General features: G+C 42.6%; 1 protein-coding gene across 1 annotated transcript; it reads left to right on the forward strand.

The window, feature by feature from the left end:
- Positions 1-754: 754 nt before the first annotated feature.
- On the forward strand, positions 755-21,873 carry LOC309569953 (uncharacterized protein; the record flags this gene model as incomplete). Its single annotated transcript, XM_082275946.1, has 6 exons — positions 755-788; positions 6,761-7,096; positions 12,647-12,949; positions 13,225-13,341; positions 21,093-21,133; positions 21,797-21,873. 6 exons carry the CDS (start codon positions 755-757, stop codon positions 21,860-21,862), a joined length of 897 nt encoding a protein of 298 aa, XP_082132072.1. The 3' UTR covers positions 21,863-21,873.
- Positions 21,874-72,089: the final 50,216 nt, after the last annotated feature.

Raw genomic sequence — 72,089 nt, forward strand, 5'->3', positions numbered from 1 at the left:
TTGTTTTTTTCAAAATCTTCTGGCTTTTTTCACTTATATTGCAAAAAAAATCAAAAACTACCAAAAGAAAGCTCTATCTGTCTCAAAAAAAATCTGTTGTTTGGTACAGTGTTACATGACTGAGTAGTTGTCATTCAAAGTGTGACAGTGCTAAAAGCTGAACATTGGCCCGGTTAGAAGGGGGGGGGGGGAAGTGTCCAATATTGAGGTGGTTAAAGCTGAACATCGACCTCACCTTCAGCCTTGCACAGTTATACAGGCTTTTATTCCACACTGAAATTGCTTTCTCTGATTTCACTGCACACTGAGCCTCTCGCAGATTCCTCTCCTCTCACGTCCGTAACATGGTTGGGAGTGTTCTGTAGTCCTACTACACTTTCTGTTAAAGATAACACTGCAGACTGCACAATACACCAGAAAGGACTGGAATTCTAGCAGGAGCAACAGGTATTTTTTTTTTTTTTTTTTTGCACTAAAAGAACGGACATTGGAAATTGCCTTCATCTGTATAATTAACAGGCCAAAAAGAAGCAAAAAAAAAAAAAAAGAAGTTAATACACTGAAATGTTTCCATTGATAATGCCACATTTGCAAAACTCATATTGTAATTGTTTAGTCGGCTTCTAGAAAGAGCAATATGTTTTCATCAGTGCACATCATAAAGAGGTAGGGTCTGACAAGAGGAGGGTTTTCCAAGAATATGTATTAACAGCATAAACCAGAAATCAGTATACCACCCCACAAGCAAACAAACATGAAGCTTTTGAATTTTCTCCTGTTCTCTGAAGGTAAGTAACTTTTCTCAGAATATGGTTTTGCCTACATTAAAATGAGTTATTTATAACAAATAAATAAACAGAAGAACAAATAATTTGACCAACTTGTTAAATTTGACTAATTAATTTGATTAACTAAAATGTTCATATATTTATAACATTCATATAGTCTTGTTAAAATCCAGCATATGACAAAAAAGAAAAACTATTTGGAATGTAAAAAAAAGACAAAATATAACATGGAAGTTTGATCACTGGTAAAAATTGTGTTTTCGTTTCTGTATAGATTGTGCTGAGTTCTGTATGTGAAACTTTTTTTTAATACTTTTTCGTTCAAATATTGGAATACTACAAGATTTGAAAATTGTAACTTTTATCTTTCAAATAAATTATAAATATCTAGTAATATTAGAATTAATTTCAGCCATGTCTAATGAACACTTTTGTAAGTTAAAATGGTCAAAAGCAATGCATATTATGCAATATACTAATATCAACAAATTAATAATGAATAAACATAGAATCTGGTGTACATAAGTAAAATAAAACAGTAACTCCATAAACCGCAATTTTTTATTGAACTTCATGACTATACATCATGCCGACACTGTTTTTACTTTTTAAGTGAGTTTTAAGGGAAGATTCTATTTCACACTTTTTTTTTTTATTTCCTCATGCAAATATTGGAATACTACAAGATTTGAAAATTGTAAATTTTATCTTTCAAATAAATTATAAATATCTAGTAATTTTAGAATTCATTTCAGCCATGTCTAATGAACACTTTTGTTGGTTAAAAGAGTCAAAAGCAATGCATATTATACAATATACTAATATCGACAAATTCATAATTATTAAACACAGAATCTGGTGTACATAAGTAGAATTAAAAACATTAACTCCATAAACCGCAATCTTTTATTGAACTTCATGACTATACATCATGCCAAAACTGTTTTACTTTTTAAGTGAGATTTAGGGGAAGATTCTATTTGACACAATTTTTTATTTTATTTTCCTCTCAATTACTTGGCATATATTTATAAAATAGTGACTGTGACATTTACCAAACATTGTAGGGGTTTTGTCCAGGCGTATGCATTTAAAAAAGAGTGATTGATTAACCTGTAGTTAACCACTTAAGCCCCGGAGGATTTTCCTGCTAAACGACCAGGGGGTATTTTGCGATTCGGCACTGAGTGACTTTAACAGACAATTGCGCAGTCGTGCGACGCTGTATCTAAACAAATTTGGCGTCCTTTTTTTCCCACAAACAGAGCTTTCTTTTGGTGGTATTTGATCACCCGTGCGATTTTTACTTTTTGCGCTATAAACAAAAAAAGAGCGTACATTTTGCAAAAATAACAATATTTTTCACATTTTTTTATATGAAATTCCCCCAAAAAAAAATGTACAAATCAAAATTTTTTAAAATTTTCGGCCAATTTGTTTTATGCTACCTATGTTTGGTAAAAAAAATCGCAAAAAGCGTATTTTGATTGGTTTGCGCAAAAGTTATCGCGTTTACTAACAAAGGGAAAGATTTCTGTCATTTTTGGTGTTTTTTTTTTTTTTAACGTGTAATGGCGGCGATCTGCGATTTTTTTTGCGGTACTGCGACATTGGGGCGGACAGATCGGACCCTTGACTGACATTTTTGACACTTTTGGGGTTACCAGTGACATTTCTACAGTAATCAGTGCTATATATATGCACTGTTACTGTAAAAATACACTGGTAGTGAAGGGGTTAACTTTATTTGGGAGGGAGGGGCTGTGTGTGTCCCTAGGGGCGTGCTTTCTACTGTGATTGGCTGTGGCTTGAGCTGTAAGGACACTGATCAACGGATCTACATACTAGATCCGAGTGATCAGTGTCTTTACAGCGAGGAGAATGACAGGTGGCTTGTTTACACAAGCTGCCTGACATTCTCCCTCTCCCTCGCCGATCGCTGAGTGACCGGCGGACATCGGGTCCGCTGGTCACACGCGCGGGGGGTCCGTGACTGCGCGGGAGCGGGAGCGCGCCTACGCGGGCGCGCGCTCGCTCCCCAGAGCCTCACAGGCGAGCGATGTAGACCTACGTCACTCTGCCTGTGAGGGGCTGACTGCCGCAGTAAATATACTGTGAACAGTCGGCAAGCGGTTAAAGATTGGTGAATGCCACCTTCACTTTATGAACATTGTATTGGCAATTTTTTCTGTTTATTTTATTTTATAGTAAAAGTTATAAAACTTTTAGGGGAAAGGACATTCAAAACAAATACTGAAATTTGATCACCATTTCTACGTTTTCTGGAACCTAATGGCCAATTATTTTCTGTCACATTGCTGGTGAATGATAGTGAACCTACCGAACATCAGACTAAAATTTGATCACCATTTCTATGTTTGCCATTTTCTGGAACCTAATGGCCAATTGTTTTCTGTCACATCAGCCCTAGTAAATGGTAGTGAACCTATCGAACATTAGACAGAGGAAGAGGAGAAGATGCACTACAAGGAATTTTGTTTAACTAATCACATTTTTTGTTCCCAAAAGGCTTTTTTATTAACAAGGTAGATTGCATTAAAATTTGAAAATTAAACAGTTAAAGGATGCTCAAAAATGTTTTAGAAATGACAAGTTCCCTTGTAGAACAAACTCATTAAATATGATTTAATACTTAAAGATTGAAAAAAAATTAAGTTCACCAAAGAAAAATCTTTGATTAGATCCGTAACAGTAAATGATTCCTCATGGGATTCAATCACTAAAATGTATGAGTTATTTGAACAGAATTTTTATTTTTTCCCAGGATAATTTTCTTTTTAAAATGTGCAACTGACCAACACAATTATATAATGTAGGTATGAAATCTGTATTTTTTACATGAAATCAATTTTTGAATTTAAAAACTATATCTCGCGACTTATTACTATATCCCCAGGCAGATGCTAGTGATATTTTAAAAAGTGATAATCTTTGTGAATGGACCCCCACTCTATGGTGTACTTTTAATATGCAGAGAAAAGCTGTGATCCTGAGGATCACGACTGATCTCTGATGAGTTACCGTTTAGTTTGCTGAGATGAGGAGCAGAGAACATGTTCTTCTCTTCTCATCACAGTACATGACCGTTTCTGTCACAAACGGCCAGTTTAGAAAAGTGAGATCTGAAGATCACACAGCCGTTATTCTGAAATATCTCCATTCCAGATTCTCCAGCTCAGAGGTGGAGAATCAGGGGGAGAAGCTGTGTGATCAGAGGAAGAAGACTTCTTTCTTCCTATATATCAGCACCAGGGGGTTCAAAATAAAAAAAAAATATATATATATATGTATATATGGTATGTATGTATATATATATATATATATATATATATATATATATATATATATATATATACATATACTATATATACATATACATACATATATATACGGTATGTACTGGTATATATATATATATATATATATATATATATATATATATACTGTATGTACTGTTGTGTATATATATATATATATATATATATATATATATATATATATATACACACTGTATGTACTGGTGTATATATATATATATATATATATATATATATATATATACTGTATGTACATATGTATATACACTGTATGTATATATGTATGTATACTGTATATGTGTGTATGTGTGTGTGTGTGTGTATAGATCGATAGATATTCAGTAAGTTTTCATGTGTCAGAACATGTCATTACGAGTAAATAATAGGAGTAAGAATATAAAAACCCACTCAACCCAGCGCTAATATAGTAGAAACTCTAAAAACAAAGCAGCCGCTATAAAAATCAAATGATATCAAAAAGGTGTATAATGAGAAACGGAGGAAGCTCATATACACTAGCAGCGCTAATTATATTATCTTATGTAAATAATACCTCAAAAATAAGGTTATCAAATTAAACATCAAAACAATTATTCTCTGTATATGATGTCCATGCAAAGTGAGTATTGTCCGTAAATGTTAGGTGATACAGTTCATATACTGAGTGGGTTCCTGGAGTGCAAGCCCATGAACACCCAATGGTGCTTCCTGTTAAGGTGGACCACCGTCACCACACCTCAAAGTAAGTGCCCCCCTAGGTAGTAAAAACTCACCACAGGATGGCAAAAGGGACGCCTTATATGGGATGTATTCCACAATGTGGTAAACGGATTCCAGGTAATACCTCTCCGGATTAGCCAAAATCTGATATATAATCGGGACTTCCGTTCAGCATAGACTGCACCAGACACCACAGGATGGCATAGGGGACGCCTTATATGGGATGTATTCCACAATGTGGTAAAAGAATTCCCGGTAATACCTCTCCGGATTAACCAAAATCTGATATATAATCAGGACTTCCGTTCAGCATAGACTGCACCAGACATCTCAGATCATGTATGGGAAAAGAAAGGGGGAAGACCCATAGTGTAATTCCATAAAACAACGCTTTATTAGAATTCCCAATCCCCCATAAAAGATACACTCACAATGTTCAAAAACAAATAGTAGCATGTAGAAAATATATGGAGCCCGTCGTGTGCCGGTAGACTCACCGCTGCCTATGAAGGAAAGCCAGAGCTCCCGCACACCGACTCTGCGTGACAGCTGATGGATGCGTGCTCACGCCCTTACATGTTTCGTCACACGGACTTCTATGGAACATTACGAGTGCTTTTAAACTTTGGTTTCACTTTTAAAACTTGGCGGCACTGTAATCTCACAAAATCTCGTGAGATTACAGGCAGTCCACCCAGTTATACAGGGATCACGGCCGTTTTCAGAGAAAAAAATTCTCCTCTGATCACCCTTTGGGAATTGAAGTTCTCGACCACCTAAACTGGGTGCCAGAGTTGATAATTTTTCTCTGAGAATTGCCGAGAAGTGAACTGAGAGAAAACTTCTCAGTTTACTAAACGTACACCTATATTTGTAACAAACGCAAAATATTATTGACTTGACTTAAATATAGGTTCTTTGGTCTATCACACATAAAATTATAGCTATTTTATTTTGGCCTCTTCTGGATTGAAACAAAGTTTGTGAAAGGTTAAATTATATGTTCAGACAAAACTCTTTAATTAGTTATTGATAGGGCGGGAAAATATTAGAACCCTGTTGAGTTTATGCCGCTGTCCAGGGATCTTTTATGGAGTTCTTCAAATTTACAGTTCTACTAACAACAGCTTTACCAGACATAAGGGAGGGACAATCAACAGTGGGAACATAAAGTATAAACCCGATGGGCATTTGTTTTTTTTACATAGTAGTTGAGGTTGAATAAAGACAACAGTCTATCCAGTTCAACCTGTGTAGGTGTGTGTGGACATATTCATTTCCCATACCCCTATATGTTTTGATCTTAGAGATGTACGTCCAAGAGTCTTTTAAAACTAGCCATACTGCCTGCAGTTACCACCATTTGTGGAAGAGAGTTCCACAATCTTATTGACCTTACTGTAAAAAAAACCCTTGCGCAGCCTGAGGTTAAATCACTTCTCCTCTAATCGCATTGTATGGCCTCATGTCCTCTTACACTCCTTGTGACTGAATCATTTTTTTTTCTATGCTGAGATCACCGTTGAGGTATTTGCTAACTATGAATTGTAACTTGGGCTTTTGTTTTACCCCATGGAGTAAAATGTAATGCAGAAACATTAATATGTTGACAGATTTTGTTTCATAAAATATATACTGGAAGTAAAAAATAGTTCTCAGTTTCCAAAAATGTACTTAGCAGAATTTTAGCACCAGAAATGTCACTCGTGAATTTTCCGCTTAAATACATTTTATTAAATGTGTTATATATTTATCACAACTACACCGTCAATGTATAACACCTTCTAACTATATAGTAGCTTTCAAAACTTTAACTTCAAAGTTTTCCATAAAATTGTACCTAAACCTGAACCCGTCATATATTTACATAATGGGGATATTCCATGCTAAATCCTGAATCATCTTCTTTTCCAGTGGTTGTCTCCCAGATGGTTCTGTATAATCCTCAGAACATTGTGCCAGCTAAGGTTGGTGCCACCGCAGTGATCAGCTGTGCGTCCAATTCAACTTTAGAAGAAGGAAATCTAATTTCCTGGTACAAAAAGAGCTCCGATCTAAGAGAAAGACCTATAAGGGTGAAGGCCTGTAAAGAGAATAATGATAAACATAAATATGGATGTAAAAACTCTGCCTATAGGGCAAACCTGGAGATTTATAATGTACAGATTATTGATTCTGGAGTTTATTACTGTGCATTCCATTTTGTGACTCTGCTACGATTTAGTAATGGGACAGAACTAATTGTAAGAGGTAAGTTTATATACAAAGATACTCTTTCTGATGTTTCTGGCGTTGGCTGTTATCAGGGACATCTGATTAAATTATCTTTGAATCTATCTAAACACAACCTGGATGGCATTTATGCTAAAACATTGGGGTTGATTTAGTAAAGGCAAATAGACTGTTCACCTTGCAAGGAAATTGTTCTCAGAGCTTAGTGAATGAGAGAAAACTCATCTAATCATGTGCAAGCAAAAAATGCATTTTTTTTTCCTTGCACGTGATTAAGTATTCTTTGCACCACAGTCCCTAAGCTCTGGAAAAATGCCTTTGCAAAGTGCAAGTTCCCTAACAAAGTGCAAGTTCCCTTACAAAGTAAACAGCCCATTTACCTGTAATACATCAACCCCATTGTGTTATTTAAAAAGTTGTCATGTTTTTTTTTTTCTTTTGTAAAACACTGTTTTGAACTTTTTAATCCCTTTTTTGCCTTCCTGACACTAATGATGGGCAAGGCCTGTGCAATGTACATTATATCAGCATGGAGACTTGTAGTCTCCACCAAGGGCTCATGTGACTAGGTAAGACATAGACAAATTCCCCCTAGAGGATAGGACTGTGTAGGCAACCAACCATCCAAAACAAGAATAAAATATTTTGATCAAGGATCAGAACATTAAGGGGTATGAGAGATGATTACGGCCATGCGTGCCTACACAGGTTGAACTGGATGGACTATTGTCTTTATTCAACCTCAACTACTATGTAACTATGTAAAAATTTATTTTATTATTTAAATGTTCAAAAGTTGTATACATAGGTCACACAACTGGCCATAAAAAATGGGGGACCAACTGTATGTTGTTACCTTTGACTAGGTAAAAACATCCAGTAGAATTACAACTAGGGGGCTGTTGTCACCCCATAACAGGAAGTGCTTGAAAAAGGACCTTGAGCCCCGGTTCACATTAGTGCGATCACAGAGACCGCATGTAATTCGGAGCGCACTGCTCCTAAATTACATACGATCTCATGTGCGGTGCAAATTTCAGCCATACACTTTGTATGGCTGAATTTGCAGAGCATCCGCACTAAACTCGCACATGAGGCTTTTTTTTATCCGCAGCAGAATCAGATTGCATAGTGGTTCACACTAGTGCGATCCGATTCTGTGCGAACTTGCAGATCGCACTGCGATATGCGATCTCAACTGGGGGTGTAGTTAACTTTTTTTTTTTTTTTTTTATGAAACTTTATTCAAAACCAATGAGCGATACATAAAGAATGCAGAAGAAAGAAGAGCAACACATTTTTACATTTAGTAAATGGTCACGAGACTAACATGCAGCGCTACTAATTGGCACAGTAGGTGAAAGATACCAACAGTAAATCAATTCAAAAGAAACTAGAACCCTAGTTGGATGGATCATAGCTAGGTATCACAACAATATCCTATGTTTCAAGAATGAAGATGGGGGGGATAACAGGGAACAACAGATGGGGAGGAGGGGGGTGGGGGGGGGGTTGATCAAGCACCTTCATGTCCACTGCATTAAGGGGGGGTAGAGGCTCGACCCGGGGAGGAATAGGTGAAAGAGCAGGCAATCAGGGTCGGTCTCTCGTCCCGGGGTAGCGATTTCAGGTAATCCTGCCATTTGTCATAGAATCGATCATAGGAGGACTTGGAGTTAAAGTCCGTGTTGAAATGGTCCATAGTCACAAGATGTACCTTGTGAGATGGATGGACCCGGCTGAGAAATCCAATGTCCCATGATGACCCTGCGTGCTAACAGCAAGCATGTGAGTATCCATACTCGGGGATACGGAGCAGGGCGACTAGTCCAAATTTGGAGTTGTTTGTCCCAATAGCCAAAAATGAGGAGAAGAGGGTCCTTTGGTAAATGAATAAGAGTCACTCGTACGATTAAGGAGAGCACTTGGTCCCAGAAGGTGGATATGAAGGTGCAAGCCCAAAATCTATGTTGTAACGTGGGTCGGTGTTCCGCACAAAACGGGCAGTTGCTGGCGTTGGGATCATCCTTACAGGGAAGGAACGGGATGTAGGCCCTGTGTAGGATCTTCAATTGCGTTTCTCGCCATGTCTCATTGGGAGTTAAACGTAGAACGCTGCGGTATCCCTGATAAAGTTTGGTCACCATGTCCTCTCTCGGAAAGGCTCTGGCCCATTGAGCCGTCGTGTCGCCAGCATGACGGAACAAAACAAGCCTTTGAAAGGGTTTATAGAGTGCTGAGATGCTGTAAGTCCCATCAGCCAGTACCGGATCAAGTAAGGGATCATGGAATCTCTTGAGCGCGCATTGGCGCGAGTCCCGGAGGAAACTATGACATTGCAGCAGGTGAAAGACATGTGCATTCGGAAGGTCGTATCTATCCAAAGCTTTGCGTATTGGGCGAGGCTGGCCTGTGGTGGGGTGTCGTTAACTTTTAATTGACACCCCCTGCGTATTGCATATGGCAGTGTGAACTGCCAAAGATGCGGATGCGATGCGGGAATCACGCTGCATATTCGCAGCGTTCCCGCATCGCACAAATGTGAACCGGCTCTAACAGCAGGATCTGGTATAATTATTAAAAAAATCTGCAGAATAAAAAAAAGGACAATGTTGAAACTTTTTTGAGATTTTAGCAATTTGCTTTAGATCTACCTTTTATGCATTTTCTTTCTTTAGGAGTAGCATCAATATCCATTACACTTCACAGTATATAACAGGGGTTCCAATAGGTGAAACAGAATGGTAATGTATGTAACTAAAGAATATGGTGCAAAGACAAATAGTAAAATGTTCAGAGAGGATAACAAGACTAGAACAGAAGTCTGGAATCTCTATTCCTGTTTAACAGTGCAATAAAGTTAGGACATTGACGCTACAAGTTTTTTTTTTTTTTGTTATGGAAAGTTGGGCCTGGGGAAGAAGTGAGGAGATGGAGGACCATAGGAAATGGTTATGGTCATTTTATAGCAGGTTTAGATCTACTTTAATAAATATTCTCTGCTTATTTTTGGCAATAAGGGGCTGTAGGCTTTTATTAAAGTGGTTGTAAAGCTTCATTTTTTTTTTTTTTATTAAAATGAAAAACATGTTATACTTCCCTGCTTTATGCAATGCCCTGAACCTCCTCTTCTGGGGTCCTTCACCGGCACTCTGGACTTCTCCTCTCTTCAGTCCTTCCCCATAGGAACCTGCTTCCTATGGGGGTGTGCCTGCTGGTTTGCTCCCCAGTGCCTAGTGACACACACAGTGCTGCTTGGCCCCGCCCCCTGTTCTTTCCTCACAGGCTTTGAATGACAGAAGCAATGGCTCCTGCTGCTGCCTCTGTGCCTGTAAATGTAGGGAGAGAGAAAAACTACTGCTGGGCACAGAAAAGGATAGTTCCAGGAGTCGGGTAAGTGTTTGGGGGGTAACAAGTGGCAAAACCTTTTTACCTTAACCTCTTCCTGCCCACACTTTAGCCGAAAAATGGCTACAGGGCTGGCCTAAATTCCCTAAAATCCAGCCCCTTACCACATGATCAGCTGTCAGCCAATGACAGCTGATCGCGTGATGTAAACAGAGATGGTAATCGGCTTTGTTTTTTCCTCATGCTGACCCCCTCGAGGCGACAAAAAAAGCAGATTACTGTCTGGAGTGAATGGATCACACTCCTACACACTCCAGATCCACTGCTGCTAAGCAGTGACCACCAGTGTCACCTACCAGTGTCACCTATCAATGCCACCAGTGCCACCTATAAGTGCCCATCAGTGCTGCCAATTAGGGATGATCAAACTTTTTAAAAGTTCGGTTCGACCAGAACACCCGAATTTCCCAAAAGTTCGGTTTGGATTCCAGAACCTCATTGAAATCAATGGGACCCAAACTTCTGGAATCAAATAACATCATTTTGAAGCCCTAAAACCCAATACATGCCCCTAAACAGTGCCTAGGGTTCTGGGTCATGCCCCAGGGACTATGAATCAGGCAAAAAAAGTTCTTAAAAATTGTCATTTTTATATATATATATATATATATATATATATATATATATATATATATATATATATATGTATATATGTATACCCCTAACCCAGAATCTGCATAGTGGGGTTACCCTGACATGGCAGAGTTCGGTCACCCTGACATGGCAGCATCAGTTCACCCTTAACTACACTACGGTCACCCTGACATGACAGCGTCAGTTCACCCTTAACTACACTACGGTCACCCTGACATGGCAGAGTCAGTTCACCCTAAACTACACTACGGTCACCCTGACACTTAAAGCTATCCCTACAAAAACTAGATTTTTGAACTATAGTGGTATATAGTACCCTAACTACACTGCATATTCCTTTCCTCACACTAATAATTGCAAAATGACACTGGAGCAACACAAATGCTTCCACTCTCTTCCACAGCCCCTGTATTACAGTGCTAGAGTTTTGGCGGGGCTATGTTATATACTGGGAGGCGTATGAAGGGGGTGTATTCACTCCTCATTGGGCTCTGGACCCCGTAGTCACTCCAATCAAATTTTACTGATGTTTCTGGGCCAATCATGGGCTTTTAAAGCCCAGTTCCTGTCCCATTGCATTTTGGGCGGTTCTGGTGGCCGAATTCCAAACTTTTACCACAAAAAGTTCGGAATTCGGCCGAATTTCGAACACCCAATGTTCGGGTCGAACTGATGGTCGACCCGAACCGTTCGATCATTCCTACTGCCAATCAGTGCCTCATATCAGTGTCCCATACCAGTGCCTATCAGTGCTCTTCAGTGCCACCTATCAGTGCCCTTCAGTATCACCTATCAGTGCAGCCTCATCAGTGCCCATAAGTACCACCTTATCAGTTCCTATCATTGCTGCCTATCAGTGCCTATCAGTGCCCATCAGTGCAGCCTCATCAGAGCACTTCAATGAAGGAGAAAAATGACCCATTTGCAAACTTTTATTATAAACTTTTTTTTTAATTTTCGTTTTTTTTTTTTTTGGTTTGGCAAAAAATAGAAATCCCAGGGGTGATTAAATACCTCCAAAAGAAAGCTCTATTTGTGTGAAAAAATAATAAATATTTCATATGGGTACAGAGTTGCATGACCACGCAATTATCATTTAAAGGGCAACAGCGCTGAAAGCTGCAAATTAGCCTGGGCAGGAGGGGGGTTTAAGTGCCCAGTAGGCAAGTGGTAAATGCAGAGAATGCACTAGGGTAAAAAAAGGTTTTAACTTTAGAAACACTTTAATGACTATTATGCATGTTGTCTAGCTCCGAGAAAGCCCACCCCAGTATGTGGGCTGATGATCAGGCCAACTAATGGGTATTTTGTATTACTGGAATTTTTGTACAGCAAATGCATTTGCATTTCATTTGGCCAGATCCCAGTAATAACAGGTAGAAAAAAATGTTATTTCTGAACCTAATCTTACTTAGACAACACATTGCTTACATTATCTAGAACAGTAGCTAAAGCACTATAGTGTCCTATGCTCAGAAATACAATGTTCAATTTATTTAAGTATGGATTCTGCTTGTGTTTCACAGAGATTAGACAACATATACTGCATACCTTATTTATTTATAGATGATTCCGCAATGAACAGCTCCATTCATCTCCTGACTTTGATTAAATCTCCTCCTCTGAAGGCTACCATAGAGCTGGTTTGTGTAGTCAGTACTTCTCTGTATAAAGTTCCCATCACCTGGACTGTTTCTGGAAAACATCACAAGGGCATCATGACCTCTGTGGAGGAATCTGGTGGAAACAAGACTTTTCAGAACCAACTCTCACTATCCAATGACACCTGGGACTATGGAGATGATGTGAGCTGCGAAGTCTGGCTCAGTTCCTCCCCTTTCCAGATACATTGGACAATAAAAGAAAGAGGTAACAGTATACAAATTATAGGGTATACATTCCCAATTATTTGTAAGTTAAACTGAAAACAATTCAATCATTTACATACATTATGCACTACTATGTTAAGGAGAAGTCCATGAATTATCTATGGAATGACAATGGGAGGTAAGCGTAAGTTGTTCATTACTCTTACCTCCAAGTTCAAGGAAACCTTATTTGCATTTACATGTTACACTATGTCTAACTTTTACACAACTCTAATAGACAAAATTTTGTTTTACATGTTTGTGACTATCCTGTAGATGAATCCAAAGACGATTTTACCACATGTAAAAGTTACCTGGGCTTTATTCTTGGTGGAGGTCTTCTTCTGCTTTTGGTCCTCACAGTTCATCTATTTTGGGCCTACAAGCAAATGGGTAAAGTATCACTCGGGTCCTGAATTTCCAAAGAGAAGCTGCAAAAGCTCACATTAGACATTTTTTATTTTAGAAGATGAATAGAATAAATAGAGGATAAAGAGTCAATGTCACAGTTTTTGGAGAATAAACAAATTAATTTGCCTGATTCATATCTGGCCATGAATCTGCCTGGATCACTCTAAGCTGGAGCTTACTAAAAAGCAGTGATTCAATTGAGCAGCAAACTCAGTTCCCAGTTCACCTGGCTATTTTGAATATGCAAGTTTAAAAAGGAAGCCAATGCCCCAAGGAGAGGGTGTCCCTTGTGTGAAATCATTGCCCTAAATTGGAAGTGCTATAATTCTTTATTAGGATACTTCATAGGATAGGTGTATCTATGGAAACTTTTACTCATCTACATAGGCTGTCTTGTGATAGTAAATTAAACGCAACTGGGTTTGCTTATCAATCTTCAAAACATTTCACTGCTTTTTTTTCTCAAAAGGACTTGGTTCACGAATGGCCAGCAAATCCACTTTGACTTCTATCAGTAGATTTTAATTAGTAAAATATTGTGTAAGAAAATGCTCTTTTATTTAGCAGCATTTATCACAATGTGTCAGTTCACCCAGCAAAGATCCATTAGTTATAGGAGGAGCCTGGCCTACTGAGGGAACCCTTGACTTTATATATGTCTTGCATACTTCACAAGGAGATATCTCTAACAGAATTTCTGACCCTGTTCCTGTCCACTTTGGAGTTTTCATTGTCCCCCTCCTGCCCCCCACACCTTTGTGTTTTCCAGCTCTACAGCAGTAGATGATGGGGACTTAAACCACCAGATAAGCCATAGGGTACAAACAAAAAAAAAAAGGAGGTTATAGGCACAGAGGCATGGTCATAATACCTAATATGCAAGAAATGTAGTTATAAGGTATACGTAAGTCCATAGTAAGTCCAAAAATGTCCAAGGCACTGGGGCAGGCTTCTTGGTGGATTTTAGCAAACTCTGGGTATATACAGACAAAAACAAAAGCAGAGAAGTGCCTCGAAGTGCAGTAAGATGGTGTATTTTAATAAATCCCACAACAGGGCTACTTACAACAGGTAGGTAAAAAACAGGCACATCAATGAGTGTAGGTCCAGGAATGCCAGTTGGAGGTGCTGGTACCGCCAGGTGGAATGTGACAGGAGTCCCTGAATGGAGGAATATGCTGGCCAAAGTCCTTCCTGAAGCAGGTGGATGGGAGCGTGGAACACAGCCAGGAGCAGGATGAAGTGGGTAGAGCTCAGGACCAGAATGCAACGCATTTTGGTGCATGTGATGTACCACTTGGTGCATGCGCATTCCCTTTTCAAGCAAATTTCAACACCTAATGATGTGACACCAGCCAGCCAGAACTTTCCTGCCAGCTAGTGGAGAGAACTGAGCAAGGTATGTACATAAGAATTAAAAACACTCGTAAATCCTTATCATTTAACACATATAAATATATAATAAATGATAAAAGATTTATTAGATATGTATATATTAAGAGATAATAACTTAATAGACATTTTGTGGGGTAAGAAGATACAAACATAAAACTGGACCTTTATAAAGGAAAGGGAAATGGGGGTTTGACCAGGGTGGGTAAGGGAAAGATTATATGTAAATATATAAAAATATATGGGGTGTTCTGGGGATAGAACTAGCCCCCCAATGGATAGGGATTATTTATAAATAATTGGACCAACTATTAATTATTGCTTCAAAGGAGTTAAATACATAATAAAGCTAAGGTAATACCCATGACCGTATCCTATGTAGATTCCATACATGTGGGGAGACGTGATGGTGTCCCCACGTACATACAATCTGAGGGTATAAGTGTGATGAACAACAGAGCAGAGGGGCAAAAACAGGAGGGAGAAGAGAGAACATGGACTATGTTATAGGATAGTACTGACATCCAATTCCTCATTGAGGCCCCCAGACAAGAGGGTGTCAAGGACAAATATCCAGTAGGTCTCCCGTTGGCAGAGCTGCTGGAAATGCTCTGCTTTGGCGAGAGCCCTGGGCATAGCTTCAATGATCCACACTTGCAGACACTCCGTAGACTGATCATGATATTCCTGAAAGTGACAATGTACACTATGTTTATCCTTCCCCTCCTCAATAAAGCACCAATGTTCGCCAAATTTTTTCCGAAAAGGGCGGATAGTGCGACCCACTTAGAGGCCACAGTGACAGGATAAACAATATATGAAATAATCCGAAGAACAAGAGTAAAAATTTGCAGGTTTTGCACAATGGTTTGCGGCATTGATAAGGGGAATCAAACAAAGTTGGTCTGTGGGGCGAACAGAAGACATGGGTTTTAATTTACTGGGCGCTATTTTGTTTTTTATGTTAGGTGCTCTTCTATAGGTAATCTTTTGCTTAGCCTCAATGATATCCTGTAAGTATGGATCTTGTAAGAGAATAGCCCAATGTCTATTGATGATGGATTCCATCCTACGGTGTTGGTTATGGAAATGTGTGATAAATCTAACTGACTGACTGTTTTCTTGAATAACGGTTTTGGGTGGTTTGCCAATGCCATGTAGGTATGTATGGTATGCTATTTCTACCAAATCATCAGGATACCCTTTTTCTGAAATTTTTTGTATAAGAAGGTCACTTTGTGTCACATAATCATAATCATTAATGCAATTGTGTCTTAGCCTGCAGAACTGTCCCTTCGGGATGCTACTAATCCATCTAGGGTGGTGGCAGCTTGGCAGCTAATGTAGTGCAAAAAAGAATTGCCAGCAGTCGGTTTTGTATAATTTTTAGCCTCAATAGTGGAGCCCATATGGTAACGTCCTAGGTCTAAAAAGGCTAAAGAATGGTTGTTATGAAAAGCCATAAAGGAAAGGCCTAGGAGGTTGTTGTTGCAGTATCTGACAAAATCCTCCACATGGGATGAAGTACCACCCCAGAGGATAAGAAAGTCATTTATAGAGCAACCATAAAAAAACAATATTGACAGCAAAGGGGTTATTATGCCAGATGTGTTTTTCCTCCCAAAAAGCCATGGTCAAGTTGGCATAGGAGGGTGCAAAATTTGCACCCATAGCAGTGCCTTAAATATGCAGGTAGTAATCATCATCAAAGGTGAAGTAATTGTGTGTCAGACAAAAGGATGTGGCGTCCAGGACAAATGTGGCCTGTGCTAGATGTAACTGGAAGTCTTGAAACAAAAAGTGTTGTATGGCAGTAAGGCCGACCTGATGGGGGATAGACGTGTATAAGGAATTCATGTCCAGAGAAACCCAAAGGTAATGGCTCTCCCAGGAATATGGTCTAAGGAGTTTCAGGGGGTTGGGCCCCATCCCTAATATATGAGTGTTGTTCTTGTGCTAGCGGTTGGAGAAAGGCATCAATATACTGAGAAAAAAAAACCTAGCAATTCTATCTATAGCGGCAACTATGGGTCCCAACTGGAGGGTTGGTTTGATGTGTATGTACTTTGGGCAGATGGTAAAAGTAGGGTGTTTTTGAAAATTCCTTATGGAGAAAGGAGGCCTCCTATTTATCAATCACTCCATCAGTCAAAGCTGAGGAGACCAGTTGTTCAGCTTTTGCCCTTAGGTTGGTATGAGTATCTGATAGTAATCAAAGTGCTTCTGTATGGCAATTGGATCTCTCCTGGAGGACGATACCCCCCCCCCCCCCCCAATCATCTGGTTTTATGAAAACCTCAGTATTATCTATAAGCACTTTTAGGGCAAGGGTTTTAACTGCGCTTTAAGTAATAATCTCTTTGTATTATCCTTCATATATGTCTATCTAATATATATTTTATCATTTATTATACTGTATATAATGTATATTATACTGTATATTTATACGTGTTACATGGTAAAGATTTACCACTGTTTTTAATTCTTATGTACATGCCTTGCTCAGTTCTCTCCATGAGCTGGCAGGAAACTTCTGGCTGGTGTCACATCATTAGGTGTTGAAATTTTCTTGAAAAGGGAGCTTGCATGCCCCTATGTGGTACAGCGCATGCTCTGAAATGCGTTTCTTTTTTGGTCCAGAACCCTGCCCGCGTTACCCTGCTCCTGGCTGAGCTCCACTTGCTTCAGGAAGGACTTTGGCCAGCATTCTCCTCCTCTCGGGACTCTTGTCACATTCCCCCTGGCAGTACCAGCAGCTCCAGCACCCCGTTCCAACTGGCATTCCAGACCTACACTCATTGATGTGCCTGTTTTTCACTTACCTATTGTAAGTAGCCCTGTTGTGGGGCTTATTAAAATACCCCCCCTTACTGCACTTAGAGGCACTTCTCTGCTTTTGTTTAAGCCATAGGGTACTTTCACCAAGCTGCCCCTTACTAAATCATTTGGACTGATAGACTGGCTCTTTAGATGTATTTAAATATATATATTTTTTTAATATTAAATCTATTGGAAAATATAAATTAAAAAAAAACCTCTAACTTTGTAGAGCAAAAAACAATTATAGGATTTTATGAACTATTTTAAAACTCTGTTCGGTTGATATTGGTATAAAGCTTTCCAGTAGGGCAGAGGTTCAAATTCACCACCAGGGGTTGTGAGCAGATGGCTTGAATTGGCTGGCTTTGCAAATCATGCACTTTTGTCCAAAAACTTTGCAGATATATCATTAAGAATTATATATTTCTAAGACAAATGTATGCAAAAATATACAAATGAATAAATCATCTATAAGACATGCAAACTACACTCATAAAAAGCCAAATATCCAGTGGCGTATCATCCTCGTGTGCAGGGTGTTCACTGCACATGGCCCAAATGGGGGGGGGGGGTTCCCACATATAATGAAATATGGAATATAGAATATGGACACCCACACTATATTCCTAAGAGAATTGGGCCACCTCTCCAAAAAATGGAGAGGGGATTATGGTGTGGGGCTGTTTTTCAGGGATTGGGTTTGGCCTCTCAGTTCCAGTGAAGGGAACTCTTAAGACACTATTTTGGACAATTACATGCTGCCAACTTTGTAGGAACAGTTTATAGATGGGCCCTTCCTGTTCCTATTTGCGCACCAGTGCACATGTCTGCGCACCAGTGCACAAAGAAAGGTCCATGAAGACATGGATCAGCGAGTTTGGGGTGGGGGAACTGTACTGGCCTGCACATTCCTGTGGTGGCTGACCTCAACCATATAGAACACCTTTGGGATGAATTAGAGCGGAGACTGTGGAAAAAATGGGAATGCTTTAGGAACATATTAAGCAAATGCATCTTGCAGTGCATTCCTATGGGAAATAAATTTAGAAGAGACAAAGCCAAACCTGGCTGGCTAAACCGTAGCGTTAAAAAACTTATTAGGGGAAAAAAATTGGCCTTCAAGAAATATAAATCAGAGGGCACAGTATCGGCTTTCGAGCAATACAAGGAGGCAAATAAGAAAAGTAAACAAGAAATCAAGATGGCTAAAATCAACTTTGAGAGACAAATAGCGGAGGATAGCAAAAAAAAAACCAAAGAAATTCTTTAAATATATCAACAGCAAAAAAACTAGGGCAGAGCATATTGCACACATAATTAACGATGATGGGAGGATGGTTACAGAGGACACTAAAAAAGCAACCGTGCTGAATGCTTTTTTCTAGTCAGTTTTTACACAGGAAAAGAAGGGGTACACTGACCATGACTGTATGGTTAATAGTAATAGACAGGACTTGCTACTATGGCTAACAGAGGGTGAAATCAGGGAAAGGCTGGATAAACTTAACACAAACAAATCACCAGGCCCGGATGGCGTACATTCGAGAGTACTCAAGGAACTCAGTAAGGTTATATCTAGACTACTGTTCCTGATCTTTGCTGACAGAATTAGGACAGGAGATGTACCAGGGGATTGGAGGAAAGCTAACGTGATACCAATATTCAAAAAGGGCCAGAGGCATATCCCGGGAAATTATAGGCCTGTCAGTTTGACATCAATAATATGTAAACTTCTGGAGGGGATGATAAGGGACTATATCGTAGAGTATGCTAAAGACAACAACATCATCAGCAGTAATCAGCACGGTTTTACAAATGGGCGTTGTTGTCCAACCAATCTCTTAGCATTCTACGAGGAGGTGAGCTGTGAGCTGGATAGGGGCAGACCAGTGGATGTGGTGTACTTGGATTTCGCTAAGGCGTTTGATACAGTTCCCCACAAGCGCTTAATTTATAAAATAAGGTCTGCAGGTATCGACAGCAGGGTTTGCTCTTGGATACGGAACTGGCTAAAAGGGCGTTTCCAAAGGGTGGTAATAAACAGCGCATACTCAGACTGGTCTGAGGTAGTAAGCGGGGTGCCCCTGGGCTGAGTCCTGGGACCAACCTTGTTCAATTTATTCATAAACAGCATTGAGGACGGGATCAGTAGTTCGTTATCATTTTTTGCAGATGACACAAAATTGGCCAGGGAAATAACTGCACAGCATGAAGCAGATATCCTACAGAATGACTTGGACAAAATAACGGAGTGGGCAACGACATGGCAAATGAGGTTTAATGTGGAGAAGTGTAAGGTTTTGCACTTGGGGACTAAAAACATAAAAACACAATACACGTTAGGAGGGGAACCCTTGGGGGAATCAAAAATGGAGAAGGATCTGGGAGTCTTGGTTGATGATAGATTAGGCAACAGCATGCAATGTCAAGCAGCAGCTGCCAAAGCCATCAGATTATTAGCATGCATAAAGAAAGGGGTGTATTCCAGAGATAAGACTATAATCCTTCCACTTTATAAAACTCTGGTCCGACCGCATCTGGAGTATTCTGTCCAGTTCTGGTCGCCAGTCCTCAGGAGGGATGTGTTGGAACTGGAGAGAGTCCAGAGAAGGGCAACTAAACTGATTAGGGGGTTGGAGGACCTTAACTATGAAGAGCGGCTGCAATCGCTCGATTTATTCTCCCTGGAGAAGAGACGTCTGAGGGGGGACATGATAGCAATTTATAAATATCTTAATGGGGATCTCAGCTTAGAAAAAAAGCTGTTCATTCAAAGGGATTGCATGAGGACTCGAGGACATACAATGCAATTAGAGAAGAAGCGTGTTAACCTCAGGCAACGAGGAGGGTTCTTTACTGTTAGGGCTACAAGATTGTGGAATTGTCTACCACAAGAGGTGGTTTCTGCGGGTAGTATGGTGGCTTTCAAAAGACTCTTAGACTTACATCTCAAGGATCAGGACATTAAGGGCTATGTGAGATGATTACAGCCACACACACCTACACAGGTTGAACTGGATGGACTATTGTCTTTATTCAACCTCACCTACTATGTAACTGTGAGCCAGACCTTCTCATCCAACATGAGTGCCTGACCTCACAAATACTCTTCTGGAAGAATGGTCAAACATTCTCATAGACACACTCCTAAACCCTATGGACTAAGGCTGGGATGACATTAAAGTTCATGTGCGTGTAAAGGCAGGCCTCTCAATACCTTTGGTAATATAGTGTATATTCGAAATCCTGGCCTGGAGAAGCAGAATGTCACAAAACATGTTGCAGGTTTATGATAAGGCATTGTATATTTTGGGTTTTTTTATGAGTATAGTTTGCTGTTTTTATCCATGATATGAATTAATAAATTATATTTGAACAGCACACAATTTTCCAAAAATATACAATTTTTGCAAAGTTTATGGAGACAGTATTCTTGATGACATTATTCGGTCTCCTATTTCCATACTTTTTGCTTACTTTTTCTTGTTGAAAAATAAACAAAATATATTTTTATATTTCAGATAAAAAAGCTCAAGATGTCAAGCACCAAGACAGAGATTTGGTAAAATCTTATTTGCATGTGAATGCATTTTAAAATACTTGACCAGCTGACATCATATTTTTATACTAAAATGCTAGAATTAGTGATATCTTATATAGACTGAATTCCAAACCTAAACTCTTCATATGTGCATGGCACCCTCCAGTGTCTAAATACACGGTGTGCTGGTAATATTTCCAGTGGGGGTCAAAAAATAAAAGCTAATTTTTTAAGTGGACAGAGGCTGGACCCTCTGTCAGTTTTTTTGTACAATGGAACTTTTCTTTAAACAAAAACCTTACAAAAGCTTCCTTCTCCATTGTAGCCAAAAATTGAAAAGTTTCTCTGGAGTTGGGTTTTACAGCTGAGCAGTAACAAACAGTTATGGCTTTTGCACATTTTATAATTTACGCTCTTGAATGAGTTGTGTTGTGTTGTGTGAGTTTATGAAAGCATGACTTATACCTGTGTACAGCCATTCTTTGCTACGCTGCAGTTGACTCCCCCAGGTATGGAAACATGCACCCGATTTATGCCAGATATTCCATAGCATCTGTGTGCACAATACATATGAATTACATTATTTTAAACACAAGGCAGTGTAAAATTAATTTAGTAAAAACTCATCAGTTGAACACTAACCAGTAATCATTTTTTTGTTTTTCATTTGTCTTGTTTTTTTAGGATGGGATTGTGTATGCACATTTGGATATGAGTCGTCTCACTCCAGGGAGAAAGCGGCAGAGATAGCACAATTTTGCATCTTCAGTGTGAACAGTGCTCAGTTTTGCAATTAACAAGCATTGCAAAAAGGGCTTTCTCAAGAAAATGGAAGGATTTTGTTTGCTGTATGTGCACTTTGCATATCATCATTGCACCTTACTATATAATAAGCCTTTGTTTTTTGATTATGCCAAAGTTAAAATGTAAAAACTTTTTACATTTCAAATGTTAAACATAAATAAAAAAATAAATTAAAACAAAAAAAACATTGGAACCAAATTTAATCTGCATGTTAGGAGACAATTTAAAATACACTTGTTCAGTATTGAACTCCAAGTACAATTGCACTGACAAATCGACAGAATCAGGGACTTTAAGGGACAGTTTTCACATATTCTGTTTTATCTTGTATCTACACTTTGTTGTTGTTGTTTAGTCATTTAGTTGTGTCCGACTCTTCATGGATCACAGCGCGCCAGGCTTTTCTGTCCTCCACTGCCTCCTGGAGCTTGCTTAACTTTATGTTTATTGTTTCGATAACATCCATCTTGTTTTCTGTCATCCTCTTCTCCTTTTTTCTTCCATGTTTCCCAGCATCAGTAGCTTTTTAAATGAGTCCTCACTTCCCATTCGGTGGCCAAAGTATTTGAGTATATTTGGCTTACAAGACTTTTAATCTGTTGCTACTGAGCATAAACTAACTATTACTAAAGTCGTCTCTTTCAGAAGGTATAGTAGGATATTTTTTTTCTATTTTGGATAGAGTAAGTTAAGGTTATAATCCTGGTCTTTTTTTTGCAAGCTGTATCCCATTGCGGAGGATTGAGTGTAATAAATGAATCAGCGCTAATCTATCACAAGTATGAGTCTACTATAATATATATATATATATAATATCAAGAATGCCAATAATAACACATATAAATAATGCATACAATGATAAAAATCACACGAGTGATATAAAAGTAGAAAAAAGTTCACCAATAAATATATTAAGCAGAATGATAAAAAACGTGAGGATACCAGTAGAAGGTAATGGTGAGGCTAAAAGAGCACTGATTTTTATCATTGTATGCATTATTTATATGTGTTATTATTGGCATTCTTGATATTATAGGAGACTCATATTTGTGATAGATTAGCGCCGATTCATTTATTACATTTTTTTTCTTATGTATGTGATGACACTACAGAGAATTGGCTGCTAGTCAAATTTTATCACACCTTATCTTCTACTCTCCATGTACCGCATCCTGTTGTATGGTTAGTGCTTAGTGTTTTTTCTACTTTTACATTTTGTTGAGAATCTTTCACTGGCAATGACTGCCTGAAGTCTGGAACCCATGGACATTACCAAAGACTGGGTTTCCTCCTTTCTGATGCTTTGCCAGGCTCTAACTGCAGCTGTCTTCAGTTGTTCTTTGTTTGTGGGTCTTTCTGCCTTTAGTTTTGCCTTCAGCAAGTGAAATGCATGCTCAATTGGGTTGAGATCAGACTTTTGCAGTGTGTTTTGGATCATTGTCCATCTGTACTGTGAAGCCCCGTCCAATCAACTTTGCTGCATTTGGCTGAATCTGGGCTTACAATGTATCTCTAAACACTGCAGAATTCATCCGGCTGCTTTTGTCTTCTGTCACATCATCTATAAACACCAATGACCCAGTGCCACTGGAAGCCATGCCATTACACTGCCTCCACAGATGACATTGTGTGTTTTGAATCAAGAACTGTTCCAAGCCTTCTTCACATTTTTTTCTTTCTGTCATTCTGGTACAGATTAATCTTAGTTTCATCCGGCCAAAGAATGCTTTTCCAGAATGAATATGGATTTTTTAGATGTTTTTTTGGCAAAATCTAATCTGGCTTTTCTATTCTTCAGGCTTATGAATTGTTTTTGTGAATAGACAAGCTGAGTGCTGAGCTCCCTCCCCAACACAAATTGTATCTTGTGTCAGGAAAACTTCCCAGAAGTCACTCATACTGATAACAGAGGAACAAAGCATCAGAGAGAAATGACACTAATGCCCCGTACACACGTGCAGATTATCTGAAGACTTTTGTCTTCAGATTTACCTTTTCTATGTAGTGCAAGGGCCTGCCGGATTGCATACAAATTGAAAGTGTTTAGGTTTGACCTCATATTATATGGTTTTGGTAAGTCTGCAGACAAAAGTCTTCAGATAATCTGCACGTGTGTACGGGGCATTAGCCCTCGTTCACATTGGAGCAACTTGTCATGCGATTTGACAGGTGAAATCGCATGACAAGTCGCACCCTATTGTCGGCAATGGCACTGTTTAAGTCATAGTTACATAGTTACATATAGTTACATAGTTAGTGAGGCTGAAAAAAGACACAAGTCCATCCAGTTCAACCTATGATGTGTGTGTGTTTGCTTTTAACCGTACATTGTATACCCCTGTATGTTGTGGTCTTTAAGGTGTCCATCCAATAGTTTTTTGAAACTATCAATGCTCCCCGCTGATACGACTGCTTGCGGAAGAGAATTCCACATCCTTACCGCTCTTACAGTGAAGAACCCCTTACGCACTTTAAGGTTAAACCGCCTTTCCTCTAGTTTTAGTGAGTGGCCACGTGTCTTATTGTATTCCCTTACTCTAAATAGTTTGTTCCTTATGCTAGGGTCGCCAGTACAGTATTTGTACATTGATATCATATCCCCCCTCAAGCGTCTCTTCTCCAGAGAGAATAGGTTCAGTGCTTGTAGTCTTTCCTCATAGCCGATGTCCTCCATTCCCCTAATTATTTTTGTTGCCCTTCTCTGGACTTTCTCCAGTTCCAGCACATCCTTCCTGAGGACCGGTGCCCAGAACTGGACAGCATACTCCAGATGTGGCCGGACCAGAGTCTTGTAGAGTGGAAGAATAATCTCTTTATTTCTGGAGTGAATCCCCTTTTTTATACAACCCAGTATTCTGTTGGCTTTGCTTGCAGCGGCTTGGCATTGCATGCCACTTCCAAGCCTGTTGTCTACCAGTACCCCCAGGTCCCTTTCCATCCTAGACTCACCCAGAGGTTCCCCCCCTAGTGAGTAGCTTGCTTTCTGGTTTCTGGCCCCCAAGTGCATTACTTTACATTTTTCTACATTAAATCTCATCTGCCATGTAGTTGCCCACCCCATTATTTTGTTCAGGTCTGCTTGCAAGATTTCCACATCCTGCATAGAAGATATTGGCATGCCTAATTTAGTATCATCTGCAAATACTGAGATTGTACTAGATATCCCCTCCTCTAGATCATTTATGAATAAATTAAACAGGATTGGTCCCAGGACAGAACCCTGGGGGACCCCACTTTCGACACCCGCCCAATCCGAGTACTCCCCATTAATCACCACCCTCTGTACTCTCCCCTGGAGCCAGTTCTCTATCCAGGTACTCACCTTATGGTCCATACCTACCTTCCTTAGTTTGTACAGTAAGCGTTTGTGGGGAACGGTGTCAAAGGCCTTTGCAAAGTCCAGATACACCACATCCACAGGCTTACCTTTATCTAAGTGGCAGCTCACTTCATCGTAGAAGGTTAATAGATTGGTTTGGCATGAACGATTTTTCATGAATCCATGCTGATTACTACTTATAATACCGTTTTCATTACTAAAGTCTTGTATGTGGTCCCTTATCATCCCCTCCAAAATTTTGCAGACTACTGATGTTAGGCTGACCGGCCTATAGTTACCCGGGATATGTCTCGGCCCCTTTTTAAATATTGGTACCACGTTGGCTTTTTTCCAATCAGCTGGCACCATACCTGTCTGTAAACTATCCTTAAAGATCAAGAATAATGGTCTGGCAATCACCTGACTGAGCTCATTTAGAACCCTTGGGTGCAAGCCATCCGGTCCCGGGGATTTATTTATGTTAAGTTTCTCTAGTTTAGCTCTAAGTCTATCCTCTGTTAGCCATGGCGGCACTTCCTGAGGTGTATTATTTAGTTCGGCCTTACAAGCGGGGTTCGTGTGAAGACTGAAGAAAAGAAATTATTTAACACTTCCGCCTTTTCTCTGTCCTCAGTGGCCATTTTTCCTTTATCATCTTTTATGGGGCCAATGTGTTCTGGCCTCGCTTTCTTACTGTTTATATACTTAAAGAATTTCTTGGGGTTCTTTTTACTCTCCTCCGCTATATGTCTCTCGTGTTCTATTTTAGCCGCCCTGATTTCATCTTTACATTTCTTATTACACTCTTTGTAATGCTTAAATGCTGCCAATGACCCCTCAGTCTTGTATTTTTTGAAGGCCTTTTCTTTAGCTCTAATATACATTTTTATGTTGGAGTTTAGCCACCCAGGGTTTAGTTTTGCTCTTTTAAATTTATTTCCCTGTGGAATGCACTGGCCCACCCCCTTGTTAAGTATGCTCTTGAAGCACTCCCATTTTTCCTCCGTGTTCTTTGTTCCCAGGGTTCTATCCCATTTGATATTTTCTAGCAGCGAGCGCAGTTTAGGGAAATTGGCTCTTTTGAAATTCAGTGTCCTTATATTACCCTTGTGTTTCCTATTACTGTAATTAATACTGAAACCAATTGACCTATGGTCACTGTTCCCTAAGTTGTCCCGTATTTCTATATCCGTGATCAGGTCTGTATTGTTGGTAATCAGTAGGTCAAGTACCGCATTGTTTCTTGTCGGTGCATTCACCATCTGACCCATGAAATTGTCCTGCAAAACATTTAGGAACTGCCGAGCCTTGGCTGAATGCGCGGTTCCTTCTGCCCAGTCTATATCAGGATAATTAAAGTCCCCCATTATAATGACATTTCCCATCCTTGCTGCCAATCCTATCTGTAACATGAGGTCCACCTCACCCTCCTCCCTCTGGTTTGGGGGCCTATAGCATACGCCCAATATTACCTCCCCCACCGTGCCTTTCCTTTGAAGCTCTACCCATAGGGATTCTGCCTCGTCCATAGCTCCATTATTAATATCATCCCTCATATTTACCTGTATACTGTTCTTAATATACAAACATACCCCTCCCCCTTTTTTACCCTCTCTATCTCTGCGATAAAGGGAATACCCCTGAATGGTCGCCATCCAGTCATGAGAGCTGTCAAACCAAGTCTCAGTTATCCCCACAAAATCTAAGTCCTCCTCAAACATCAGCAGCTCCAGCTCTCGATGCGATGCTGACTTTGCAGTGCCGCATCGATTTGAAAAAGTAGTTCTTGCACTGCTTTTGGCAATTTAGGGGGCAACTTGCATTGACATCTGTGCATGAAGCAGCACAGATGTCTTTAAAGTCGCATCTGAAGTCGCACTGACATGAGCCTTTTAAAATCGCAAGATTTCAGATGAAGTTGTGCGATTTCAAAGCCGCAATCAATGTGATCGAGGACTTAAAGCTTTGGAGAGAGACAATTAAACACTACAGATATATTTGCTTTGCTCAGATTTCATGACTGAGGTTTACAACCACTTTAAAAGTAGAGTTGCAGGTTTACTTTACATAGTTTTTTAGGCCAAGCTGTCCCAAACAATCCATTTCCATTATAAAATGATGCGGCCGCTGGGCATGCTGTATTGAACTGTAGTAGATCTAGCCACTTATAAGCAGAGCTGTGTTCAGGCAGCAGTACGGGCATTTTTCTGTCTGCTGTTGGAATTAAAGAGAGGTGGACTAAGTACTTCCCCACCATCTAAGAGAAGCCTTGCATTTTCTGATTGACAAAGGTGGAAATCATAACACCATCTGTCTGCCTCTCCACCTTGGCTAATCAAAGTGTAGCACCCTCCTAGGTAGGTTCTAGGAAAAGCATATATGTGGCCCTGTCTGCTTATCAGGGGGGCCTGATCAGTCAGTTAGGCTGTCATGTGTTCCCAGGTGTGGTCTGTTGAGTCTGGGGAGTCTACCCACTGTATCCAATGAGGGCTCTTGTTGGACAGTGTAGGAAACCTAGCCAATAGCACACCAGGGCTTATATCTGCCTCAGTGGGCGGAGTTTACCGCAATGCACCCTGGGACTGGGTATAAGCCTGAGGAGAGCACATGATATCGTGTCTTTGGTGGTAAGCAGAGTCCCAGGAGGAGGCTGACGGCTGTCTCTCCTCCTGCCAGAGTGAGTGAGGGTGTCCTGGGTGGTCGGCCCAGAGGACCGGAGGCTGAGCTGGGCTACAGGAAGGACCCAGAGTGCTGTGGACTGAGTGGAGCTGCTGGGCAGAAGTTTCCAGGAAGAACAGTGTTGTGAGTACTCGAAACTACCCAGGGGTCTGCCTGAGAGAGGGGACCACTCCAGAAGGTCAAAGGGATCCGGGAGCCAGCTAGTCATTAGTGGTGGCTTAGAAAGGGGGTGCCAGTATCTAAGCCCTGATGATTAGAGAGAGAAAGGGGGTGCCGGTGTGGGCCCTGAAGTGTTCAGCAGTGCAGCAGTGTATTCAAGTAGCTACCTCAGCAGGAGTGCTTAGGGGAGCTTGAAGAGGACTCTTTTAGTCAGAAAAGCAGTCCCAAGTCAATTCAGCGTTAACAGGCATCTGGCGAGCGTTAACCAGCGTCAAGTCAGCGTTGATAGACATTCAGCCAGTGCCAAACAGCAGTATTCAAGTGTCTCCGCCAAACAAACCTAGTTTAGTTCCAGGAGTATCCCACTCATCCCTTCTCCTATCCAAGTTACCAAATAAATACAAAAACCCAAAGATACTGGACTGGTCATTGTCTCAGTGCTTACACTCGGAGGACATGCTTAAATGTGCTGTTGTTGCTAGCGGTAACCCAGGGAGACCCATATCCAGCAAAACGGCTGGAAATTGTGCTACAAAAGGAAGCCTTTATTTATTGAATATAAATACCAGGCTTCTCCTAGAATCTCTTTAATTCTGACAGCAGACAGGAAGTCACCGAAACTCAGCGCTGCTTAGCTTATGTAGCCAATGATACTACTTTTAACCACTTGCCGACCGCCGCACGACAATTTACGTCGGCGGTCAGCCCCTCACAGGCAGAGCGATGGAGTGCTACGTCGCTAGCCTGTGAGGGTCTAGGGAGCGAGTGCGCGCCGCCGGAGGCACGCTCCCGCGTGGTCACAGACCCCCACTCGATGTCCGCCGGTCACTCGCGATCGTCCGTTACAGCGGGAGAAAGGCAGGCGGCTAATGTAAACAAGCCGCCTGTCATTCTCCCCTGTGTAGGAATGGTGATCATACGGTTCTACTATGTAGGACCGTTGATCACTGTTCCTACACCTCAAGCCACAGCCAATCACAGTTAGAATCACGCCCCTAGGGACACACATAACCCCTCCCTCTCAAAAAAAGTTAACCCCTTCACTGCCAGTGTAATTTTACAGTAACAGTGCATATGTATAGCACTGATTACTGTAGTAATGTCACTGGTAACCCCAAAAGTGTCAAAAATGTCAGTCAAGGGTCCGATCTGTCCGCCGCAATGTCGCAGTCCCGCAAAAAAAATCGCAGCTCGTCGCTATTACACGTTAAAAAAAACAACAAAAATTACAAAAATCTTTCCCTTTGTTAGTAAACGCAATAACTTTTGCGCAAACCAATCAAAATACGCTTTTTGCGATTTTTTTTTACCAAACATATGTAGCATAAAACAAATTGGCCGAAAATGTTAAAAAATTTTGATTTTTACTTTTTTTGGGGGGAATTTCATATAAAAAAATTTGAAAAATATTGTTATTTTTGTAAAATTGACGCTGTTTTTTTGTTTATAGCGCAAAAAGTAAAAATCGCACAGGTGATCAAATACCACCAAAAGAAAGTCTGTTTGTGGGAAAAAAAGGACGTCAAATTTGCTTAGGTACAGCATCGCACGACCGCGCAATTGTCCGTTAAAGTCACGCAGTGCCGAATGGCAAAATAGGCCCTGGTCAGGAAGGGGGTAAAATCTTCCGGGGCTTAAGTGGTTAATAACAGCACCCCCACCGGCCACATCGTTGTGTAATACAAATAGTTTGTTTTAGCCAACTTGGCCAACACATACTAATAAAAGTAAAATTGAAACTTAAATTATACTTTAAGACAGATCACAAATATGAATTACCACAGAGTATTTAGTGGTTTGCCTAAAGCTCAGCTATAAGGTGACAGTAAAAAAAATAATATTTAATAATATCTTCTATAGCATCTATTTATATATTAGGTTTCATTTACTTTATATTTTTTTATGTAGACAGCATTGTGTATACGCGTCTGGATATGAGTCATCTTAGATGGAGAGGAAGAAGGTCTGAAAACTGTTAAGTATAAGAGCATATAAGATAAATAGTGAAAATACATCCACTATATTACCAAAAGTAATGGACCTCTACACCCACAGTGCTTTGTGCACTGCTGTGCAGTCATGTTGGAACATGAAGGGGTCATCCCCAAACCATTCCCACAAAGCTGGAACCATGAAATTGTCCAAAAAGTCTTGGCAAGCTGACGCCTAAAGGGTTCCCTTCACTGAAACTAAGGGGCCAAGTCCAACCCCTGAAAAACAACCCCACACCATAATCCCCCCTCCACCTAATGATTTGGACCAGTGCACAAAGCAATGTCCATAAAGCCCTGGATGAGCAAGTTTGGGGTGAGGGAACTTTAGTGGCCTGCACAGAGTCCTGACCTCAACCCTATAGAACACCTTTGGGAGGAATTAGAGTGGAGCCAGGCCTTCTTGTCCAACATCAGTGCCATATCTCACAAATGTGCTTCTGGAAGAATGGTCAAACATTGCCATAGACACACTCCTAAACCTTGTGGACAGCCTTCCCAGAAGAGTTGAAGCTGTTATAGCTTCATAGGGTGAGCCAACTCAATATTGAACCCTACAGACTAAGACTGGGATGCCATTATGGTTCATGTACATGTAAAGGCAGGCATCCCAATACTTTTGACAATATAGTGTACATACAAAAAAATATTTTATTTTCTTAAAGGGAAATTTCACATAGAATTGATATTTTAGTTTCTGGAAGCTTTTAGAGAGGTAAATCACCTGATTATTTTTATTTCTGAGAGACCCTTGCATTAACCTACTAATCATAGGTTTCACAGGGGTGTCATTCCACTTGTTGAATCTCTTAAATTCATTTAAGCCCCCGTTTACCCTGGGGCGACTTGTCATGCGATTTGACAGTTCCAAATCGCATGACAAGCTATTGTTGGCAAAGGAACCGTTCAAATTGGTATGACTCCAACTTTGCGGTGCCGCACTGATTTGAAAAAAGGTTCCTGCACTATTTTTTGCGATTTCCGGTACGACTTGCATAGACATTTGTGGATAAAGTGGCAAAGATGTCAGCCAAGTAGCACCAGAAAACACTCTGACCTGCTACTTTGCAATCGTTTTATTTCAAGTGAAGAAGCACGATTTCAAAGTAGCATCAATGTGAACCAGGGCTTATCCAGAGCTGTAGACATTTAAAAAATACAATGTGGTGCAGCTGGACCATTTTTCAATGAATCCCTGAGTTAATTCTTTGCCATTTACTGGTTTGAATGTTTGTTCAATAATTGGCTCATGTGAAGCTGTCTGGCTGTAGAATATTATTATAGGAGTCAGGTCTTGTGAAAGCATGATACCTCCACTAACCTACTAAGTAACACCCATTGCATGCTTGTAGGCAGGTGAATTCTATATTCTCCACTGCAGGTGGCGCTCATCTGTAGCGACAATGCAGATGGGGGAGGAAGTTGAGAGGAGCTATATAGTGACATAGTTAAAATAAAGAAAAAGTGTGCTGCCTTTAAAAAAAATATTCTAAAAAATAAATTCTAAGTGATCAAATATGATGGAGGCAGTGCACTTTTTCTTTATGACATTTGTTATCGTGTATTACCTGGTATTCAGGAGCATTTGGGTGCAGCAGCTTCATTTCATTTCCATTTCCGAGCTCAAGATTTTTTATTTTTTTTTCCTTATTAGACAGTTACATAGTTAGTTAGGTTAAAAAAAAGTCCATCTAGTTCAACCAATTAAAGGTATGAAAAAAAAGAACATACAATCCCATATACACAATTCTTTATCCACAGTTGATCCAGAGGAAGGCAAAAAACCCAGCAAAGTATGATCCAATTTGCTCCAGCAGGGGGAAAAGTTCCTTCCTGTTGCCCCGAGAGGCAACTGGATATTCCCTGAATCAACTTTACCTATAAATGTTATTATCCAGTTATAATATGTACATTTAGGAAATAATCCAGGCCTTTCCTAAAGCACGCTACTAAGCTAGCCAGAACCAGCTCTTGAGGGAGTCTATTCCACATTTTTACAGCTCTTACGGTGAAGAAACCTTTCAAAATTTGGAGACAAACAGTGGCGGCAGGTGAAGTTTTAAGATGGGGGGCGCAAGACCCGCCCTTCCATTTTGACCCCTCCCATTTCTCAGAAGCCTCACCCCCTTATAGACTCCACCCATTTTGTCCCCTGTATTTTGCTTGCGAGAATGCAGTAGGTAAGGTTAAAACACCTGAGGAGGATTGGGGGGCAGAAACACTTTAAAGTCTGGTGTGGCCAGGCACAGAGTCAGAATCTATAGAAACGAGATCTTCAGACAAAAATTCTCAAGAAATCAAATTTGAAACTTGATATCTCAGCCTAGCATACATTGCTCACAAATTATTTGTTACCCATAAGGTCCTTACATTAAAGATGTGTGGATACATGCTAGAATGCTTTTGGTGTGGCTCAAAGTAGAGGTGAGGGCATATCCCTGTGTCCCAGAACATGGGGGGCAGGCTTGTCCTAACACCAATCCAGGGGCTTAGTAAATATATAGAGGAAAGGATCGCCGTTACTCCAAACCAGCCCAAGTGAGTAAATGATAAAGAGCGGCCTCATCCTATATGTCTCCACCAAACCATACACCCTGATGCATTTTTCCCCGACTACAGAGGCTTAGTCATAGGGGAATAACTATGCTCTGGTCGGCAGGGGTGAAATGTATCAGGGTGTATGGTTTGGCGGAGACTTGTAGGCTGAGGCCTCTCTTTATAATTTATTCACTTGGGCTGGTTGGGAGTAGCAGCGATCCTTTCCTCTTTATATTTACTATCCCCCTGGATTGGTGTTAGGACAAGCCTGCCCCCCATGTTCTGGGACACGGGGATATGCTCTCACCTCTACTTTGTGCCACACCTAAAGCATTCTAGCATGTATCCACACATCTTTAATGTAAGGACCTTATGGGTAACAAATAATTTGTGAGCAATGCATGCTAGGTTGAGATATCAAGTTTCAACTTAGATTTCTTGAGAATTTTGGTCTGAAGATCTAGTTTCTATAGATTCTGACGCTGTGCCTGGCCACGCTGGACTTTAAAGTGTTTCTGCCCTCCAATCCTCCTCAGGTGTTTCCACCTTACCTACTGCATTCTCAAGATACTTGGATCCAGAACAGCTTTAATAAAATTATATTTGTAATGATATCCTGCACTGGATATACCAAAAGCTGTCGCAAGCAACCATTTTGTTTAGAGCGGCCATGACAGGCAGGGTGTGAGATTGGCTGGTCCTTGGTCACGAGTTAATGAGAAGGGCAGGGATCTGATACCCGCCACCTTCACAATATTTATTATGCCTAATTATGTTGTTAAATGAGCCTTTTTTCTTTGTGTATGGATACAGTTAGGCTGAACCACAAATAGTTTTTTTTATATTTTTTGGGGTCTCCAGTGGTGTGGAAAATAGAGAGGAGCCTGATAATGTAAAAGCCAGGTACTTCAGAGAAGATTCTCTACACTAGAGACCCCAAGTGACCTAACAGGACAGGACAGTATTTAGCATGCCAGCCTGCATCTATAACACCAAACTGAAGTACACTTTCCCCTGAAAGCAAGCACAATAAAGCAGACAAAAATCAGCAACAGAGATAAAATCAGTATAATAGCAAGTAATTAAAAATACTTTATAATAACATGTAAGACTATGTGAACAGTATTAGAGAATGGCTCTATAAACTCGATGTTTTTTATTTTAAATGTTAGAATATGTTTAGTTTTTAAAAATGAATTATAAATGTGAGTTAGGGGCCTTAGATAATTTGTAAGCTCCTTGAGGGCAGAGACCGATGTGACTGTACACTATATATGCGAAATGCTGCAGCTGATGGCGCTATGTACTGTAAGTACTTGTAATAAATAAATTAAATAAATATTTATTTGGCAATATCATTATTTACAGAAATGTCAGCTTTTGTTAATTTTTATTTTATCTTTGTATCCCTCCCAACTGGATTTAGTCATTATTTCTTTAATAAAAGGTATTTTGTCTTATGTGATATTAAAGGGTTTATGTAGAAGAAAGTATAATATCGGTAATAAAGAAATACATAAATAGTCAAAAACACTTTCGCAGCCTTAATTGAGGGAAGACGTTTTCCGATAAACCACTACCTTCCTGTTTGAAAATCACAAAATATACTACAGACTCTTTTAAAGGGAATCACTTCATCTCTGCAGCCACAAAAGAGACATCTCAAAGCTTCGCTATCAGCAATGATCTCTGTGGCTTCTAACTTTTCACACAAGATGACAAGACGTGTTTTGTCAAAAAAATAATACAGACATTTTTCATGGAAACCTGTCAAAACATAAATGTAGGAACTGCATTTTCCATGTCTTTTCAGACAGTCTTGCTGCCGCCATTTCAGCTGGATCCAGCACAGGGTACACTTTATGTCATCGAGCCACTGAAGTCTTCAGAAGACCCCTTCACTGGATAGTCAGTAGGAAGTGTCCACCTCAGACAGTGCACATCAGTAGACCAGGGATCTGTATAACAAATGAGAAGATTCTGGAGAGCTAGTAAGATTTGAAAAATAGGCATCGAAAATTTAACTTTTTTCAGCACCCTGAAGTAAAGTGGTTCTAAAGGCTTAAGGTTTCTTATCTAAATGAATTCTCTGCATTAAGGTAAGAAACCTTCTGTGACCAGGATCCACCACCCTCCCAGCCCCACTAAATACTCAACTGAACCCAATCTTGATCCAGCGTTTTGACTGAGAACAGTGGCCCTGTCTGCTCTTTCTGCTCACAGGATGAAAGTTGGGGGCGTGTTTTTGGATGCAGGTAGCACAGCTCGAGATTGAGTCTACATGAGTGCCCCCATAGGAAGCTGCTTCCTATGGGGTCACTCGTAAAAGAGAAGGAGCCAAGAGCATCAGCAGGGAACCCCAGAGGAGGAGGATCGGGGTTGCTCTATGCAAAACTATTTTTAAAGTCAACTATGTTTATTATTTAAAAAAATAAATGTATTAAGCTTTAAACCAGTGGATCTAAACCCAATTACTAAAATCTTATATAAGCTCTAACACGGGAATATTGTTTTAAAAGCTATATGCAAACTTTTTAAATCTACATTTTTTATTAACTGATACCTGGTGATCCTGCTTATTCTCAAAAGGTTGATTTATCAAAGGAATACAGATTGTTATTTTAACAACTGTATATTCAGTTTATTGTATACAGTGATGGATGTGTTTACTTAAGTCATCCACATACAGGCAAAAATCCTGTTAGTAAAGTAAAACACAGTGGATTCCCCTACCAGAGAAAACGCAGTCCTGGATCTATTGCTCACTAATGACCCAGACCTAATCTCGGAGGTAGGAGTCCAGGACTACCTGGGCTCTAGCGATCACAGGATGATCACATTTAGTATAAATAACAATATAACACGGCAAGTGGGGAACATTAGAAGCCTAAACTTCAGAAGGACAAACTTTCCAAAATTGTACTCATTGATGGAAAGGGTAAACTGGGACCAAACCCTGGGATCACTGACCACAGAGGAAAAATGGGAATGCTTTAGGAACATATTAAGCAAATGCATCTTGCAGTGCATTCCTATGGGAAATAAATTTAGAAGAGACAAAGCCAAACCTGGCTGGCTAAACCGTAGCGTTAAAAAACTTATTAGGGGAAAAAAATTGGCCTTCAAGAAATATAAATCAGAGGGCACAGTATCGGCCTTCCAGCAATACTAGGAGGCAAATAAGAAAAGTAAACAAGAAATCAAGATGGCTAAAATCAACTTTGAGAGACAAATAGCGGAGGATAGTAAAAAAAAAACAAAGAAATTCTTTAAATATATCAACAGCAAAAAAACTAGGGCAGAGCATATTGCACACATAATTAACGATGATGGGAGGATGGTTACAGAGGACACTAAAAAAAGCAACCGTGCTGAATGCTTTTTTCTCGTCAGTCTTTACGCAGGAAAAGGAGGGGTACACTGACCATGACTGTATGGTTAGTAGTAATACACAGGACTTGCCGCTATGGCTAACAGAGGGTGAAATCAGGGAAAGGCTGGATAAACTTAACACAAACAAATCACCAGGTCCGGATGGCGTACATCTGAGAGTACTCAAGGAACTCAGTAAGGTTATATCTAGACCACTGTTCCTGATCTTTGCTGACAGTATTAGGACAGGAGATGTACCAGGGGATTGGAGGAAGGCTAACGCGATTCCGATATTCAAAAAGGGCCACAGGCATATCCCAGGAAATTATAGGCTTGTCAGTTTGACATCAATAATATGTAAACTTTTGGAGGGGATGATAAGGGACTATATCGTAGAATATGCTAAAGACAACAACATCATCAGCAGTAACCAGCACGGGTTTACAAATGGGCGTTCTTGTCAAACCAATCTCTTAACATTCTACGAGGAGGTGAGCTGTGAGCTAGATAGGGGCAGACCAGTGGATGTGGTGTACTTGTATTTCGCTAAGGCGTTTGATACAGTTCCCCACAAGCGCTTAATTTATAAAATAAGGTCTGCAGGTATCGACAGCAGGGTTTGCTCTTGGATACAGAACTGGCTAAAAGGCCGTGTCCAAAGGGTGGTAATAAACAGCGCATACTCAGACTGGTCTGAGGTAGTAAGCGGGGTGCCCCAGGGCTCAGTCCTGGGACCAACCTTGTTCAATTTATTCATAAACCGCATTGAGGACGGTATCAATAGTTCGTTATCAGTTTTTGCAGATGACACAAAATTGGCCAGGGCAATAACTGCACAGCATGAAGCAGATATCCTACAGAATGACCTGGACAAAATTACGGAGTGGGCAACGACATGGCAAATGAGGTTTAACATGGAGAAGTGTAAGGTTTTGCACTTGGGGACTAAAAACATAAAAACACAATACACGTTAGGAGGGGAACCCTTGGGGGAATCAAAAATGGAGAAAGATCTGGGAGTCTTGGTTGATGATAGATTAGGCAACAGCATGCAATGTCAAGCGGCAGCTTCCAAAGCCAACAGAATATTAGCATGCATAAAGAAAGGGATGTATTCCAGAGATAAGACTATAAACCTTCCACTTTATAAAACTCTGGTCCGACCACATCTGGAGTATTCTGTCCAGTTCTGGTCGCCAGTGCTCAGGAGGGATGTGTTGGAGCTGGAGAGAGTCCAGAGAAGGGCGACTAAACTGATTAGGGGGTTGGAGGACCTTAACTATGAAGAGAGGCTGCAATTGCTTGATTTATTTTCCCTGGAGAAGAGACGTCTGAGAGGGGACATGATAGCAATTTATAAATATCTTAATGGGGATCTCAGCTTAGAAAAAAAGCTGTTAATTCGAAGGAATTGCATGAGGATTCGAGGACATACAATGCGATTAGAGGAGAAGCGTTTTAACCTCAGGCAACGAGAAAGGTTCTTTACTGTTAGGGCTACAAGATTGTGGAATTGTCTACCACAAGAGGTGGTTTCTGTGGGTAGTATGGTGGCTTTCAAAAGACTCTTAGACTTACATCTCAAGGATCAGGACATTAAGGGCTATGTTAGATGATTACAGCCACACACTGTAAGCCATCGGAAACTACATGGCTTATGGATGGCTTTTCTGACAGCCTTCGACTGGATCAGTGCATCCTTGCACAGCACCGTATATTTTAAGCATATAGTGAGAACCTGTTTAAGAAAACAATACTTAGGCATACTTCCACTTGTAGGTCTGCCTATTTTACAGTTTCCTAACAAGGCAGTTCAAAGTACTTTCGTGTGTATACAGATACTTTGGAATCACCACTGCTTGCTATTCATTGCATTAACTAGAAACATTCTATAAGACGTAGTTACGTCTGGTCCCTTAAAACTACTGCCATCCAGTTAGCCCTACCCACAATTTTACCTTAATTTACTAACTGCAGTGGACATGTACTTTTCTGAGTGAATGCTACTTTTAGTAAATCAACCCCAAATAATTGACAATCCATAAGCTTCAATGCATCCAGATCTATTCCATTTATCCTATGTAGCCATTTATCCTATGTAGCACATCTGACAGCTACACATTGTTTTGGTCAATTTGCCATTTGAAATACTTGGGAAAGGCAGGTTTTCAATAAAGAACTACACTCTCTTCCATCTCAAAAACACCAGGGAAAGAAATGTAGTGAATCAGTATAACAAAATCATGTGTTGTCTTCCCCCCCAGACCAGAGCCTTCTATGTTGGTCACAATTAAAAGATAGTTTGGGGATTCACCCATATTTTTCCTGGGAAGTTTAACTCCTTTTCCCATCTCCTTATAGGCTGTTGTGGTGCATATTTATGGGCATATAGGAATGACTGGCATTAGGTGAGGGTAGACACCATAACCAGCATTGGTAAGATATGCATTTGATGTACACAAATTGCTTAAATGTGTTTAAATACAACTACATTGTTGAATATATTCTTTGTATTTCTAAATATACCAAGCTAATCATGTTAGTCGATTCATTAAAGACCCACTCCATCTGATATAAAAAAAAAAAAAAGGCCATTTACCTTAACCCACAGTCACATGATGCCACAGCCCAAGTCTTCTCCTCCTTTGTTTTCCTGCTTGGGGCCCTTCTTCAGGTGTCCATGTCACTACCTATGTGACACAGACCCTTCCTAATAAATGGCCATTGGAGGGGTCCTTTAAAAAGAGGACCGACATCATCACACAGGGACGGTAAGGGACTATTTGTCTTGGATGCCATCACAGCACTGGATTAGTGGTCCCACACTCTTTAATCAGTGGTGATATGATGGGGGACTTAGGTGAGTATTGCTGGCTTCACACGGTAAGCTGGCACAAAAATACTATTATCATGGGTTAAAAGGAGATGGGGGTGGAAAAATGTTGATATATCCTGGAACGGGCCTGTAAGACAGCTGGCAAACACAACAGGAACTGCCATATACTGTACATCCAAAAGATATCTGTACATGTATAAACATGTATAGGTAAATACTGCCAATTTTCATGAAAAACAATCAGTAAAATGCTTGTACGCTACATTGTTTCATGTTAAATTATACTTGTGGCACCTCTGTTGAGGCTTTTTAACACAATTACATGGATACATGAATGTATTTGTGCCATACCAATAAAGTTACCATTATTTAAAAAACAATGTAAAAAAAGTGGATCAAATGTATCTTTTCCAGTAAGGTAGTATCTCCCAAAGAATAAATGTTAAAAAAATGGGTTCAAATCATTAGTGTTGGCACCAGCACACAAACTCAAGTGAGAATTGAATTCTGTAATGTAGTAAATTTCTCAATAGCACACTGAGTTTTTTTTGTCAGCGGTACAAATTACTGAAGAGAGTTGAAACTTTTCTGTTAGTGGTATTGAGGTATACCTAAAGAAGAGTTTAGAGTGAGACACAGAACACGCGAGAAGTCTTTCTCTGGCATACAGACATGAAACTTGTCACCCTAATCTTCATTTTTAAAGGTAGGATGTGTAATTTAAATTTTTTTTGTCAACATTATTATTTACTTAGTTAAATACCATTATAAAGAAGGAGATAAATATTACTACTAACATTTTTTATCTTATATAACTATTATACGTTCAAAAGTATGGGAAAAAAAGAAAAATGTATTCTTACCTAGGTGGATGCAGCATTGGTCTGTGATGCCTCCATCTCCTGCTGCCTCTAAGACTGAGAACTGGGTGATCAAAGACTGCTGATCCCTCGGTTCTCAGGCTTCAGTGAGCAGAGAGCCGGTTACTAACAATCATCGGCTCTCTGCTCTGTCCCAGTGCCGGGCTGTGGAGAGACTGGAAGTGGCTGGCTCAGGTTCTCAGGGGCTCACTTTAATTTAATATCGGGATCTCTCCAGTGTTTTGACTGACCGAGTGACATCCGCCAACAGTGGACTTTAGCCTATCTGTCACCGGAGTACAGAGCAAAGTTATAATAGCATGTGTAACATATCATAAGGCATAAATCCAATATGAATTGGATTTTGATAATTGATCTATAAATTAGTTTAGAAAGAAAAAAATAAAATGACTTACTATAAACATATTCAGATTAAAAAAAAAAATAACATAAAATGAATAGAACACATGGTTGGTTATACAAGCAACTGTAAATTAAAAAAAAAATAAATAAAATGCAAGTGACTAGTAGGTCAGGTACATACCAGAATTAGGGAGGTCCATCAAAACCAACAGTGAGGAAAATCAACTGTAATTGCTTTGGTGACTTGCTAAGGGTAGCATTAACCTCATAGATCTATAAGGCACAGCATTTTGGGTTAATTCACCTTTCCTTCGCTGTCGAATTACCTGAAATCCATTTTACAGTTTGTACACTTGGAGACACATATAGTAGCCTGAAACATAGCAGGTGATAAGGACTTGTGGAGTTAATTTGAATAATGGGGATACTCAGGAAAGGCATACTAGACTAAATTTAAATTACAAAATTGTTAATTTGATTTAAAAAAAAAAGATATAGGTATTGTTTTCAAAGTACCACATTACACTGAAAAATACATTTTATAATATTAAAAAATGTCAATAGCACATATTTTTGTGTTCTTACCTGATAAGTGCATTAAATGAAAATGAGAGTGGTCTTAAAATTAGTACAATAATATACATGTGAGAATGTTCCTGCAGTGACCTGCAAGTTTATTTTATGTACCAAATACTGGCTTACAGAATTGTACAATATACTTGAATATTTACATAGTTACATAGTTAGTGAGGTTGAAAAAAGACATCAGTCCATCCAGTTCAACCTATAATGTGTGTGTTTGCTGTTAACCGTACATTGTATACCCCTGTATGATAGATGGGGCTCTCGCACTGTTAATGGTAAGATATGCGTAAGAAAAAGAAATAGAAATGGATGAAGAAAAAAGGCTGCAGCTGGTCCTGAAAGTTTATCCTTAAAGTTAGTGGAGAAATTGAATAGTATATAGTAGTGCTGCGCTGCCTTTTAGCACAATGTATAATGTGTGCAAAAATATGTAAAATAAATAGAGCGTGGTATACGTGAATGTCAAATCAGACAATAAGCCCTGTGAATGATAATAAGACTTGTCTTGTACAAGGGGGGTTGTCAATATAGATGGAAAGATGGACAATCCTATAGATAATCCCAAAAGACTAATAATCCAGCATAGTGTGATACATAAATAAATAATATAAAAAACATTAATAATCCAGCAAAATGTGATACATATCAACATGTAAATAAATATATAAAAACAGCAAAATAAATATATTATGTTATAAATGTGCAAAGTAAGGTGCTAAAAAAGAGATGGTGCAAATATATACTATCAAAAAAGTGACTAGTGCAATAGGATGGACCATAAATGAGGTAGATTAAATATACACTAAACATTTGCCTTGAAGATGCAAAAAAAGGAATGCAAAGGTAGTATTGTAAAGGTGCAAATAATATAAGATAGCGGCTCGTGAAATACAATGTTCCAAGTGATAGGTGAATATGAGCCAAAATAAAGCAAAAATAATTAGGTGAGCTTAAAGAGAATGACTCAAAACAGTCTCTTTGCTTGAGAAGACGTGTTCTATTTTCAGAATGCTAAATAATCGTGGTCATTCCCATCCAAGGATAACATGGGACTTGTGGATCTTAACCTTACCAGGTATCGCAGAAGAAAGTGCAGGTGATGAGCAGTGGGGTGCCAACTAACTGTGTGGTTGGCCTCTCACCTGACACTTCTTGAAAAAAGCCTTAGGGGTTATACTGGTATCTCCAAGGGTCCTGGGAGAGGGTCCCTCAAGGTGTGCCTGGTATCCGCAGCTTCTCTGGTACTCTATGGGGATGTAGTTATCCTATGGATAGGGCTCTCCTGGGGTCCTAAGGATGGGGCCTTTGTGGTGTGTCCGCTAATCCTGTGGTCCTCTTAGGATGGGGGTATAAATACAAGGCCTCTCATGGTGTAGTATTTTTATACAATTTATTAAATAAAAATGCAGAAAACTCACATTCAATAAAACGATAAGCAGCGCAGTGTGTATGTAGTATGTGCGTCTCTTCCGGGTATGTCACTTCTGGGTTTCCTCCGTCTGATCCTACGTCTTGCGTCACGTGCTTCCTGACTTCTCCCTGTATGTTGTGGTCTTTAAGGTGCCCATCTAATAGTTTTTTGAACTATCAAGGCTCCCTGCTGATACCACTGCTTGTGAAAGAGAATTCCACATCCTTACCGCTCTGACAGTAAAGAACCCCTTAAGCAGTTTAAGGTTAAACTGCTTTTCTTCTAGTTTTAGTGGCCCTGTGTCTTATTGAATTTCCTTTCTCTGAAACGTTTGTTCCCTATGCTAGGGTCACCAGTTCAGTATTTGCACATTGATATCATATCCCCCCTCAAGCATCTCTTCTCCAGGGAGAATAAGTTTAATACTTGTAGTCTTTCCCCATAGCTTCATTCCCCTAATTATCTTTGTTGACCTTCACTGGACTCTTTCTAGTTCCAGCACATCCTTTCTGAGGACCGGTTTCTAGAACTGGATGGCATACTCAAGATGTAGCCGGGCCAGAGTCTTGTAGAGTGGGAGAGTAATCATTTTATCGCTGGAGTCAATCCCCTTTTTTATACATGCCAGTATTCTGTTGGCTTTGCTTGTAGTAGCTTGGCATTGGGACATTTATTCCCCTTTGGCATGCACTGGCCAATCCCTTTAGTTAGTATGTTCTTGAAGCACACCCATTTTTACTCTGTGTTCCTTGGTCGTAGGGTTCTATCCCATTTTATATTGAGCGCAGTTTAGGAAAGTTGGCTCTTTTGAAATTCAGTGTCCTTGTACTACCCTTGTGTTTCCTATTTCTATGATTTATACTGAAATGAATTGACCTATGATCACTGATTCCTAAGTTGCCCCGTATTTCTACATCCATGATCAGGTCTATATTGTTAGTAATCAGTAGGTCTAGTAAAGCATTGTTTCTTGTCAGTGTGTTCACCATCTGACCCATGAAATTGTCCAGCAAAACATTTAGTAACTGGCGAGCCTTAGACAAATGTGTGGTTACTTCTGCCCAGTCTATATCTGGATAAATAAAATCCCCCATTATAATGACACTTACCATCCTTGCTGCCATTCCAAGCTGTGATAGGTCTGACTCCCCCTCCTCCCTCTGGTTAGGGGGTCTATAGCATACACCCCATACTACTTTCCCCATGGTACCTTCCCTTTTGAATTCTACCCATAGGGATTCTACCTCCTTTTGCTCCATTCGTGATATTGTGCCTTATATTAACCTGCACATTATTCTGGATATACAGGCATACCCCTCCCCCTTTTTTTGATGCGAGTGGGCATTACCGGAAGTGACGTGTGCGGTCCACTAGGGCTGACGTCCTTCCGGTTTCCTGGCTCTCGGCTGGGTGCCGATGATGCGGGCGGGCGTCAGCGGATGTGATGCACCTAGACCACCAGGTCGGCTCTTGGAAGGCACGACATGGCCATTTTTCCTGCCTTTGGCCTGCATGCGTTCCACGGATCAACATGTGTTATGCCTACTAACCTGTTGTAGGGATGAGGTTTGGGTTCGGTACTACCATGGGTTTGCAGAGATTCCTTGGGATTTGTGAAGTACATACATTCTAATACTTGTGAACTAAATAAAGAACCGGTTCTGTTATAATTGCAGACTATATACCATAATTATGCTGAGAGCCTTGTTTACTGCAAGAGAAGGAAGGAGCTAGATCCATCCATCCATATACCAAGCTGTTTTGAATTATATTGCTGGTGAGTAGGGATGATCGAACTTTTGAAAAGTTCGGTTCGACCAGAACACCCGAACTTCACGAAAGTTCGGTTCGGATTTCAGAACCCCATTGAAATCAATGGGACCCGAACTTCTGTAATCAAAAAACACCATTTTTAAGCCCTAAAACCCAATAAATGCCCCTAAAAAGTGCCTAGGGTTCTGGGTCATGCCCCAGGGACTATTAATCACACAAAAAAAAGTTCTTAAAAATTGTCGTTTTTGATAGATAGCCAATTATTGAAAAAATTAAAAAAAAAAAAAAAAAAAGAGATTTCTTTGGATTTAGTGTCTGGGGGGTCTAAAAGTTGTACCTGTGAAGTTTCAGTTCTGTAGCATGTCCAGAACCAGAATTACAGCATACCAAACCTTCAAAAATGACTTTTTTGCTTAACCGCACCTTTCTTTTGCTCCTAATCAACGGCTCAGCCAATGTGTATGATGGGGACATAATGCAGTGCACTGGGAACAAGATTAGAGGTTTTTTTGGAAAAAGGTGCTGTCTCTTTAAATGTGCATATAATTAACGGGTGTATTTCCACAATGGGGCTTTTATTACCAAATGTTTCAAGAAGTCCAAAGATGTATGTAATTGCACTTTATTTCATGTAAAATGGTGTTTGGTGCACTTTAACTTGAAATCTCACAAGAAACAGACATATATGCACGGATACATTGAGGGTTAGGGGTAGGGGCCACAATGTAGTGCAGAGTGAACAAGATTAGAGATGTTTTGGATGAATAGTGTTGTCTCTTGACTTTGAATAGAAGTAAAGGATGCTTAAAAATTGGGCATTTGGTGGTGCGGACGATGCCTTGACACCATATCCCTATGAAAGTGCTGGTAATGAAAGCAATAATTGCCTTTGTAAGGAAAAAAATTACAATGATATGCATCTGTGTGACAGGTGCGCAAAAATTGTTGTTTGGGTGTTGGCGGAGCCATACCACTGTAAGCCCAAAGAGCTGGTGTTGAAGAAGGCGTAAAAATTATGAAGGTGTGCACCTGTGGAACAGGTGCGCAAACATGGTAGTTTTGGTGTTGGCGGAGCCTCCCCACCATAACCCCAAAGAGCTGGCTTTGAAGGAGGCCCAAAAATTGTAAAGGTGTGCACCTGTGGAACAGGTTCGCAAACATGGTAGTTTTTGTTTAGCATAGCCTCCCCACCTTAACCCCAAAGAGCTGGTGTTGAAGGAGGCCCAAAAATTGTAAAGGTGTGCACCTGTGGAACAGGTGCGCAAACATTGTCGTTTTTGTTTAGCATAGCCTCCCCACCTTAACCCCAAAGAGCTGGTGTTGAAGGAGGCCCAAAAATTGTAAAGGTGTGCACCTGTGGAACAGGTGCGCAAACATTGTCGTTTTTGTTTTAGCATAGCCTCCCCACCTTAACCCCAAAGAGCTGGTGTTGAAGGAGGCCCAAAAATTGTAAAGGTGTGCACCTGTGGAACAGGTGCGCAAACATTGTCGTTTTTGTCATAACCAAAATGAGGTTCTGTGAACGTAAAGAGAATGAGAGGAGGGTTTGAGGGTGGCACCATGGTCCAGGCTTAAACTGAGGCTCAACTGCCACATCACAACGATAGCCTAGTCTACAAGGTCTGCATCAGGTGCATCAAAGCTTGATATCCACGACTGATTCATCTTAATGAATGTCAAACGGTCGACTGAGTCGGTGGAGAGTCTAGTTCGATGGTCTGTGACGAATCCTCCTGCTGCGCTGAATGCCCGTTCCGATAGGACACTGGAAGCAGGGCAGGCCAACAACTCCATGGCATACTGGGCCAGTTCTGGCCAGTGGTCTAATCTTAAGACCCAGTATGCCAGTGGATCGGATTCGTCACATGAAAAGCCCTCTGTGTCACTTTGTGCCCTCACGTAATCGTCCACCATGTGATGCAGACGCTGTCGATGCGATGTGGCAGCTGAGAGGCCTGGGCGGTGAGGACTAAAAAAAGACCGAAAGGCATCCGTCAACCGCACGCCTTCTCCAACGCTCCTCTCGTGACCACCAGTAGAATCCATGGTAGGTTGTCCCCGCCCCTGCACCCTACGGGAGTCGGGGAACATGTTCACCAGATTCCTCTTGAGACTGTCCTCAAGGGATTTGATCCTGTGGACTCTATGGGTGGATGGGAAAAGCTCCGAGACTTTACACTTGTACCGGGGGTCAAGTAGGGTGGCCAACCAATAGTGGTTAGTCTCTTTAATGGCCTTGATTCTGGGGTCCTTTCGCAGGCTCTGGAGCATGATGTTTCCCATGCGTCGCAAATTAGCGAAGGCCTGAGAAGCTGACTCCTCGGGGTCACTCATAACGACATTATCTTCAACGGGCTCCTCCTCCTCCCAGCCACGTACTACTCCAAAGTGTCCCGAGGGAGTCAAACTAGGCCTTGCAGATTGCCGCATGTCTTCCTCCTCCTCCTCCTCAAACCCTGCAAAAGTTCCCGCAGAATCGTCCTCCTCCTCCTCTTCCACCCCTGGATCCTGCTCGGGCCTCTGGGAGCTAGGCATAATGGGGTCAGGATTCTCAGGATAAAGGGGGCCTTGAGAGGCAAGGAAGTCCTCCTCTTCCTCCTGCTGCTCTGCCTCCAGTGCCCTGTCCATAATGCCACGCAGAGTGTGCTCCAACAAAAACAGTACCGGTAGGGTGTCACTGATGCATGCGCTGTCCCGGCTGACCATCCTTGTGGCCTCCTCAAATGGCGAGAGGACAGCGCATGCATCCTTAATCAAAAGCCACTGCCGTGGTGAAAAGAAGCCCAGGCGCGCAGAGCCAGTGCTGGTGCCGTACTCGCATAGGTATTCATTGAGGGCCCTCTGCTGCGTGTACAGGCGCTGCAGCATAGCCAAGGTGGAGTTCCAGCGGGTGGGCATGTCACAGATGAGGCGGTGTACCGGCAGGTGAAACTCGCGCTGCACTTCGGCCAAACGTGCAGTGGCACTGTACGACCGCCTGAAGTGACTGCACACCCTTCTTGCCATCCTTAGCACATCCTGCATTCCCGGGTACGAGTTCAAAAACCGCTGTACCACGAGATTCAGGACATGCGCCAGGCATGGCACATGGGTTAACTTTCCCTGACGAAGGGCGGCCAGGAGGTTTGACCCATTATCAGTAACCACCATCCCTGGCTGCAGCTGGCGTGGTGTCAACCACCTCTGGGCCTGTGCCTGCAGAGCCCCAAGAATCTGAGGGGCAGTGTGCTGCCTGTCCCCTAGACACACAAGCTGCAGCACTGCGTGACACCTTTTGGCCTGAGACATAGAATAGCCCTTTGAACGTTTACGTGGTATCTCATCATATTCAAAGGACCATTCTGCAGAGGAGGGCATGGAGGAGGTAGAGGAGGAGGAGCAGGAGGGGGTAGAAGTGATCGATCTACCCGGATCAGCGACACCACCAGCTGTTTGCAGACGTGGGGGCAACACTGGCTGCAGCACCGAGCCCTGGCTACAATCCCTTCCACTGGCAAGCAGTGTCACCCAGTGAGCAGTGACAGAAATGTACCGTCCCTGCCCATGTTTGCTTGACCAAGTGTCAGCCGTCAAGTGTATCTTACGGCTGACTGACTTGGCCAGGGATGACACTACATTGCCTTCCACATGTTGGTATAGGGATGGCAGGGCCTTACGGGAAAAGTAATGCCGACTTGGCACCTGCCACTGTGGAACTGCACATTTTGCGAAGTCACGGAAGGGAGCAGACTCTACCAGGTTAAATGGTAATAGTTGCAGAGCCAGTAGTTTAGCCAAACTACTGTTTAGACGCTGGGCATGTGGGTGGCGGGGAGTATACATTTTTTTTCGTTCCAGCATGTGTGGAATCGAAATTTGGCGTCTAGATGATACAGCTGGTGGTGTGCTGGAGGTAGATGCGACACTGCCTGCTATATCATCATCCCTGCCAGTGGAGGCTGCCAACAGGTGACGAGTGACTATAGCAGGGCCAGGAACAGACTGATGTGCAGGTGGAGCAGGTGGAGCAGATGGAGCATGAGGAGGAGCGCGAGGAGAACTAGGAGGCCGACTGACCAATCTTTGGCCCTTTTGTGGGTTCTTTAAATGCTCCTGCCAACGGGCCGAGTGGTGGGTTGTCAAATGCCTGTTTAGGCAGCTTGTACCCAGGTGGTTGACATTTTTGCCACGTTTTATACCCTTCTTACAAATCTTGCAGATCGCAACTGTTTTATCTGCATGGGATGTCTCAAAAAAGGCCCAGCAAGATGAGGTGTGTATAGTGGCCCGGGAGACAACAGGTGCGGCCTTAGATGGAGCGGGCCGTCTGCTCTCCCCTCTTGTTTGCTCTGCCTCCTCCTCAACCTCAGACCCAACATCTGACTCCATCAAAGACTGAGCATCAGGCCTGGCCTGGGAGACAACAGGTGCGGCCTTAGATGGAGCGGGCCGTCTGCTCTCCCCTCTTGTTTGCTCTGCCTCCTCCTCAACCTCAGACCCAACATCTGATTCTATCAAAGACTGAGCATCAGGCCTGGCCCGGGAGACAACAGGTGCGGCCTTAGATGGAGCGGGCCGTCTGCTCTCCCCTCTTGTTTGCTCTGCCTCCTCCTCAAACTCAGACCCAACATCAGACTCCATAAAGGACTGAGCATCAGGCTGGAGTAGATGGCCGACACTGTGGTCAAACAGCTCAGCTGACTCCTCTGCCATGTCTGAAATTGGGTCTAAGGGAGGACATGAGGTGGACATGGACTCATCTGTATTTGTTCTGACAACTGCAGAAGACTGACCACTTTTCTCTGCCTGGGTCACTGTAGTTGCAGATGATGCCGATGATGAGGGTTTGGTCATATAGTCCACCACCTCCTGTACATACTGTGGACGTATAGCTTGGCCACTGCCGGAGAACAATCCAAATGGTGGCCTGGCTGAGGACTGACCACCACGTCCACCCCTGCCTCTAGACACCCTAGAAGCTGTGCCCCTTTCCGCAGCAGGGCCACGTATGCCTTTTCTTGGTCTACCAGGCATATTTGTCACTGATGCGTTGGCAACTGTGTGCGGTGAAAAACGCACACTGCTATGCGACCCACAGTTGTCGCTGGATACAGCACAGCAGTTGCGGTTCACGCACAGTAGCAAAGCCTTTTGCACAGTGGACCTAACGCTTTGAACAACAGGCGTTAGGTTGTCACTGATGCGTTGGCAACTGTGTGCGGTGAAAAACGCACACTGCTATGCGACCCACAGTTGTCGCTGGATACAGCACAGCAGTTGCGTGTCACGCACAGTTGCAAAGGCTTTTGTACAGTGCACCTAACGCTTTGAACAACAGGCGTTAAGTTGTCACTGATGCGTTGGCAACTGTGTGCGGTGAAAAACGCACACTGCTATGCGACCCACAGTTGTCGCTGGATACAGCACAGCAGTTGCGGTTCACGCACAGTAGCAAAGCCTTTTGCACAGTGGACCTAACGCTTTGAACAACAGGCGTTAGGTTGTCACTGATGCGTTGGCAACTGTGTGCGGTGAAAAACGCACACTGCTATGCGACCCACAGTTGTCGCTGGATACAGCACAGCAGTTGCGGTTCACGCACAGTAGCAAAGCCTTTTGCACAGTGGACCTAACGCTTTGAACAACAGGCGTTAGGTTGTCACTGATGCGTTGGCAACTGTGTGCGGTGAAAAACGCACACTGCTATGCGACCCACAGTTGTCGCTGGATACAGCACAGCAGTTGCGGTTCACGCACAGTAGCAAAGCCTTTTGCACAGTGGACCTAACGCTTTGAACAACAGGCGTTAGGTTGTCACTGATGCGTTGGCAACTGTGTGCGGTGAAAAACGCACACTGCTATGCGACCCACAGTTGTCGCTGGATACAGCACAGCAGTTCCGTGTCACGCACAGTTGCAAAGGCTTTTGTACAGTGCACCTAACGCTTTGAACAACAGGCGTTAAGTTGTCACTGTATTTTGCTGCCTAGCAAGCACGTATACCTGCTGTGATACAGCAGCACTGTGCCACGTGCTCACTAAACAGAACCCTCACACTTTCCCTACAGAAACTAAATTTTCAAATCTAACTAATGTAGTACAAAGTTCCCTAACTACACTAGATATCCCTTTCCACTAAATAGAAAGCTCCATACAGCAGAAGACTGACACTGTCCCTTAAGTTTTTTTTTTTTTTTTTTTTTTTTTTTTTTTTTAACTCTAAGAACCAGCACAATCGCTGTATCTAACTACACTGGCTGTAAGCTAAATACAATTCTGCTATATGGAGCTTTAGAACCACTCGATATGTAGGAAATGTAGTGTAGCAAGCAGGAGTCAGACAGAACTGCTTCAACTCTCTTCAACAGGCTCTGGATAACTGTGCTAGGGGTTAGGCGGGGCCATCTTATATAGTGTGGGGCGTATTCACTCCTGATTGGCCTCTGGTCCCCGTAGTCACTCCAATCACGTTCCTAGGAGACTCCTGCCCCCTCATTGGCTTTTGCAGACGTTTCTGGGCCAATCACGGGCTTTTAAAGCCCAGTTCCTGTCCCAGTGCATTTTGGGCGGTTCTGGTGGACGAATACCGAACTTTTGCCGCAAAAAGTTCGGTATTCGGCCGAATATCGAACATCCAATGTTCGGGTCGAACCGATGGTCGACCCGAACCGTTCGATCATCCCTACTGGTGAGTGGAGAGCACGGATTGTCACCTGAACCCTATATGAGAAGACATCACTAGCACTGGCACCTTACTTATGTTGCACCCTCCTAGATAGGTGATAGGTAGGACAGTGGTTTTGGCTCTGCCTGCTTATCAGGAGAGCAGCAGGCAAACATAGATGCCCTCTGCCTCTCAGGGGAGCATGATTTGTAGTTAGGCATGTTCCATGTGCTCAGTGTGTGATGCATTTGGGCTGAGGGAGTGTCCCCACTGTGTCCAATGGGGAGGCACGTTGGACAGTGGAGGAAATCCAGCCACTAACACACAGGCTTTGATACTATCACGTTTGGCATCGAGAGTGATGCATTATTGGATAGAGTATAAAAGCCAGGAGCACATGAGGCAGGGGGTCTTTGGGCGGAAAGCCAAGTCCCAGAAGGAGGGTCACGGCTGTTTCCTCTTCTACAGCAGTGGATGGTGGTCACAGGAGGTTGGCCTAGTGAACCAGAGTTTGTGGCTGAATCCAGAGGTCCAGGAGAAACTGACTGGTGGAGTTGAGGGCAACGGTGACTCTGGAAAAACAGGGTCTGTGAGTACAGAGGAACTTGCCCGGGGGTCTGCCCAGCCTAATGAAAGAGCTGACTTCTTTCAGCCAATAAGATGGGATTAAGGCACTTGTTGGCTGAAGCATGTCAGCTCTTTCATTAGCAAGATTTATATCACTTTTTTTCAATGAAGGGAATTTTTATTGCAGAATCACTGAGTTGCTAGCTTTTGCCTATATTCTTTGGATGGAGGTTGGAGCGCTGTTTTTTGTTTCTCTTTATTTCCGGAGTGACCCCCTGTGGTTACTAAGTTGAAAGGAAGCTAGTCATGACCCGTAAAATTGCGGCTATTATTGTAAAACAGCCAACTACTACAGTAATTCTCAGCTTCCTCATTGGTTCCTTAGGTATGAGATATGCATACTTACATTGGTTCATTGGTTATATTGGTCATTTGCCGGTCTCTGACATCCTTTAAGGTTTACTGTAAATCCTTTTTTAATCACTTGATCTTGCCTCTGGAACACTAGTCCAATGCAAACAGCCCTGGTGAAGGGGACAATTTATTGTCCTGAAATGTTTTGGATGTACACTTTGAAGAACAATAGAAACACCCTTGATCTCTTGGTTATTAGGTTTGCTTCTCAGGTATGGAATCAGGTGTTCCCTATAATGACTTTTAATTCAACTATAAAAGTCTGGCAGAGGTTCCAACTGCTCTGTAATGTATCCAAAGTTAAAAAATAAAGTTTTGGCTGGCGATACCCTTTGAATGAATACCGATATTTCATATTTTGAGTTTTGAGATTTGATGCTTGTCATCTCCAACATGGACTGATGTTTGTGGAAAATGTTTTACATTTAATGCAAGTATTATTTTATGTTTTTAAATAAACATGTTACATTGTTGTTTTTAAAGTGGTTGGTGCTCAGGCAGTCCTGTATCATCCTCATAACACTGTATCATTTAACATCGGAGACACCGCAGTGATCATTTGTTTGTCCAGTGTCAATTTACAAGCTGGAACTAGAGTCCATTGGTATCGGGAGAACTGGACACCAAGAAACCGATATCTCCGTGTGAAATCCTGTTTGCGTGACAAGGACAAAAGAAAATATGTATGTGAAAATGATGAATATGAAGCAAGACTGAGGATATACAGAACACAATATAACGATTCCGGAGTTTATCATTGTGCGTACAGTTCTGATAAATCCCTGACGTTGGGTAATGGAACATCTCTGATTGTTAAAGGTAAGACTCTATGTCTCGTACTCATATTTGATTGAAATTACAGATTACATAGTGAAAATGGCTAGGCTCCAGATTGTGTACACTATAACTGTGCTCTGTTAATCTGCTATATACAGCTTAAAATGGACCTTCACTCTCAAATAAAACACACCTTTCCCATTCCTCTTACACATTTTCAAGTTTTTTTTTGGTTACTCTTTTGGGATACCTTTTTCAGCAGGTACCCACTCCTACTTCCTCATTCCTCACCTAGGCCTCTTATCCTTGACATAATCCTTGATCCTAGCCTCCCCCCCCCCCCCACCCCCAACTGTGACACATATCACACATACCAAGAGGCTTCAGGACAGTCTGTTCAGTCTGCAAATTTTATGCATGTATGGTGGGGGTCACCTTTGAAGTGGCTGCCAACTCCTGAATCCAAGATGGTGGCACAGGAACCAAAAGAGCTGTAAAGGCTTTGGGTGCAAGGAAGACAGTGCTAAACTTCATGAGCTTGTATGTGTTTTTTGATGACTGGGCGAAGTTACTCTTTAATGTTGAATTATTTGGCAAGAAACTATTCACACTTGCATTAGTAACAGACCTTTGGTAATTTTTTGGGAAAACTTAACACATTTAATTTTGTATAGATTGGGCACAAGGTTAAGAGAAGCTTGAAGGCTTTTTTTTGGTTCCTATTGACACCTGTGTCTCTGTCCTTGAACTGTTTCTGCATTTCCTGCTCCCTGAGAGAAAATAGACAGTGAGTTTAAATCTCATCAAAATGAGATGAAGCTCATGTCTCACAGTTATCACCAGAACATGCATCACCGCTGGAAGCTATGCTTTATAGCCAAAATAATAGCATGTATTGTAGCATTAGCCCATATAAAAAATAGTACTATTTGTTATAAAAGGGAGCAAGAGCCAAGGTATGGAGAGGTTTTCATTAGGCCTGCCTTAAGTATTAAATAAATTAAAAGTACAGTTCAGAAACAATCAATCACACCATTTATATGAGTATAACAATAGCCATCTAAAACTGCAATCTACACATTGCAAGCATTTCAAATTTATTTGTATTTTCAAGGATAGAAAGCATTTTCGGATATGTAATTTTGTTTTACTTTAAATTAAACATTTTTAAATGGGCAATGAGCATCAAAATACAGAGTTACATTAAGTTCAACTTGAGCCCTTGGTGCCATAAAATCCAGCAATAGTAGAAATTTAGAGTTTATGAGAACAATAGCACCATTATAAAAAGCAGACAACAAATTATGGCATATATTGAAGTAACTATACTTTTGAGTTTAAAAATATAAATTTTATTCTTAGACAACTCCACATCTACCAGCCCCATCTATCTCCTGGCACAGCTGAAGCCTTATCCACCTAAACTCAACATACAGCTGTCTTGTTTGCTGCGCTCAGTCCCTTTCACAACCCATATGACCTGGAATATCTCCGGAGCACTTAAGAAAGGCAAGATGATCTCCATGAAGGATCCTGGTGGTACCTGGACTTTCCTTAATGTCCTATCTCTTCCCAGAAGTACCTCGGGCTCTATGAATCATGTGACTTGTGAATTGTTCAGTTCCTCTCCTGTCAAGGTCCACTGGGATATACCAGCTAAAGGTAATTTTAAATGATGGCCTAAAGCATCCTTGTTTCTAAAATAAAAAGGGTAGGGTAGGGAGAGGGTTCCATTTGTCTATGACTCTGCTTTAAGAAGGCAAAAAAAATAAAAGGTCAAAAAACAATCAATAACAGTTGTGTAAAAACAAAAAAATATCCACTTCTCTAACTATGTCCCCAATCTCAAACTGTAATCAACAGAAATGGCAGTCTGAAGAATCTTCAGAATCTTGAACATTTGTGGGAGTATCAATTCTTGGTGCTCTGCTATCTTCTGTGATTCCCCCCACCAGTCCCTATTTTTACAGTGTCCCTATCAAACCACTGAAAACCAAAAATCCAACACTTCAAGTGTCAGAAACGAAATAGTCATCACCTGGGGCTTTGCAGATCCTGTGATGTGTGAAGTATGGTTCAGAGCCTTTCTTGTCCAAGTCCACTGGGATATGTCAACTAAAGGCAGTGTTAATCGCTTGCCGACCGGCCGCCGCATATATACTGCAGCAAAGTGGCTCTATTGCACGAAACAACGCTCCATAGCCACTAGATGGCGCCATCGTTGCCCTGGAGGCACAATCGCACAATGATTGGCTAGTGGAGATGCCAATCAATGGGTCCGGCGGACCCGATGTCCACCAGTCACCCGTGATCATCCCTGGGAGAGGCAGAATAGCGATCTGCACATGTAAACAAGGCAGATCACCGTTCTGCAAGGGACCAATCAATATACGCTTATTGGGATTTTTGTTTTACAAAAACATTTAGCAGAATACATATTGGCCTAAATTGATGAAAATAAATTGATTTTTTTACATTTTTTTTTTATCTCTTTAAAACAGAGAGTAAAAAATATTGTTTTTTTTCTTTCAAAATTGTTGCTTTTTTTTTGTTTATAGTGCAAAAAATAAAAACTGCAGGGGTGATCAAATACCACCAAAAGAAATCTCTATTTGTGATAAAAAAAGGACATACATTTTATTTTGGTACCACGTAACACAGTGCTGTATCACAAACAATGGCCTGGTAATCACTTCCGGATCCCCCGCCAAGTATTTACATCGCTACTTTGACGTCAAATACCGCTGCCATAACCCTGCCATTTATTTACACAGCCGGCTGTCCTCTTTCTCATAAAAGTGGTCCCAGCTTCGGATTCACTGCAAGGTTACTTTTATGGGTGGCGGGAGAAGTGCCCACCCCCCTCCCGCCGCTTCCTAGTCATTTTCTCCGCTTATCGGAGCCGTCGGTAGCGGGGAAAATGATCCAGGTCTTCAGGGTCCCAGGCATATGTCACTTCCGCCCAATGGCCTTGAAGGGCCCTTTTTTTTTTAATTACTTTTTTTTTGCTTTTAAGTGTAGATATGAGATCTGAGGTCTGCTTATTCCTATTACAAGGGATGTTTACATTCCTTGTAATAGGAATAAAAGTAATAAAAAAATGTATTTTTAAAGGGACAGTGTAAAAATAAAAAATAAAAGGCTAAATAAATAAGAAAAAAAAAATGTAAATCCCGTCAAGCTAGCGCGCAGAAGCAAGCATGTAAGCAAGTCACACCCACATATGTAAAAATATGTGTTCAAACCACACATGTGAGGTATCGCCACGATCGTTAGAGCAATAGCAATAATTCTAGCATAAAACCTCCTCTGTAACTCTAAAATGGAACCTGTAAATATTTTTAAAGCGTTGCCTATGGAGATTTTAAGTACCAATGTTTGTAGCCATTCCACGAGCGTGCACAATTTTGAAGCATGATATGTTAGGTATATCAATTTAATCAGGGTAACATTTTCATTCACATTATATAAAAAAATTGGGCTAACTTTACTGTTTTCTTATTTTTTTATTTAACAAAGTGTATTTTTTCCAAAACAAGTGCGTTTGTAAGACCGCTGTGCAAATACGGTGTGAAATAAAGTATTGCAATGATCTCCATTTTATTCTCTAGGGTCTCTGCTAGAAAAAAATATATCATGTTTGGGGGTTCTAAGTAATTTTCTAGCAAAAAATATTAGTTTTAACCTTGTAAACAACAAGTGTCAGAAATAGGCCGGGTCCTTAAGTGGTTAATGCTGTCTAAATTATAGGACAGCAAACACGCAATGGTATTGATATGATTTCTCTCTGGAAGTGGTGTCAATAACAGAGATCTATGCGCTCCCGTGCTTTCAAAACAATGTCATCACAAAGGGTATTCAAACCGGTCATGAAGGTTAAATCACCAAGCATGAGAAATAAAATATCATAGTGTAGTATTTATTACAAATAAATAGTACAAATATAATAAAACACTAACTCACTGAGCTTGTACTTAAATTTTCCTTCACCCGATAGCAGGGCTGCTATTAGAAATCGCGGGGCCCCGTACAGACTACCTGGCAGGGCCCCCCAAAAGAAAATATTAAAGATATATTTAGCTAAAATTACAACAAAATCACTATTATCAGACACAAATATAACATAACTTGCATAATTCCTGCTAAATCTAAAAAAAACCTATATTAAATAAAAAAGAAGATGAGATTAGAAAAATATACTGGCTGGGCAGTTGGAGTTCAGTGATCAGAGAGAGAGAAACAAAGTTACAATTTACAAATAAACTCCCTAAGCAGAGATAAGTCCTGGGAAGGGGGCCCACACAGGGAGGGGGATTAGTGAGGGACAACTGTCTCTTTTAAAGCAGATAAAAGCTGATAGCAGGGAGGGGGATACATCAGATTCAGGTGCTGGAGGAAGATTTCTGTGTTTGTTGTCCATCACTAATTCCCCTCTCTGTGTGGGACCCCCTGTGTGCTCGGGCCCCCTACAAGAGGGCTGGTGGTCCCCCTCTATCAGCGGCCCTGCCCGTTAGTGTGAGGGTAACTCACCAGAGAACAGAGGGCCTCCAGGACCCAGCTAGCTTTAAAAATAGCAAATAGCCTCCTTTGATGGATGGTGTAATTTTGGTGGATGGTCTCCCTGGGCTCACAAGGGATTGTTTTAGGCTTGTCCTCCAGTGAAGATGGTTGAGCCATTTCCCAAGAAGATTAAAAACATTTAATTGAGCAATATAGTTTGGTTATTAATTGACAGCAATGAAAATCAATGAATAATACACTCACATTTAAGAGTGCCACTATCAGCATATTTACACAGCAAAACAGCATGGAGCATCCGATCAGGTCCGCCTGAAAGCCCGTGTGAATGGGGCCTTACCTTTTTCTTTAGAGAGGATACCTAATTTACATGTTTATTTTAATAACAGCTAAAATTTACATCTAATTTACTTGATTGCAGAATTACAAGGCATGGCTTCGTAAACAGTGATTTATACATGTATTTAGGTTTTTAAGTTGAAAGTATACATTTTTAGCTTTAGTCAATCTACTTTGTTTTATCCTTCCCCTACATTGACTTGCGTACATGTTACCAGGAGGAGGTTGACTTAGGGGACCACAGAAATTCTAACTCATGTATGCGACCAACTTACAGTATTTCGACATGAGTAGTGCCGATAATTTACAAATCATGTTTACACTGTGATCAGCTGTGATTGGACACAGCTGATCATGTGGTGAAGAGCCTCTGTGATTTTACTGATCATGTGGTAAAGAGCCACTGGGATTTTCTCTTTACCATGATCTGTGATCAGCTGTGTCTCAAGCACACAGCAATCACAGATGCCTGCAGATGCGCACCACAGGGGGTGCGCAAGAAGCACGATCATGGAAGGATGTCATAGGACGCCCTCCTGGCAATGTGTGACCGCGCTGTAGCCGTCATTCCACTATAGCACAGTCGTGAAGAGGTTAAAATCAATACCAAACCACAGACACACGAAAAAGTTACATGAATATGGTATGACACCCCTCTCCCCAAATTCCATCCTAGGCTCCAACGATCTGGTCAGATCAGCCTGGCTTGCTATGAAAGGGGAGCAGCAAGCATGCACCCCACCTCTTGAACCATACCGAGTCACCTGCCATATAAATGGGGAGGATACCTTGCCAGGTTTATGAGGACATGGACCTACAACCCTGACCTGGGGCATGTGGGAGTTCACAAGGAATTATTATTAGGATCAGAATCTGCAATTTAGTGCAATTCTATCTGAGCCCATTTATTTTGAATGGACTCCAATCGCAGCGCATCACAACAAAGTCATTCAAGCAACAATCTTGGAACCGAGCTGAACCGGATCGCATGGTACATTTTTACCATGTGAGCTGATGTGGGCAAACGCACAGTATAGTTTAGGAAACTTCTAGACTTCCCAAAACTTTGTTCTCAGAAATGGTCTGAAAGTGATAATAGGACTCAAAAATAGCAAGTGAAATTGAAGGTTGCCCATACACATCCCTGCTGTCATATTTCTAGGCCAGGTTAGACACTGAAGACAATGTTCATACTTGCAGCCCAAGTGTGATCTAAAAGTAGACTGGTAAATAGATGTTCATTATTGGTTTATCTTGTAAAACTTTTCTTTGCCCACATTGCATTTTTTTTTTCTTTTAGATCCCGCCAAAGGAAATTTTGCTATACGATGTCAATATTTCCTCATTTCCACCCTTCTGGGAAGTTTTCTTCTTCTACGTGGTCTCCTTATCCATTTTATTTGGACTTACAAGCAAGCAGGTAACAAATGCATGCAGTGTTAAAGAACATCTCTTGGCAAAAAGTAACAGCTTCCAGGGAACCAGAGGCGTAACTAGAATCTTCAGGGCCCCGTAGCAAGGAACCATGAAGGGCCCCCCTGATCCCCGGGTGACCCAGCCCCATGCGTCACCTCTGTACACCTGGATAGGAGGGGAGGGCATATAGAGGAACTGATCCCCTCCATTTTCTTCCTGCAGTGGAGAGGGTATTGGATCCTCTATATGCTGCCCCGCCGCCCCTCCTATCCAGGTGTACAGGGTGAGGCATGTGCCCGCTGGAGCATGGGGTTGGAATGAGTCGCAGCAGTGGTGGTAGTGATGGGGGAGGGGGGGTGTAATGAGATCAGTGACAGCGGTGGTTGGGGGGGATGAGATCAGTGACAGCTGTGGTGGGATGGGATGAGTGGCAGCAGTAGTGGGATGGGATGAGTGGCAGCGGTGGTGGGATGGGATGGGATGAGTGGCAGCGGTGGTGGGATGGGATGGGATGAGTGGCAGCGGCGGTGGCATGGGATGGGATGAGTGGCAGCGGCGGTGGCATGGGATGGGATGAGTGGCAGCGTGGTGGGATGGGATGAGTAGAAGCAGTGATGGGATGGGATGAGTGGCAGTGGTGGTGGGATGGTATGAGTGTCAGCAATGATGGAATGGGATGAGTGTCAGCGGTGGTGGGATGGGATGGAATGGAATAGGATGAGTGCCAACTTCGATGGGATGGGATGAGTGGCAGCGATGGTGGCATGGTATGAGTGTCAGCAGTGGTGGGATGGCATGGGATGAGTGGCAGCAGTGGTGGGATGGAATGAATGGCAGCAGTGGTGGGATGGGATGAGTGGCAGCGGTGGTGGAATGGGATGCGTGGCAGCAGTGATGGGATAAGTGGCAGTGGTGGTGGGATGGGATGAGTGGCAGTGGTGGCGGTGGTGAAGGGGGTGGGATGAGTGGCGGTGGTGGTGGTGAAGGGAGGTGGGATCAGTGGCAGCAGTGGTGGAGAAGGGGATGAGATCAGCGGCAGTGGTGAGGGGGGTGATCAGTGGCAGCAGTTGGGATGGTGAGGGGGGGGCAGCGGTGGTGGTGGCGAGGGGGGTGGGATCAGTGGCAGCTGTGGTGGGGGGGATGGGATACGTAGCAGTGGTGGTGGTGAAGGGGGTGGGATGAGTGGCAGCGGTGGTGGGGAAAAGAGATGGGACCAGTGGCAGCAGGGTGGGATCAGTTGCAGTGGTGGTATTGAGGGGGGTGATCAGTGGCAGCGGTGGTGGTGAGGGGGGTAGGATGAGTGACAGCGGTGGTGGTGGTGAGGGGGGTGATTAGTGGCAGTGGTGGTGAGGGGGGTGATTAGTGGCAGCGGTGGTGGTGATGAGGGGGGTGGGATCAGTAGCAGCTGTGGTGGTGGTGAGAGGGGGTGAGATCAGTGGCAGAGGTGGTAATGGTGAGGGGGGTGGGATCAGCGGCAGCGGTGGTGAGGGGGGTGGGATCAGGGGCAGCGGTGGGGGTGGGAAGGGGGGTGTCAGCAGTGCGATCCCCCACCCCCCCACACCACCACAGATCTCATCTCTATCCCCATCACCTCTATTGTGGAGGTGATGGGTATTAGATCTGTGGTGGGTGGGGGGGGATGATCAGTAAGAGGCAGAGGTGGTGGGGGATGGAATATGTTCACTTACTTGGTCATCAAGGCGATAGGCAGGGCAGTCCAGGCGCCAATGATATGGTGCTTAGCCTCCCCTCAGCGGCCGGCGGCACCGCCTCCCCACACAGCGGAACAAACAGACGGGTGGGAGAGTGACAGTAGCACAGTCAGAATGGGTGGGCGGGGCGGGCCCCCCCTCACGGAGGGAAAACATGGGCAGGCCCCTCACGGTGGGAAAACGGGGGCGGGTAGGCTCCAGGGCCCGCTCACAAGTGCGACTGCTGCAACCCTGGTAGTTCCGCCACTGCAGTGAACTATTATGGTTATCTACTGTAGTAAAGACTGCAGATGTGCTTAAAGAGACACTGTCAATTTGCACTAAATAGACAGAAGGGTTACATCATGACACCCACCATGTGACAGCATTTAAACCTCATTATTAGGCACTCAAGCAGTGGCGGAACTACCAGGGTTGCAGCAGTCGCACTTGCGACTGGGCCCAGAAGTTCCGCCACTGAAGGAGGGCCCACCTGCCTCCGTTTTCCCACCATGAGGGGCCCCGCCCCCTGTTCTTGCTGTGCTACTGTCGCTCTCCCGCTCATCTATTTGTTCCCGTGTGGGGGGGCAGTGCGGCCGACCGCTGAGGGGAGGCTGAGAACCATATCATTGGCGCCTGGACTGCCCTGCCTATCCTCTCCAGAAGCCGATCTGCTGCCACTCATCCCATCTTACCACCGCTACCACCGATGCTGCCACTCTTCCCATCCCATCCCATCGAAGCTGGCACTCATTCTATTCCATTCCATCCCACCCCATCACCGTTGACACTCATCCTATCCCACCACTGCTGCCACTTATCTTATCCCACCACCACTGCCACTCATCCCATCCCATAACCGCTGCCACTCATCCCATCCCATCACCGCTGCCACTCATCCCATCCCACCACCACTGCCACTCATCCCATGCCATAACCACTGCCACCCATCCCATCACATTACCACTGCCACTCATCCCATCCCATTACTGTTGACACTCATCCCATCCCATCACTGCTGCCACTCATCCTATTCCACCACTGCTGCCTCTCATCCCATCTCACCACAGCTGCTGCGACTCATTCCAACCCCATGCTCCAGGGGGCACATGTCTCAGCCCTGTACACCTGGATAGGAGGGGCGGCGGGGCAGCTAATAGAGGAACCAATCCCCTATCCGCTGCAAGAAGAAAATGGAGGGGATCAGTTCCTCTATATGCTGCCCCTTCTATCCAGGTGTACAGGGGTGACGCATGGGGTTGGGTCACCCCGGGGGTCAGGGGGGCCCTTCATGGTTTCTTGCAGCGGGGCCCTGAAGATTCTAGTTACGCCTCTGTTGCATACAGGATGTCACATGCTTCTTTATACCTAGAAACTCTTCTCCATTAACAGTGTGTGGTTAGGCAGTAAAGGAGCATGACTGGTTAAGCATACATGTAATGCCCTTTCCAGCAGGTTCATCTAAGCCTCACAATCTGCAAGGGCAAAGTGTAACTGATTAGAAAGCTAACTGCCCCTGGTGCCTGGGATAAATTAAGCTACATCAGTGGCCCCAAAGTCTGCCTACATTGCCTAGTTGTAAATGACTCAATGGTCACTTATCACAACTTCCCAATATACTTTACCATAGTAACCACCCCTGAGGGTAAGCTCACTTCTCTCCAGAACAAATTCCACAGTACAAATGGTTGTTATCATGATTTCTCTGAACACACACACAGATACTTTTTGCTGCTCCCACTTCACTACAGAGCTTCTACAATACAGTCCCTTAAAACCACCAGTGGACCAGACAATGACTTCCCAGATGACCACATCGAGGATCGAGGCTGGATATTCAAGCCCTAGCACTAGCTGCACAAGCATAATGATGTCAAGCATCTACTCTACTTTCTGTTAACACTCTATCCTTGTCCTAGCACATTACAGACAGAGTGTCCAGTCTGGTGCTCACAGTGATGTGGGTGCGCAGTAGATCTCTTGAAAAGTAAAATTTCTATCTTGTCTGTTCCCAAAAACGTTATCCCACATTAAGGGGGTGAACTCTCTTGCAGGATAGGTACTCACAGCACCAAAGTCTCTATCTTGTTTCACTACATGGTTCTATGGATGCATTAGGGTGAAAAACTTTGAGACCTTACAATCCCTTTAAGCTAAAAAAAATGCTGGGAAAAAGGCTGAATAAAAAATGCTGGTAATAACTTTTTGTAGTAGCGTTTTAGCAACGTTTAAGAGCATTTAAGAGCGTTTAGGAGTGATAACATTTTATTAGCATTTTTGCAGTTCCCTTAAAAAAAAAAAAAAAAAAAAGGGGAAGAAAAGCATTTAGGAGCATTTCTGCTGGAAAAACGCTCCAAGAAACTCTACAAAAACAATTATTTTTTTTGCTCCTAGGTGCTGAAGCTCAAGAAATTGAATTTGTGACTTACTGTAAAATCCATTTCTCTGATGTTTATTGACGAACATAGCTCCTGATCTTCTTAACCATAGGGCTATACTGCCCCCTACAGGAGTAGGACACTAGGCAGAAAAAAAAGTCTGGCTACTCCCATGGGCAGTCCTAGGGGGTATACTCCCTCTATCTGATATGGGCGCTCAGTTTAGTTACAAGCAGTGTCAGGAGAATTAGAACTCCACAGAGGGGTGGGTGCTGTGTCTGTCAGAGAAATGGATTTTACAGTAAGTCAAAAATCCCATTTTCTCTTTAGTTCATTGATGGACACAGATCCTGATATTCTTAACCATTAGGATGTCCCAAAGCAGTGTAAAAAATGAATGGTGGGAACAGCGAAAAATAAATTCCCAAGGCTAAACTATAGCCAACCAGTTAAACAGGAGCTCAACCAAACCAACTGGAAACTACCTAAAAAAAAAAAAAAAAAAAAAATACACTCTCAAAGAGGATCAGGTCCTCTTAAACAGCAGCCTGCAAAACCTTGCGGCCAAATGAACATCTGTAGATGCCAACACATCCACTGTATAGAACTTGATGATGGAAAGCCCAGGAGGCACTAAGCGCCCTAGTAGAGTAGTGCACCTTGAAGGGGAAAGGAGGAACCTGACCCCTGATGGAATAGGCCTGAATCTGATCCATCTGCAAATGGTTACAGAGGAAGCGGACAACCCTTTACGAGGTCCATTCGTGAGAGAGTCTGACTTCCTGAAATACTCCGTAGCTGCCAGGTACACCCTAATTTCCTGGACCACATCCAAGGCATGCAAGGCAATTTCCTTCGGATGTTTAGGCCTGGGACACAGGGAAGGGAACACAATGTCTTCATTCAAATGAAAATCAGAGACCACCTTTGGAAGGAATGATGGACAGGGGCGTAGAACCACCTTATCCATGTGAGTCACTAGGTAAAGTAAACAACAGGATAACTCTGCCAGTTCTGACACCCTGCACATAGAGGTGATAGCTACCAAAAAGGCCACCTTCTGAGACAGCATAGTAGAGAATGTTTTTAGGCGCTCACAGGAGGTGCTAGTCACTAGGGGAGCTGCAAATAGAAACTGGTGGTACAGATGATTAATTAGAGCCACTAGCACATTGGAAGTATAGCATGAAGAAAGACAGGGATGACCTTCCACAAACTGTGGTAGTGCGCTCTCTTAGTTCAGGGGGAGAGGGGAGAAAAAGAGAGGAGTGTATCCTGGGTTCTTTGGATGGATGAGTGGTGGACTGGTACACACTCAGGGCTGCTGTCCGGTGGAGCGAAGCGGCTCTGTATAAGGAGTACTCCTTATTGAAAAAGGAGTGCGCATGCCCAAATTAGGCACTTAGCGCATGCTCCGAAACGCGTAGTGAAGCCCGGATTGCCCACACAGCCCTCATTGCAAGTGACGTCAGACACTGCGGGTCTACGCGCAAGCCACAGGCAGTTCCTTCATCCAGCGGACCCGGAAGTCTTCAGAGAAAGCCTTCGGAGCTCTCCCGGACCATCAGACTGGACAAGAACTAGAGCAGGCCACCAGCTACTGGAAACACCACCACGCCACACACGTCTATGAGTATTAAGATGTGAGTCACTACTATATTTTATTGTTAATAAATTGTATACCGCACTCAAGAGGCGCTTTCCCCTTTCTCTATATCTGAGACAGCATATGCAGGGGAATCTCCTGAAGATTCTCAAAGGGAGGCTTCTGGAGAACCGAAAACACCAAATTGGGATCCCATGGCGGCAATGGAGCCCGCACTGGAGAAACGAAATGTCGGACACCCTGAAGAAAGGTACGCACCAGGGAATGTGTGTCCAAAGGTTGTTGGAAGAAGACTTCCGAAGCTGACACCTGGCCCTTGATGGTACTCAAGGTCAATTTCTCTTCAAACCCCCCAAACCGCCACCCCCCCCCCAAAGGAAGGTCAAGATCCGAGCCACCAAGAGACTCACACCATGCAATGTACGTCTTCCACATACGATGGTAGATCTTCCTAGAAGTAGATTTCCTAGCTTTCAACAGGGTAGGAATCACTGACTCAGATAAACCCCTATCCTTCAGCACCTGGTGTTCAACAGCCAAGCTGTCAAAGCCAGCGACTGTAAAGCAGGATGAAAGATCGGTTCTTGGGACAGCAGATCCTCCCTGAGAAGAAGCTTCCAAGGAATGTCGGTGACCAGTCGCACCAGATCGGTGTACCAAGCTCGGCGAGGCCAGTCCAGAGCCACTAAGATGACCTGAATCCCTTCTGCCATAATCCTGCAGAGAAGTCTTGGCAGAAGCTTGAGAGGAGGGAAGGCGAAAATCAGACGCTACTGACACATCTGTGGCGTCCACCAGAGGATCCCTTGACCGAGCCACAAACCTCTGAACCTTTCTGTTGAGGCGAGACGCCAACAGATCCAACCTGGGGGTGCCCCACCAGAGACACAGTTGAGGAAACATCTCCGCATGAACGGATCAGTCCGCTTGGTCCAATCCGTCCAATGGGCCAGACACAGGTCCAATAGCTACCATAACCCCCCCCCCCCCGTAATTTTTTCGCCACGGGATCACTTTTATAGGCAGCGAGAGAGGTGTCCAACCCTCCCGCTGCTTTCTGTTCATTTCCCCCCTTACAGGAGCCTTCACAGTAAGGATGGGAAATTATCCGATCCCCTGGAGCAATGGGCAGGAAGTCGAGTGAGGGCAAGATGGCCCCCACTCGACTCTATGCCCTTGGAGGACCGGAGCCACGTCTAACATCACTTCCACCTAACTGCCTTAAAGGGCCAATTTTTTTGGGTAAATGTAAAATTACATTTTTTTTTTCCTTGCTTTTAGGTGTAAATGTGAGATCTGAGGCCATATCTCACATTAAAGAGGTCCTGTCATGCTTATTTCTATTGCAAGGGGTGTTTACATTTCTTGTAATAGGAATAAAGTGATACAAAAAAAAATTAAAATGACAGTGTAAAAAAAAAAAAGAAAGTAAAATAAATAAGAAAAAAATAATGGAATGTGCTTTGTCCCTCTGAGCTTGCACGCAGAAGCGAACGCATACGTAAGGCACCCACATACGGTGTTCAAAAAACACACGTGAGGTATGGCCACAATCGTTAGAGCAGGAGCAATAGTCCTAGCACTAGACCTCCTCTGTAGCTCTAAACAGGTAACTAACCTGTAAACACTATGGAGTTTTTTAAGTACTGTAGTTTGTCACCATTTCACAAGCTTGTGCAATTTTAAAGCATGACATGTTAGGTATCTTTTTACTCGGCATAACATCATCTTTCACATTATATAAAAAAATTGGGCTAACTTTACAATCTTCTTTTTTTTTTTAATTACAAAAAGTGTATTTTTGCAAAAATAAATTGCATTTGTAAGACCGCTACGCAAATACAATGTGACATAAAATATTGCAAAAATCTCCATTTTATTCTCTAGGGTCTATGCTAATTTTTTTTTTTTTTTGGGGGGGGGGGGGTTCTAAGTATTTTTCTTTCACAAAATACTGATTTTAACTTGTAAACAACAAATGTCAGAAATAGGCCTGGTCTTGAAGTAGTTTAAGATACCAGATACCAGATACATTAAATACTCATAGATTTCTGTAATTTGTATGAGTATATAATATATCTAGTATATTTTGGCAGACTGACCAGAGAAACCATTCAGGACTTTCGATCAACTGTTATGGTCAGCTGGGTTTTATGAGGTCAGTTCATATTTACTACTTATTTATAAGTCGTATATGATAGTTTACATAATACATAACAGTTAACATCAGGGAGGAGATCCTTATAATGTTTACAAAGATGCAATAAAGTTGATGGATTTCCTCATGCATATATTGTGTTTTAGCCAATTTCTTTATGCTTTTTTTAGAATTCCTGTCAGCAGAGGCGTAACTAGAACCTCCAGGGCCCCGGTGCAAGAAATCATGAAGCCCTCCCTGAAAAAGCATGATTTTGTTACTTTTTTTTTTTTTAACTCTCTAAAACTGTAAAATATTTCTGTTTCTGATTTCAACTTACTGTAACTGTGGCAGTGGTAGTGGTGAGGATAGGGATGACATCTGTGGTGGTGGTAGAATAGGAATGACATGACTGGCAGTGGTTGGATAAGGATGACAAGAGTGGCGGTGGTGGAATAGGAATGACATGAGTGGCAGTGGTGGGATAGGAATGACATGAGTGGCAGTGGTGGGATAGGGATGACATGAGTGGCAGTGGTTGTGGTGGGATAGGGATGACATCAGTGGCAGTGGTGGGATAGAGATGACATCAGTGGCAATTGTGGGATAGGGATGAAATCAGTGGCAGAGGTGGGATAGGGACAACAGTGGCAGAGGTGGGATAGGGATGAAAACAGTGGCAAAGGTGGGATAGGGATGACATCAGTGGCAGAGGTGGGGAAGGGATGACATCAGTGGCAGAGGTAGGATAGGGATGACATTAGTGGCAGAGGTGGGATAGCGATGACATTAGTGACAAAGGTGGGATAGGGATGACATCAGTGGCAGCGGTGGGATAGGAATGGCATCAGTGGCAGAGGTGGGATAGGGATGACATTAGTGGCAGAGGTGGGATAGCGATGACATTAGTGACAAAGGTGGGATAGGGATGACATCAGTGGCAGCGGTGGGATAGGAATGGCATCAGTGGCAGAGGTGGGATAGGGACTACGATAGTGGCAGAGATGGGATAGGGATGACGACAGTGGCAGAGGTGGGATAGGGATGACATCAGTGGCAGAGGTGGGAAAGGGATGACATCAATGATAGGAATAGGGATGACATCAGTGGCAGAGGTGGGATAGGGATGACATCAGAGGTGGGCATAGGGATGACGTTAGTGGCAGAGGTGGGATAGGGATGACATCAGTGGAAGAGGTGGGATAGGAATGACATTAGTGACAAAGGTGGGATAGGGATGACATCAGTGGCAGCGGTGGGATAGGAATGGCATCAGTGGCAGAGGTGGGATAGGGACTACGATAGTGGCAGAGATGGGATAGGGATGACGACAGTGGCAGAGGTGGGATAGGGATGACATCAGTGGCAGAGGTGGGAAAGGGATGACATCAATGATAGGAATAGGAATGACATCAGTGGCAGAGGTGGGATAGGGATGACATCAGAGGTGGACATAGGGATGACATCAGTGACAGAGGTGGGATGGGGATGACATCAGTGGCAGAGGTGGGAAAGGGATGACATCAATGATAGGAATAGGGTTGACATCAGTGGCAGAGGTGGGATAGGGATGACATCAGTGGCAGAGGTGGGATAGGGATGACATCAGTGGCAGAGGTGGGATAGGGATGACATCAGTGGCAGAGGTGGGATAGGGATGACATCAGAGGTGGGCATAGGGGTGACATCAGTGGCAGAAGTGGGATAGGGATGACATCAGTGGAAGAGGTGGGAAAGGTATGACATCAATGATAGGAATACGGATGACATCAGTGGCAGAGGTGGGATAGGGGTGACATCAGTGGCAGAGATGGGAAAGGGATGTCATCAGTGGCAGTGGTAGGATATTGGGATTGGTGGACAATTTGCTTCCATAGTTACAGTATACCATAGTGTGATCTATCTATCTATCTATCTATCTATCTATCTATCTATCTATCTATCTATCTATCTATCTATCTATCTATCTATCTATCTATCTATCTATCTATCTATCTATCTATCTATCTTATATTTAAGATATATTGTGTTTAACCACTTCAATACCGGGCACTTTTACCCCCTTACTGCCCAGGTAATTTTTCAGCTTTCAGGGCTGTCACACTTTGAATGACAATTGCGCGGTCACTGCACTGATGACATTTTTCTTATTTTTTTCACAGAAATATAGATTGCTTTTGGCAGTATTTAATCATCACTTGTTTTTTTATTTCTTGCTAAATAAACAATAAAGACTGAAAATTTTGAAAATAAAACAGTGTTTTTCTGTTCTAACATTTTGCAAATAAATAATCTTTCTTCATAAATTTAGACCAAAATGTATATTACTACATTTCTTTGGTGAAAATAACCCAAATAGTTACATATTATTTAGTCTGTAGGAAAGTTATAGAGTTCACAAACTATGGTATATATATATATATGAAAATCAATCAATCCTGATTTACTTATCGTCTATTCCACAGTATTTATTATGAGGTCTGGTGAGTTTTTTGAAGTTGTACATTTTTGTCACAATTTTTTGGAAATTAAGAAATTTTAAAAATGTTTTTTTTTTTTACAAACTGTGTGTCATCCTATGTGTAACGACACCCCAGGTATGAAAGGGGTTAAAGTCGTTTAGGACATCACATTCCCGAACACAAAGGCAGCTACCGAACACTCCAGTCAGCTGAACAAGAAACCCATACGAATAATCCCCCCCCCCTAAGTACGAGACGAGGCTCTGTATTGATGGTCAAGCAGGAATCAGACTCTTTATTGAAAAGCATACAAGCTCTTTATCTACACCTGAGAGTACTGCAGCCATCACAGGATAATGACCCAAATCCACCCCCCAACATCACACAATGGTTACATAACGAGCCTCCAATACACATTACTCTGAGTGTCAATACATCCCTTAGCAGACAACAGGTGAGTTCATTAGCACACTTAACAATAGGTGAATGGAAAGCCACATCAGACAAGATTATCACAATTTACTTATCCAGACAAAAGCAACATCGTTATGCATTAGACAGTCGGTCTCTTACACTGAACTTACTGGAATGCCCATATTAGGAGTTATATTTCCTGGTCATAGACCTCACAGTATACAGTGGATAAAATCTTCATATTTCTCGAGAGACATTGTTAATGAATATCACTGTCCCATTTGAAGTAATCCAACCATATTCTCAGTGTTCACTATTTCCTTGGTCCCCCTGCACCCAAAGTGACTCCTGTCACATATGGCTCCCTCCTTGTGGGACACTCCGGCAGACCCGGCTTGATCCTTCTCAGGTCAACTTGGGGATGTCCGGAACTAGGCGGCCGGAGTGATGTCTGTTTGCCGGGACAACCCATCAGCATTGCCATTTTGCTTACCGGGTCGGTAGCTGATGGTGAAGTTGTAAGGTTGCAGGGCTAAGCTCCTCTGCAGCAACCTGCCATTGTCTCCTGAGACCCGGTTAAGCCACACCAATGGGTTGTGGTCGGTGACTAATTCCTGTCCGTACAAATGAGGGTTCAACTTTTTAAGTGCCCAAACCAGGGCCAAACACTCCTTCTCCATTGCCGCATAGCTTACTTCCCGGGGTAATAGCTTTCTGCTCAGGTATGCGACAGGGTGTTCTCCTCCACCCTCCCCGACTTGGCTCAGCACAGTCTCCAGTTCAAACATGGAAGCATCTGGGTGGACAAGGAAACGTTTGTTAGGTACTGGGGCAGCCAAGACAGGGGCATTTACAAGTGCTTGCTTGAGGGCTAGAAACGCAGCTTCAAAAGCTGGAGACCACAGAACCTGCCTAGGTAAATTATATTTTGTCAGGTCAGTCAGGGGTTTGGCGATAGCACTATAATCAGGGACAAAACATCAGTAGTACCCTGCAGTCCCCAAGAATACCTGGGTGTTAGTACGGGGTGTGGCCCAGTTAGCTACTGCCTCTACCTTGGCTGGCTCTGGCCTCTGGTTCCCACACCCTACTCAGTGTCCCAGGTACTGCACCTCAGCCATACCTAGATGGCACTTGTCTGGTTTCAAGGTAATCTTGTCCAGAACCACCCCTACATGGACCAGGTGCTCCTCCCAAGACCCACTATAGATCGCAATGTCATCCAGGTATGCACATACAAAATCCTGTAAGCAATCAAGGAGCCTATCCACCATATGTTGGAAGGTAGCCGGGGCATTTTTCATCCCGAATGGCATGACCTTAAACTGGTACAGGCCAAACGGGGTAAAAAATGCTGACTTGGGGATAGCATCGTCGGCCAGGGGAATCTGCCAATAGCCCTTACACAGGTCTATTGTAGTTAAATAACGTCCCCTGGCGATACGATCTAGTAGTTTGTCTACCCTGGGCATTGGGTAGGCGTCAGTGGTGGTCTTCTCATTGAATTGCCTGTAGTCCACGCAGAACCGGGTAGTTTCGTCTTTCTTAGGCACCAGGACTACAGGCGAGGCCCAAGGGCTGTCAGAGGGCTCAATGACTCCTAACTGAGTCATCTCCTGTATCTCCTTCCGCATTCCTTCTCAGACTGCTTCAGGGATACGAAAGGGGAGCTGTCGAAGGGTTGCTTGTCCCAGGGTCTCTACATTATGCACAGCCAGGGTCGTGTAGCCCGGTTCTTTAGAGAAAGTCGCCTGTTTCTCCCACAGAAACCCCTTAGCCTGTTCCTTCTTTGTGGGGCTTAACTGGTCCCCTAGCTGTACAAGGCTAGTGAGGTCAGTCTGGGGGTCTCTCTCTAGTAAGTCAGGGAGGGGTAAACTTTCTGAGTCGTCCGCAGCAGGGGCACATACTGCAGCAACATCCTCCTGCCGTTTCTGATACTCCTTCAGCATGTTCACATGAAAGGTTCGCTGGATTCTTTCATCTGCACAGCTGGCAATAACATAGGTAGTATCAAATACCTGGGCTACTACTTTATACGGGCCCTGCCAAGATGCCTGCATCTTGTCGGTATTCACCGGCTTGAGCACTGAGACCTTCTGCCCAACCTGGAAGATACACTGGCAGGCCCCCCGATCGTACTATCTCTTCTGTCTCCCCTGAGCCGCCTGGAGATTCTCCCTTACCATCAGAGACAGTTGCTCCATTTGGTCCCTGAGTTCCAGAACATAGGGCACTATGGGGGTCCCCTCCTGCTCTGTCTCTCCCTTCCAGTGTCCTCTAATGAGATCTAGGGGTCCACGGACCCTTCTCCCATAGAGTAACTCGAAGGGAGAGAACCCAGTAGATTCCTGGGGTACCTCTCTGTATGCAAAAAACAGGTGAGGCAGGAATCTCTCCCAGTCTCTGCAAGCGTCTGAAAAGATCCTCAGCATTTGCTTGAGGGTCCCGTTAAATCGCTCGCAGAGACCGTTAGCCTGGGGGTGGTAAGGTGAGCTCAGCAAGGGCTTAAAATTGCACACCTTCCACAACTGCTGGGTGAGCACAGTGGTAACCTGGGTTCCCTGGTCAGAGAGAATCTCCTTAGTGAACCCCACTCTAGTAAATATCTTAACCAGGGCATCAGCTACTGTCTCTGCTTCAATGTTGGACATAGCTACTGCCTCTGGGTAACGGGTGGCGTAGTCCACCACAGTGAGTATACACTTCTTCCCGGATGGACTAGGCCTGGCCAAGGGACCCACAATGTCAACGGCTATGCGGTAAAAGGGCTTCCCAATAATAGGCATGGACATAAGTCTGGCCTTAGAGTGGTCCCCCCGCTTACCCACCCGTTGACACGTGTCACACGTTTTGCAGTATTGTCGCACATCCTGGTTAAAATTGGGCCAGAAGAAATTCTGTGTAATCCTATGGGCTGTGCAGGAA

The sequence above is a fragment of the Pelophylax lessonae genome (genome assembly GCF_965119305.1).
Source record: "Pelophylax lessonae genome assembly, chromosome: 13".
NCBI classification, from domain to species: domain Eukaryota; kingdom Metazoa; phylum Chordata; class Amphibia; order Anura; family Ranidae; genus Pelophylax; species Pelophylax lessonae.